The 72089-nt window shown below is 35.6% G+C and overlaps 1 long non-coding RNA gene across 1 annotated transcript; it reads right to left on the minus strand.

Annotated features, from left to right (window-relative positions):
- Window positions 1-2858: 2858 nt before the first annotated feature.
- On the minus strand, window positions 2859-51935 carry LOC141559516 (uncharacterized). The gene is made up of 4 exons (XR_012487456.1): window positions 51665-51935; window positions 48113-48215; window positions 3953-3990; window positions 2859-3441 (listed from the first exon to the last, which is right to left on the minus strand). It is a non-coding gene; the product is annotated as an uncharacterized LOC141559516 (long non-coding RNA).
- Between the last annotated feature and the right edge of the window lie 20154 nt (window positions 51936-72089).

Genomic DNA, 72089 nt, shown 5'->3' on the forward strand with positions numbered 1-72089 from the left:
AATATTGTAGGCTACAAATTAAATTCTCAGAAATCAATATCATTTCCATATAATAACAAAAAGCAGAAAACCCAATAATAAAAAGACAAATCCCACTCCAAATAACAACATGTATAAATTATCTGGCTTTGAAAGCTCACAAAAGCTTCAATTAAAGAGTAATCCTAAAAGAAATAAAGAATACCTTCAATATCAGAAAGAGTACTTATGCTAATATAATAAAAATGATATTACAAAAATATTAGTTTAGATTTTTAATGCTTTATCAATATTAAAAACAAAATGTACTTCAAAAAAAAATCTAGAATATTGAGGCAAATGATAAAAATAGGGATGAAGGAAAAATATCACTTCCAGACCTCAAACTTAAAAAAAAAAAAAAAATGAAGCAACATTCATTATAACCATCTTGTATAAGGTAAAGAATAAAAACATCAGTAGAGAAGAGAGATTCAGGGAGGAGGAGAGGAGTGGGAAAGAAGAACTCAAAAACCAGTTTGATAAAGAATAAAAGTATAAATTACTTAGGAAAATCATCCCTATCCGGTAAAAACTGCTGGGAAAATTTGGAAGGAGCTTGGCAGAAATTAGACTTAGATCAACAGCTCACACCACATTCTGCAATACATTCCAAATGGATATAGATCCTAACAAAGATCATTCTATGAAAATATTAGAAGAGAAACAGAAAACTTCTCATAGTTATGGGTAAGAATATATTCTCAACTAGAAGAAGAAATGACATTCAATAGCTAACTGATTATTTGACATTGAAAAGCTGAGCATTTTGAAATTATGCTCAAAAAATTATCCAACTGTGCATACCCTTTGACCCAGCAGTGTTACTACTGGGCTTATCTCCCAAAGAGATCTTAAAGAAGGGAAAGGGACCAGTATGTGCAAGAATGTTTGTGGCAGCCCTCTTTGTAGTGGCCAGAAACTGGAAACTAAGTGGATGCCCATCAATTGGAGATTGGCTGAATAAATTGTGGTATATGAATGTTATGGAATATTATTGTTCTGTAAGAAATGATCATCAGGATGATTTCAGAAAGGCCTGGAGAGACTTACATGAACTGCTGCTGAGTGAAATGAGCAGGACCAGGAAATTGTTGTATACATCAACAATAATACTATATGATGATCAATTCTGATGGATGTGGCCCTCTTCAACAATGCGATGAACCAAATCAGTTCCAATAGAGCAGTAATGAACTGAACCAGCTACACCCAGCAAAAGAACTCTGGGAGATGACTTTGAACCACTACATAGAATTCCCAATCCCTCTATTTTTGTCCACCTGCATTTTGGATTTCCTTCACAGGCTAATTTTACATTATTTCAAAGTTCGATTCTTTTTGTACAGCAAAACAACTGTTTGGACATGTATACATATATTGTATTTAATTTATACTCGTAACATATTGAACATGTATTGGTCAACCTGCCATGGGGGGGGGGAAATTAGAATAAAAGGTTTGTCAATTGTCAATGTTGTAAAATTACCCATTCATATATCTGGTAAATAAAAACTATTAATAAAAAATACATATAAAAATATGAAATTGAAAAGCTTTGTACAAACAATATTAAGGCATTGAGGATAAGAGAAGTGGTGGGATGGGGTAAAAATTTTTTGTATCAAAATTCTCTGACAAGAGTTTGGTATCGGAGTTTGTACAATTTTGCTGTACTGTTTCTATTTGTTTTCTTGGTTCTACTTGAAGCAGAGATATTTGCAGTAAAGAGATATTTACATAATAATAGCAGGGTGCTTGTAGTCAGCATATGTTCGGTTGCTGTCCAGTGGGGTCCAGAGATGTAGACACTAGGACCTAGCACATACTCAATCTGATGGTTAGGAAAAGATAAGAGATGATGGGATCTTCTGATTAACGGAAGGTATAGGCAACTGGTCTGGGGTTGCTGACATGGTTCCAGGGGAGAGGCCTTTTGAAAATACAAGGAAGGGATCAGGACCTTCAGAAAGGTTGCCTTTGAGTTAGTTTTCAGGGTAACTTTCTGACAGGCAAGTGCTGGTTTATCCCGTTATCTGGAGACTTTGGCTGGTAGCCTGAGACTGGTAGAATTATGAAGATATTCACCTTGATGGTCAAGGACTTGGGAAGCCTCATCCTTACGGCCTGTGCTTCATGGAACTATCAAGTCAGTAGCAATTTCTGATGACATAATCTGATAGCTGGAGCCTGGTGAAAACTCAAGCCTCATTCCAGTGCAAGAGGTATATATATCATGGAAGTAACGGTCCAAATAGGTCCTTAGTTTTAGAATCATTGGAGGTATGCTATGGAAGTAATAGTCCAAATATGTGCTTAAGTTAGTATTTGATTCCATGGAGAAGTGTGACCAAAATGACAGCATGCTAAATGATTGATCTGTGGCTTTGGTCCAGAGCATCCAAAGGATGATATAGCTTTTGCCCTGACCAAGAATTGAACACCAGATAATGGAATAATCATGACTATTCTTCATGAAGGTGTATATAGGGTTGCAAACTATTGGTAGAGTCACAATTGTGATCTTTGCAGAGACTGGTGTTAGCCCTGATCCTGGAGGAGAGTTGAGAATGTGTTGACGTCGAACCTGAAGCCCTGATCCAGGGACTCAGGTCTGAATTTGTCACAGATGTAGAGCACTAGTCAAGACATGGCAGTGATGTTACTGTAACTCTATGACAATATTACATATATATAAGATTTTAATATATTATAACATTGATAATATACATTTATATATTATAATTATATAATGTTAGTAAATAGTAATAAACATAATACAATTAAGGTGTATTCTTAGAATTACAACAGCAAAGCCTCAGCCTGGAGATATGGGCATGTTAATGGAGTTCTGTTGTAGAAGTAGGGACTAAGTAGGACCTCAAAGCAATGTCAATTAGTGTGAGTCATGGCTTGCTGGTTGAAGTAGGACAGATAATATGGAACTTTAGGAATCTGGTCAGAATCCAAAGGATTTTCTGCCCAGGGATTAGTGAACTAAAGACAGAATCTTATGGTCAAGTCTAAGATGGGATTTCATATTTTATTCTGAGGATGGCAAACATAAAAAAATTCTCTTAATACTGTACTCTTTATATATCGAAGGCAAAACTGTGGCCATATAATGGCATTTCTGGAGTATGGGTGGTTTAGCCATATTCCAACTATCAAGATAGGGTAACAAGTCAGCCATTTTCTGATCGCAGGATAGTTGCTGGGGTTTTTCCTCATCTTTCCAGGATTGTACAAGTGTGAACTTTGGCTTTGGAAGGTGTAATGTCTTGGGTCTAGTCTGATAAAAGTGGGGTGTCTGATTAGTTCTGGACCAGTGGTCTTCTTTCAATAATGATGAAATCTGATGAGAATATGGTAACCTTGATTGGACCTTGGGATGACAATCTTTTGAAGAGTATTGGGTCATAACTGTTGGTACGAAAAGACAATGTTAGTGAAGATAAAAAATCATGCTATACATATAACAAATATGGAAAAGGAAGTTGTCTAATATGTGAAAAAATATAAGAGATTTGAAAATTTAATCTCTTAAATAAACATCACTTCATGTGATCCAGATGAAAAGCTCAGGAAGTAGCCATGGCAGGTATTACCATGCCAGTTCAAAGGATGAAGGAATAAACAAAGGGAAATTAAAACAATGTGGGTCACAGATAATTGTGGAGGCAAGATATGAAATTAAGGAAATTAATATTTATGAGAGTCAACTTGCCAAAGGCTATGGTACACAACTAGGATTCTGACTTCCAGAACAGTGATCTCTCCACCGGACTATGCGGATTTTAAATACTGAAACATATAGAATCAGATAGATGGAAATACCACAAAAAAGAGTAAACTGAGTCATATTCATAAGGAGAGTAGTGGAAAGAGTAAGGAAAGATATAATGGGCCTTCATTTGAAAACCACAGATCTCACCTTTTGGAAAGGGCTGGTGTTTTCTCCCCATTCGCCTCCTAAAGGGTTTTATGAGAAAAATAACATGTTACAAAAATAACATGTTAACAAAAACTTCATAGATAAAAATTGTACCATAAGTAGTAGTTAAATAATATTGTCTATACCACAGTTTAGCCCCAGTTTGCAATATTTTCTTTTAAATTTACTTTGTTGTCAATATGAATCTTAACATATTCTGTGATATCTCTACAGTTTGGACCTTTCTCACAACTGGGAAAATCAGGGGCCACTATTCCTGTATTAAGCCTCACTCTACAATAATGACAAAAATCTCTTACATAAAGATTGTATGACTGAGAAAAGAATAGTGTTAATCTAACTGCAGCATTTTCGTAGAAAAATAAAACTTGAAGATAAAAGTTTTACAGGAGAAATTAAAAATATCAAACTGTGATTTAGATGGTACATTCTTAGTCTCAAGGTAATCATGTCGATGTAGTGGATAAAAACACTGGGATGGAAATCACAAAGTCCTGAGTGCAAATCCAGTCTCATATCTAGCTGTGTGATGCCAGACAACTCATTTACCTCAATTTCTTCAACTATAAAATGGGGATAACAGCAACCTACCTTGCAGAGATGTTTTATAAATGAAAGATTTACAATATGCTTATCACAGTGTCTAGCACAGAGCAGGTGTTATATATACATATATCTATATCTAACTATATCTACATATATCTATATATTCCTTTTTAAGAATATATATTTTTTAGTTTATTGTAACAAATTTTACAAAATTAATTCTATCCATTTGATTTTGCAAAATCATCCCTAATATTTATGAGAGTCAACTTGCTATATATATATCTTTATTCAGAAAAGACCAGTACCTCTGGTGTGAGAGTAGCCACACTCTGGTAAACCATTTTGTCAGATGGGCTAAAACATGTTGAGGGTAACCAACAGGTCTAAAAGCTACTGTGAGTTGGACATCAAAAGGCATAACCCCTGAATATCTGAGCAGCCTTTTAAGGATCATACTGCTCACCCCCAAGTGAGAGAAATGGCTAGAAAAATTGCCCTAAAAATTGTCTGCCTACCCAATCCTGGCCTAAGGGTAAATTGAGTCAACACACAGTTGGTGATAGTGAAGTAAAAAAGGAATAGGAAGCTTTCAGAGATTTGCTGTACATTACTGCATTTGCTCATCTCAGTCAGAACACATGCAAAGATCAAGGTTAATTTGATGAAATTGATGGGAAAATTCAAAAACTTTTCAATGAAAAATGATGTACTAGCAGGATAATTCACCCATCTCTAAAAAGGTAGCATTCGGTTCCATCAAAAGTAAAGTATGACCAAAATTTAAGATGCAGGATCAGTAAGAAGGCAGATGAAATTCAGTTTTATATTGATAGTAATAATCCAACGCGCTTTTGTGATTTATTAAGACTATATTTATGGGCCAAACAGCTATGGTGCATCTTAACTACCCAGTTTTGGTGGAGTTGTATTGATTAGTGATAAGGAGATAATACTAGAGACACAGACTGAACGCTTTCATAGTATTCTCCACAAACCATCATCAATGCTAAAACTATTGACCATTTACCTCAAGTTGAATTCAATTACTCCCTAGCTAAAATTCCAATTAAAGGAGAAATTTTAAATGTCATTAGACTACTTTGCAAAGCATTGGGTGTTGATTCTATTCCATCTGAGATTTACAAAGTAGAGGGCCATTGCTTATACAAAAGTTGACTAAAATTTTTCAGATTATTTAGCAAGGGGAGGTTATGCCCCAGAAATTTAAAAATGCCTCTTTTGTCCATCTCTATAAAGATAAAAGGAACAGACTTTCCTATGCAAATCACAGAGAGGTCTCTCTCTTAGTCATTGCTGGCAAGAATCTCTCCAGTCTTCCTTAATAGACTGATTCTACACCTGGAGAAAATTCATCTACGGATAGCCAATGTGGCTTCAGAAGGAACCAAAGAACAGTAGACATGGTATTTGCTGCCTGACAACTCCAAGAAAAATGCCAGGAGCAGAAGAGAGGTCTGTATACACAATTCTAAATCTGATCAAGGCCTTTGATACCATCAGGCTTATGGAAAATAATGTCAAAATTTGGTTGCCCAATTTTGTACATCAATTTTGTTATGGCATGCTCGCCTGGGTTCTAGACAATGGACGATGCTTTCAAGCTTTCCCAGTCACCAGCAGAGTGAAACAAGTGTGTGCTTGCTCCCATGCTTTTTAGAATGTTTTCAGCCATATCATCAAACATCTTCAATGAGGATGAACACAGAATCAAAGTCAGCAATTGCCCTGATGGTCAATTTTTCAACTTGAAAAAGCAACAAGACAAAACTAAAGTGGAGAGAGTACTTGGTGCATGACTTTTTCTTTACAGATGATTGTGCACTCAATGCATCCTCTAAAGCAAAGATGCAACAAATTGTGGATCGATTCTCTACTACTCTACTACTCTCTACTACTTGGTGCTACGCCAAGAAAACATAGTTATTCCATCAGCCAGCACCACACACCATCTGTAGGTAGAAATATCAGTTACAGTAGTTACTTACCTTGACACTATACTTTCTGGAGATGCAAACATTGATAATAAGGCTGACACATGCACTGGAGAGCTAGCTCAGTGTTTGGGAGGCTCTGAAGAAAAGTGTGGAAGAAAAGAAGTGTTAGCCTGACCACCAAACTGAAGCACCTTTGTGCTGACCTCAGGGTGGTGTGCCTGTGCACCTGGACAGCCTACCGGGAAACAATCACTTCCATTTGAATTGTCTTAGGAAGATTCTGAAGATCAACTGGCAGGAGGAGGTCCAGACACAGAGGTCCTTCTCAAATTAAACTGGCAAGCCTTCAAACTCTACTGCAGAGAACACGACTCTGGGCCGGGCACATTGTTCAAATGCCAAATGGATGCTTGCTAAAAAGACTCTTTTATGAAAAAATCCCACAGAGCATGAACTCACAAGGTGGTCAGAAAAAGTGATGCAAGGACATTGTCAAGATCTCTCCTAAGAACTTGAGAATCGATTATATGACATCTGGGAAGGTCTCTGTGAGCAAAGCCCTGGAGAAATGCAAGAAGTGCAAAGTTAAGAGAATCCACCCCAAATGTTCCTAGGAACTATTTGTATCCAACCTATGGCAGAATATTATATTGATCTTATATTTATCTGCTTGGCCACCGGTGGACACATTAACTTTAATATAGTGATGTCATTTCGGTCTTCTTTGAGAACACAGGATGACAACCAAGCAACCAACCATAAACTTTGCTAGTTAAGGGAGAGGTTAAGAGAGGCAAGGCTCCAATAGAAACAGAGTAACTGAACAAATAAATGACCCATTTAGAGAAGTAAACAAAACACAACAACCGGTTTGACTCCTAGCTCAATTAATTACTGCCTATGCAAATTATTTGGGCAAGATACTCCCTTTCTTTGGATCTCCAATTCTTTATCTGTGGATCCCTAGGGGTTCAACTACATGATATCAAAGTTCTCTTACAGCTCAAAATTTACTATCCTGTGTCAGTCAGTCCAAGTCTACCTACAGGGAGAGATGTCTCAATCATCTCTGTGCTTAGTTAGTAGGAGGGAGATGGCTTTAGGAGATCAGCCTTGCCTGCTGTGCTGCTGCTCTGCAGGCCCACAAAAAGCCTTGACTTGTAACTTTACAAAACAAAGAAGGTCTTCACTGGGTTTCTTATCTTTATGACCTTTAAAGATGCTACACATCAATTGGCAAATTAATCAATCAAGAGGACAGGGAAAAGACAGTTTTGAAGGAAGGCAGAAATTCTAGAAGATGGAGGTAAGGAAGGAAATCATTCTGTATGGGAACCATAGCAACAAAAACAGGAATAGGAGCAGTGTGAGGAATAACAAAGAGATCTTTGGGCTACATCTTGGAGAGCTTGGAGGGAAGCAATGTGTAAGAAGAATGAAAAGACAGGAATATGGACCAGCTTACAAAGTTTTAAATGTCAACAAGCAGTCCCTGGAGTTTAGCCAAGTAAGGCAATTACCTGATCAGAACTTTGCTATAAAATGAAAGTTTTGGCAGGTGAGTGGGGATGGATTGTCCTGGGCAGAGCTCCAGACCAGAAATGGGTTAGACTTGAAGGAGGGTCGTGGCTCTGGGAGGGCCAATGAGAGGATGTGTCTGTGAGAGGTGTTGTGAAGGAAAAAGCAGGATTGGAGTGAGAGTGAAGAGTGAAGGATGTCACCAAGGCTTTGAATTTAGATGAAAAAGGATTATGGTGCCATTAGAAGTGATAGGAAAGAGTTTGGAAGAGGGCTGGGATTTTGGGGAAAAGATGGATCATCTTTTGTACATGCTAAGTTTTAAGATGCTTACAGGACATTCACTTCTACATGTCTAATCGGCAGTTGATGATACACTAGTAGAGTTTAGGAGAAAGACTCAAATGGATCTACAGATCTGGAATTGTCTACATAGAGATGATAGTTGGACACAAGGAAATTGGGGTCCTCAAATGAGAGAGTACAGAGAGAAGAGAGAAGATGGTCCAGAAGAGACCCTTGGGGGAGATACAGTTAGGAGGAAGCTCCAGATAAAAATCCAAATAAAAATGAGTAGTCAACCACGCAAGAACAGGAAAGAACAACAACAACAACAACAACAACAAATACTCAGAGAAAGTATCTAGGATGAGAAAGTGATTAACAGGGTCAGATTTCAGAGGACTGAAAATGAATAAGAATAGGGAAAAGTTCATTAGATTGGGCAGTTAAGAGATCAATGACAACTTTGGAAAGAGTGGTTTCATTTGAATGATGGGGTCAGAAGCTAAATTAGTGAGGATTTTAAAAAGATTGAGAGTTCTCCTCTTAAAGAGGAGATGAGCAGGAGATGACTTTTCAAGAGAGTTTAGCTAAACAGGGAAGGAGAGAAAAGGGACAGTAGGCTGTGTCACAGTTAGCTATGACTGTGGGGAACTAAGAGGGATCTAAAAAGGGTTCTTGAAATGTGGGGAGATTCTGGTTACATCTGAGAGGGAAAGATGGAAGATGATAGGGGTGGGAATGGGATTGAGCACACACAATGCTTGGCTTTGGTTGGAAGGGCCGTCTTTTCATCAGAAACTAGAGAAGTGGATCTGATGGGGGATGCTATCACTGGGGGGAAGAGTAGAAAAGGAAGTTCTCAGGAAATGACCCCAAATTTTTTCAGGGAAGTTTGAAGACAACTGAGTGGGTGAGGTGCTGTAGTAGGTCTGAAGAAAAACAGTTCTAGAATAGTTGCTGTGGTCAGTGCAATAGAGAATCAATCAGAGAGAAATAGAAGGATTGTCTGTTAAGGCTTAGTTGAGATTAGATAATATAAATTTATAGTGATCCTAGTCAACATTGTATTGTGATTTCCTCCAGATCCATGAAGAGGACTGAGAAGGTGGATGATGGGAGTTATCGGGAGTTGTGGTTTAGCAGGGCATAGTATAACACAAGACAAGAGAACAAGTTGGGGATTTGAGAGAAAAATAGATTAAATAAATGTTGAATTGGTTGAGATTGGAATAGGAGGAATGTATAGCTTCAGCACGGGTCTGAGAAAATTCTGAAGGATGTAGGGTTTAGAAGTCACAATGGCTATGAAAAATAGCAGAAGGTATAAAATTATTATGATAATATAAAAAGGAATTTTGGAGTTCTTAAGTTAGAAGGATAACCATTGTAGTAGAGAAATCATGTGAAATGGGTAGATTGAAAAAGAGTTAAGAGTATTTGAAGAAATATCTGATATGTTTCTTGAAGAACATCTATATGATGTGAAAAGGGAGTCTGAGTCATTAAGAAGAGAAATTAATGTCTCTGAAGGATGACAGATAACAGCCACCAAGACATAGTTTTGGATAATAAATTTGAATAGGCAAAAGGTTGCTGAGTAAATAGTGGGATAAGGAGAATATTAAAGCAGCGATAGGGAATCAGGAGTATTCCAGTTTGGGGTAGTATCATCTTGAGGCAATGAGATCTCATTAAGTCCCAGAAGATGAAAGGATTAACAAAAAAGCTTCAATGTCAAAAGAAGTGTGTTAATTTGGGAGAGGTTCCAGAAGGCACAATGGAAGGGACAAATAGACCTAAAATGGGATATAGGTGATATATGGTTAAAGTAGATAGGAATGAAGGAGCATACTTAGAGTAGTGGTAGCAGAATTCTGTAGCACAGAGATGGAGACAGTAGAGGAGTGGGAATATATCACTGGGAAATGCATTCAGACAGATCATCTGTGAATGGGAATAGGTCTGCTGATTAAATCAGGTGGATCAGAAGCTTCAAGGTCTCTTCAGGGCCCAAGTCCTTCAAAGAGTCAACAACCTGGAAACTTGACAGGTAGTATTTTTAGATGAGGCCCATCTTTATGTGTTGAAGAAGTGTTCAAATTTAAGAAGAGAGTTCAAGTTGAAAATCACAAGAAGCTTTAGTATATCCTCACTATAATTAATAATAGCTAGAATTTAGAACACTTTAAGATTTTCAGAGTGCTGTTTTGCATATGGTTTCAAATTAGATAAGTGCAATTATGACTTTCATTTTATAGATAAGGCAATTGAGTTTTGAGAAAGGAAAATGGCTTGCCCAGGATCACAGAGCTAGTGTCTGCTGAAATATCTGAACTCACATATTTCTGTCTCCCAGATACAGCACTTTCTCCACCACAACACTTAGAAAGTAACTAGGAGGGGAGGCAGCTCTTTTGAAGAGCATATACTAGACAATAAATTCCGTGAAGACAGAAATTATGTCTTAATGACTTTTCATCCACAACAAGAGACTTTTGACTATGCTGATAACAAAATTACTATGTTTTAAATAAAGGAATGAACAGTCAGATTTGACTTTTTGTTAAAAATAGATCTGAAGGCCATATGGATTTGGATAAATTCCCTTTTCCCCTCTTCCCTCAGTGATTCAACAGCCCAACTCACTTTTTCTTCTTTTTTTCTTACATAGTTGTTCAGACAAGTTCAACTCCTTATGACTCTATTTGGAGTTTTATTGGCAACAGAGCTCATTTTACAGGTGAGGAAACTTAGATGAACAGGAATAAGTGATTCGCCCAGACACACAGCTAGTGTCTGAGGCCAGACTTGAACTCAAAGATATAAGTTTTCCTGACCTCAGATCCCAGCACTCCATCCACTGTGCCACCTAGCTAACTCTTTATGACATGGGTAAAAGATTAAATAAGCCCACTTTCATTCATGTCTAAAATCCATCATACGAGAACCAGAGGAAGGCAACAACCACATAGGTGGCAGGACATATTACATCAGTCCTAATTTATGGGTTTCTAGAACCAAGAAACATGAGAGCTAGAGCTGACCTATGGTATTTCCTCAACCATCTGCAGTTTAAAAACCAATATTGAATTCCCCAGACTAAGAAATCCAACATGGTGAGAAACCCTATCCAAAGGAAGAACCATGAAAACAAGCACTTGCTTTATATTTCCCAGGGACTTTAGGAGAAGAGAATTCAAAGGATTACACTTTGATCAAATTATAAAACTAACTAGAGGCCTTCAAGAAAATTTTGTTTGTAGGTTTCTGGCCAATGCTTGCTGATTATTATCACAAGCTCTGGCAGACAGATACATAGGTCAGTTTACTGTCCTATAAAATGGGAATAAAAATAATACCTATTCCTCAGGGTTGTTAAAATCAAATGACATAGTATTTATAAGCACTCCGCACAGTGCCTGGCACATAGTAGGCACTATATAAATTCTGCCTATCATTATTATATGAATAAATTTCCTACATTTATGAATCTGAAGAAATGAACACCATTACTCCCTATCTTTTTTAGTTTGAGTTCCCTGAGATTTGCTTCAGTTTTGCATAGTATTACCTTTCTCCAAGCATAATCCCTCTCCTATTAAATAATATCCTGCTCAAAATAAAAGTGATTTATTTTAAATTCTAGGGGCATCATTGATTTAGAACTAGAAAAGACTTTCGGGGTCATGGAGTACAACCCCCTCATTTTACAAATGAGGAAAGTGAGATACAAGGTTTAGTGCTTATTTGGCCTAGTGGATAAAAGCAGTGAACTCAAGAGTCAGGAAGACATATGTGAGTTTGCATCCAGGCCAGATACTTCCAGGCTGCAATGGGTTATTTAATCTCTTTCAACCTCAATTTCCTCAACTCTATTGTTTTTATTTTTATTATTATGGCACCAATCTCAAGGGCTGTTGTGTGAGGATTAAGTGAGACAACCTAAGTAACCTAGAAGTACTGTATATATAGTTGTGAATATTATTCTTGCTCATGTTATGCATGCAAATAGTAAATGGCAGAGCTGGACTACAAACCTAGGGCCTCTGCTTTTCAATCCAGTGTTCCTCCACTCTAACAGGTTATCTCTTGAATCAAAAGACCCTCACATTTGGGTTCACAATTACATCCAAGAGAATCTGGAAAAGGGATGACTTTTAGAGATGACTCACACACACTTCATTGCCTGCTTCATTGAATTCTCATCCTCCCCTCATCATTCCACCCTCCACTCCCACACTCCCCCCTTTGCCCTTTTCTGCTCTGTGAACTGTGATCAATTCAACAATCCCACTGATTCCTGAAAAAGGTGAAACTGGAAATTGAATGGATGTCTATCAGTTGGGGAATGGCTGAATAAATTGTTGTATATGAATGTTATGTAATATTATTGTTCTGTAAGAAATTTCAGAGAGGCTTGGAAAGACGTCCATGAATTGATGCTAAGCGAAATGAGCAGAACCAGGTGATCTTCATATAAGGCATTAAGTCCTATTGACTAAATAGCAACAAAAAAATTGTAAAAAAAAAAAAAAAAATTCAAAAAGTCACTCTCTTTTAAAAGGATTGCATCCAGAGAATGAAAGCAAAGCTAGTTATGTATGCTCAAGCACTGTACCAGGACTGTACATATGTATATGTATGCATATATTCATATACATAGACACATAAATATATACGTGGATTTATTTATATTACATTACATACATATGTATATATTTACATATCTTTACATATAGATAGGAATAAGTGTGTATGTTTGTGGGAAAGTATACCTCTGTTCTATTTTCTTTTTCATTTTCATTAAATACCATTGTTTTGAGATAATTGTGTCTCCTGGCTGACTAGAGAAAAAAATATAAAAAATAAGAAATGGTCCTCCCTACCACCATTAGTTCATCGTAAGCACCATATGTGATGATTAGGGAGGAGCTAGAAAGACAGTTATGTAGAAGTTAAGGACCAGAGCAAGAGAGGTATTTTGATTGGCACATCTCAGTGAACATGATATTATCCACAATCTGGGGCAGAGAGATCTTGAACCTTACTTTCTATTAACTTCCATGTAGTCCCTTCTCCAGCATCCTGTGCTGCTTCTAGCAGCTACTCTGAAGCTAAATACCAAAATTACAAATACGAAGCATCACCTTTGAGACCTTCAACACTTTAGTCCAGGGGTTCTCAAACTACAGCCTGCAGGCCAGATGTTGCCCACTGAGGACATTTAATGCGGCCCACCGGGTTATGGCAAATGGGCTGAGGAGCGGAGACAGAGTGTGAGTTTCTGTTTTTACTATAGTCCAGCCCTCCAACAGTCTGAGGGACCGTGAACTGGCCTTCTATTTAAAAAGTTTGAGGACCACTGCTTTAGTCTATATGTTGCCATCCAAGCTGGACTGCCTCTATGATATATGGAAAAACCATAGAAACCATGGTTTCTATGGATGGGGAGAAAAGAGAGGAGTGGAGAGGGAATGGAAAATAGTATGTAAATCTTTAAAGGGAGTCCTATTTTGTTTCTGATTTAGTTCAAAATTTTAACTAGAACAGTAATGATGAACCAGGTGTTCTCATCATTAAATGCATGTAACAGTTTTATTAGGAAAATTTTATGCTTGTTGCTTTCTAGGCTACATCTTCCATAAAACTGTAATCAGGTTTATTTTATTTACATTGGCCAGCCCTGCCAGAGGGAAAGGCAAATGAGGAATGTACAACTTGGATTCAGGGAAAACTCAAGATGAGTAACACAAAAAAAGAAAAACTGAACACTCTCTGAAAAATTTTCTAAAAGTATATTTTTCTGCAAGTTGATTCTGCTAATATTGTATCTAGAAGATGGTAAGAACCTATCTTTTTAAAAAAGGTTTTAGGATGCTATTATATACACAATAAGGCTTTTCCTCCAAAAAGGAAAAAATATCTGGGAAAGCAGAGAGCTCTGTCAATATATAAAATAACTCTCTCTTTATCTCTCCTCTCCCTAATTATATAAACATATACCCTCCCTCTACAAAACAAGTATCAATTTCCTTCCCCTCAAGAAAATCCATAGTATTATCCTAAATCTTCCTTTTTATGTTACCTCCAAACTTGTACAATTTTCTTATCACCTATTAAAGGCCCAGTTTAATGAATGTCTAACCTGAAGAGAGATGTTCTAAATTTATGAATTGAGACATCAATGAATACTGTTGTGCTATACCACCACCACCATCACTACCTGTTATAAACCTATATTTCATATACATGAAACTAGTAGGTTGTATCTCCTCCAGTGGATAGTTACGACCAAAAGGTTCAAATTCTAATCTTCTTTAAGAGACAGGGACACAGCAGTGATAGAATTCAGGAGCCTTATATGTGTTACAAAGCAGAGCCAGAACAATTTTTAAAACTAATAGATGAAATTAAAAAATGCAAAGACAATAAATACTTAGATTAACAGAAGAAAAATTAAATAACATCATAAAAATTTGAACAAGCTGTTTTTATTATTAACAATAATAATGATGATGAATATGTAGCAATTATATATAGCACTTTCACCTAAACACTTTAAATATGTTATCTCTTTTGATCTTCACAACACCCTCTGAGGGTTAGTGATATTATCTTCATTTTACAATGTCAAAACTGAAACAGAAAGAGGTTAACTAACTTACTATGGGTCAAGTAACTGATAAGTGTCTGAGATAGGGTTTCAATACAAGGTCTTATTGAATCCAAATCCAATCATTTACATATTATATCTGCCATAGAACATTCCATAGATGTTTGGACTTTAAAAGTGAAATCTAACAAATATGTCACAGAACAATTAACTTCAATAGTATATAAACTTCAATATAAATAGTATGTAAAAGTGGGACAAACCTTCTAAACTCCTAAGGAATGAAATACTAAAACCAGGGAGAAAGAAACATCCTTAATTAAACTAAATAAAATGTTAACAAATAGACTACAATGATATATTAAAGAGTATGTGAATCAATTTAGAAACATTTTAAGATATAAGAAATTCACAGAAATTATTATGTATATTGCCAACAAAACTCAGAATTAGAAGAGAAAAAGAAAAATCCCACTCAAAATGATCACAGAATATATAAAATATTTGAAAAGCCAATGTACCTTTTTTTATTAATTTTATACTTATAACTTTTTTTTGATAGTACATATGCATGGGTAATTTTTACAACATTATCCCTTGCACTCACTTCTGTTCCGAATTTTCCCCTTCTTCCTTCCACCCCTTCCCTTAGATGGCAGGCAGTCCCATACATATTAAATGTGTTATAATATATCCTAGATACAATATATGTGTGCAGAACCGAATTTCTTGTTGCACAGGAAGAATTGGATTCAGAAGGTAAAAATAATCTGGGAAGAAAAACAAAAATGCAAACAGTTTACACTCATTTCCCAATGTTCCTTCTCTGGGTGTAGCTGATTCTGTCCATCATTGATCAATTGGAATTGGATTAGCTCTTTTCTATGCTGAAGATATCCACTTCCATCAGAATACATCCTCATACAATATTGTTGAAGTGTATAATGATCTCCTGGTTCTGCTCATTTCACTCAGCATCAGTTGATGTAAGTCTCTCCAAGCCTCTCTGTATTCATCCTGTTGGTCATTTCTTACCGAACAATAATATACCATAACATTCATATACCACAATTTACTCAACCATTCTCCAATTGATGGGTATCAAAAAAGAATTATTGGACTATCTGAATGCTAAAAAAAAAGCATCACTTTTCCAGAAATTATTATGTAAAATTGCCTTGACATTTTAGGAACTAGAGTGTAAAATAAATTCACCTGAAGAGATCCCAAAATGAAAACTCTCAGGAATATTATAATCAAATTCCAGAACTCCCAGGTCAAGAAGAGAACATTGTAAGCAGACAAAAAGAAACAATACAAATATGGTGGAGCAACAGTCAGTATAACACAAGATTTAGCAACTTCTACATTAAAGGAAAGGAGAAGTTGGAAGAGGATTCCAGAGAGCAAAGGAGTGAGGATCACTAGCAACAATCACCTACTCAATGTAATTTAGTATAATCCTTCAAGGGAAAAAATGGATATTTGTTAGGTTCTTACTAAGTGTTAATGAGATAATGAGAGATATTAGGTTCTTACTAAGTGCTAAGTCGGTACTTGACAATTCTCTAGTTCCGGCCTTTACTGGGAGTTTTACTTGTGAATTCCTGGGGAAAAGCTTGCATGCTTAGGAGGAGCAAGTTCATTGGTTGAAGTAATTCTTCCCAGAAGCCCTTGCATTATCCCACGCCCATTCTCTGGGAGGATAAAAGAGGACAGCTCTGGAAGAAAGAGGGAGTTTTGTCTGGACGAGACGAGGCTGCTCTCTGCAAGAAGAGAAGTCAGCTCTCTACAGGAAGAAGAATCTGCCCAAGATATTTGAGTTGACACAGCAGATCTCCTCCTAGAGAATGATCGGCAGCTTCTGGAGACAACAGCACATTACAAATTGGCGTCCACAACATGGGGCAAGGACTTTTGCTTATCCTGAACAAGGACTTATTCTGAGCCTTTCAGAGGAGCTAGCCCAGACCTTCACATTTAAGGACTTATTCTGAGCCCTTCAGAGAAGCTAGATTGGACCATAGCAATTTGGCGCCTGAACAGGGACAGACATGATCCTGATTCCAGTGGAAAAGCCTCCGATCCAGATCTCAGTCTTTCTGACCCAGAACCGTGAGTAACAATGAAACTTTGTTAAAGATTAAGTGAGCATTCTAATAGACAAATAAGGAACTTAACTTGTTAAGGGCTAAACCAGCAATCTCTTATAGTGAAATGGGGCAAACGCCTTCTGTTCAAGGAAAATGTTTAGGGAGCATCATCAAGGTTATGAAAAGCCAAGGATTGATTATAATTTTGGAGGAGATTACTGAACTTTTAAAAACTATGAAGGTTATATGTCCTTGTTTTTCTCTGGAAAAAGAATTGGATCTAGATGAATGAGAATTAGTAGCAAAGCAATTAGGTGAACACTACAATTGCCCTTGTGACATTTTGCCCTTTGGCTCCAGACAAAACTCCCTCTTTCTTCCAGAGCTGCCCTCTTTTATCCTCCCAGAGAATGGGCGGATAATGCAAGGGCTTCTGAGAAGAATTACTTCAACCAATGAACTTGCTCCTCCTAAGCATGCATGCTCTTCCCCAGGAATTCACAAGTATAACTCCCAGTAAAGGCCGGAACTAGAGAATTGTCAAGTAACGACTTAACACTTAGTAAGAACCTAACAGATATTGAATAAAATTAAGAACTTTCAAGCATTACTAATAAAAAGATCAATGTTGAATAGAAATTTTGATTTTCAAATACAAGACTCAAAAAGAAGCAAAAACAAAAAAAGTTAAACAGAAAAGAGAAATCATAAGTGATTCAATTATGTCAAATTGTTTACATTTTTACATGGGAAGACAATAGTGTAACTTTAAAAAAGAGCACAGATGTGAGTTATGTGTTAAATAGGATGAGATGTTATCTAAAAAAATAAAATTAAGTGTTAATAAAGAAGAATGCACTGAAAGAAAGGGAAGAGCAGATGTAAAATGGGGCAAAATATCTCACATGAAAAGCATGCAACTAAAAAACTCTAAAAAACAGGTTAATACTCCCTCCCCCAAAAAATTAACACCAAAATTGAAATCCTGAAAATTAAAGGAGAAATTAAGAAAACAATGTTAAAAAAAAAAATCAACATTGAACTAATAAATAAAACTAGGAGATGGTGTTTTAAAGAACTTAATAAAACAGACAAACCACTAATTTTGAATTTTTTTTTATTTCAAAAGTGAAATATATAAATATATAAATGAAGATAAAATTAAAGTAATCAACTATTAGGAACTATTTTGCCAAATTGTATATGATAATCTAAGTGAAATGGATAAATATTTTAAAATATGCAAACTTCCTAGATTCATAGAAGAAATAGAATACTTAAGTAGCTTTATGTTAGAAAAAAATATTGAGTAAGTTGTTATTGAACTTCATAAGGAAAAATCCCCAGGATTGGATGGGCTCACAAATGAATTCTACCAAATACTTAAAGGGAGAATAGATTCCAATATCATATAAACTATTTGAAAACATAGGTAAAGGATTCCTACCAAATTACTTATATTACACAGATATAGTGCTGATTCCCAAGCCACAAAGAACTAAAAACAGAGAAAGAAAACTACAGACCCATTTCCCTAATGAATACTGATACAAACATTTTAAATAGAATACTAGATACTGTAGTAATATATCACAAGAATCACATACTATAACCAGGTGGGATTAATACATATATGCAGAAATGGTTCAATATTAAGAAAACTATAAGCATATTTGACAGTATCAGTAACAAAACCAACAGAAATCATATGATTATTTCAAAAGATGAAGAAAAATTCCTTTGAGAAAATACATCCCTCATTCCTATTTAAAACACTAAAAACATGTGAATAAATGTACTCTTCCTTAAAGTAATAGCTATCTAAAACCAAGAGCTATCTGTAATGGGGATAAACTAGAAGTCTTCCCAGCAAGATTAGGAGTGAAGCAAACATGTCCGTTTTTATCACTGTTTTTAATATTGTACTAAAAAAAAATTGTACTAAAAAAGCTAGTTGTAACAATAAGATACAAAAAAAAAAAGATATTGAAGAAATAAAAATATCAGTGTAATACATTAGGTACATAATGCATCATGACTGATAAATAACCATAGTAATCAAAGTTGGAAGCTTTTGGGTTAAGAATTCACCATTTGAATGAGCAGGATGCTCTCAGAAAAACTTGGAAAGTCCTCCATGAATTAATACAAAGTAAAATGTTCTGTGTACAAAATGAGGGCAATATTGTAGGATAATCAGCCTGTGAATGACTTTGTTATTTTCAGCAATACGATGATCCAGAACTACTCAAAAGGATTTATGATGAAAAATGCAATTCATAACAAAGAAACAACTAATCATGTCTGAATGCAGATTGAAGCATATTTTTTATTACTTTTTTTCTTTCTTGAGACTTTTTTTGGGAGGGAGGAGGAATCTAGGTTTTCTTTCACAACATGACTTTTATGGAAATATTTTGCACAGCTTCACATGTGCCTTCTCAATGGGGGTGAAGGTGGGGAGGAAGGAAGGAAGAGAATCTGAAATTCAAAAGTTTTAAAAACAAATGCAAAAAAATAGCTATTACAAAAAATGCCATTACATAATTGCACAAAAATATTTATAATAGCTCTTTTGATGGTGGCAAAGAATTGGAAATTGAGGGACTGTCTCTCAACAAGGGAATGGCTGAATGAGTTGTGACGTGTGATTATGATAAAGTACTGATGTGATATAAGAATGAAGAAGGTTATGATTTCAGAAATATCTGGGAAGACTTATATGAATTGATGAAAATTGGTGAAGTAAGCAGAACCAGGAGAACATTGTACACAAAGATTTATATGAACTGATGAAAAGTGAAGCAAGCAGAATCAGGAGAACATTGTACACAAAGATTTATATGAACTGATGAAAAGTGAAGCAAGCAGAATCAGGAGAACATTGTACACAATAACAGCAGCATATAATATTGTTAACAATTATATTGTTAATATAATATATATTGTTAAGACAATGATCCAAACCATTCCAAAGAACCCATGATGAAAAAGCTTATCTACCTCCAGAAAAATAAAGGAGGAATTCTGAATGCAGATTGAAAAATACTCTTTATTCTTACTTTTATTTTGTTTATATTTTCTTTTGCCACATAGTTAATATTGTTAATATGTTAAGCATGACCTCACATATATAATTGAAATCAAAATGTTTGCCTTCAAGGAGGGAGAAAGGATGTTAGAGAAGTAGAGAATCTGGAACTTTAAAAAAGAAAACCAGAGCTGAAGAGATTGTATACATCTCTAACACCCCAAATGACAAATGCAAAAGTGAATAAATTCAGACAGCAACAGAATAACAACAGAAAGACCTGTAAGAAATGCCTTTCTAAATATATATTAGGAGACAGGAATGAAAGCATAAATCTTGGGGAAGCATCAGGGGAAAGGTGAGGCATTAGTGTACACAACGTGGTAAAATCCTGCCTACAGGTGAATGTACATTAAAATTTGTGAACCTACATTAAAATATGGGAGGTTACATGACGGTGGATGGAGGCGAATTGAGTGATGTCCTAGACTCAAATCAAGAGTTCCCAGTGAAGAGAAGATAACTCTTGTGGTCCCAGAAGAAAAGTCTATATAAAAGAGCAAGTTAGGAGGAAGAGGATGAATGAATGACGATGGGAAGGAAGGAGGCCCTTTTTTGGACTTGGGAATGGAATCCATGAATGAATGTTCCTTTAGATGAAGGGAGATAAAAACTTTATCTTGGCCTAGGTGTTTGGTAACTGAAAAGACTACTTGTCCTATAGAGGGAGTACAGTTGGAACCCCTGGGATCAGCTAGCACTTGCAGAAGTAAAAGAATGTACATCTAGGGCAGGAGATTTCTAAGTAAAACATTTTTAGTGGTGGGAAGATGCTTTACTTAGGAAGGTATTCTCTTGGACATTTGCAATAATTGGCTTTGTTGTACAAAGAATACAGAGAAAAGAAGCAACCAGATTAGAGGAACCATGAATCAGAGAATGAAAGTCTAGCATATACAGCAAGGAAAAAAAGGATGATTCAGTGTGAAAAAAATCCTTGCTCAAAATGAGCACACATACACACACACACACACACACACATACAAATACACAAAGAAATTTTAAAAGTTAATGAATAAGAGACTGAAAGGGAGAAGAATGAGGGATCTACTTGACTGAAAGGGAAAAAGATGATGATAATAACCAGACAAAAGACAGGAAAATTAATAGAACCCTAAAATGAGGGCTAACAAATTAGAAGAAAGAATCAGGGATCAAGATAATAGAGCCATTGGGAAGACCACCATCTTTAAAAAAAAAAATTAAATTAACTTTATAATGTATTTCCAAGAAGGAGGGAAAATCATAATTAAACAAAAAAACCCTCAATTTTAGAGACAAATGGAGGAAAATAAGAACTTAACTTTTAAAACATTAAATGTAAATGTATTAACAATCCAAACAAAACAGACAAATAACATTGCCTAAGAAAACGAAACCCTACAATTTGTTGCTTTACAATTAACACATTTAAAAAACAAAGACTTGCACAAAATAAAACTGAGGGAAAGAAAAGAAATTAGCACGCAGTAAATTCAAAAAAAGTGGGAGTTATCATATCAGAAAAAAACAAAAATATATAATAAAAAAGTTTAGAGGGCCAGAACTCTGAAAAGATATATTTATACTTAAGCACCTTCTCAGTGTGATTAATGAGATAATGATTCTCTACTCTAGTTAAGCACATACTTAGTATAATATGGTGATGTAATGGCTCTCCTAAAAGCTGGCACATGCTTAGTATGCTACAGTGATATAATTGTACAGAGGTATTTAAAGGCTGGGGAACACAGAAGAGTCTCAGACACAGACACAGAAAAGATCAGAACCAGATTTTGATCTGGTATGTCTTCTGCTTTCATCACCTCTCCACCTAAAGACCAAGGCCCATTCAGAGATCCTCCAAAAAGCTAGCCCAGACATTACAAAAAAGAAATAAGCATGGGAACTATAGTGTGCTGAAAGGAACCATATATAACAAATCAATCATTATCAGAAATAAATTTATACATTTTAAATGCCTTAGCATACAAAAAAATCATAAAATATTATATGAGTCTCAAGAAGACATAATAACAAGTGATAGGAGACTTTAATATCCCTCTAATTAGTTTTTTTTTTTTTTTTTTTTAAGTTTGACAAATAGAAAATGGAAATTTGGAACTAAGTAAATTTCTGGAGAAACTAGAGTTAACAGACACGGCATATTTTACACAGGATAACAAATGAAATCAACACTTCTCTGTACCACATAGAACTTTTGCAAAAATTGGCCATGTTGTAGAGCACAGAGATATTACCAAAATAATAAGTAAATAAATATTTTAAGACTTAACAATGAAATTTTAAATCACCATCTAGGCTAAAGAATAATAAAAATAATAACTATATAACAGGAAATGACATGATGAAACCATTTACCATACCAAGGTTTATGAGATGCATAAGAGTCCTTGATAGAAAAGAATCATACCTAACCTTTAATGTATTAACAAAATGGAAAAAAAATTAATAAACTGAATAGATGTTTTAAAAATCAGTCAGTAAATAAGCAAACTAAAATAAGTATAAGAGATTTTTAAAAGCAGAGAATAGATAAAATGAGAAAAAAACATAGAAATGATAAGTAAAAGTTCTTTTAAGACTAGTAAAAAAGTTTAGCTAATCTGATTAAAAAATAAAAAGCAGAAAACAAATCAATAAAATAGCAAATGAGCAAATTGAAATCACAACAAAAAAGGAAAAATAACATGTTATTCAGTTATATGCAAACTGAGAATACCAAAATATAGAAAACTACCTTCAAAAATATAAAATACCCAAATATTAAAAGACCAGCTAGAGATCTTAAATAACCTACTCACAGAAAAGGAAATAGAACAAGGTATAAAATTACTTCTAAGGAAAAAAAAAAAACTGATCCTAATGGATTTACAGATTTCTATCAAAACTTTAGAGAATAGTTAACATCCATACATCACAAATTATTGCAAAAATCGAGAAAGAAAAAAATAAATTTACTCTAAAAGATCTAGTCTAGTCTTAGATTGTAAATCCTATTCACTATTGAGTCTACAGACACTTCTCCCTGCTTAGCCTCTTAGAGAGGGAATCTGTCATTTTGTCCCAGATCTCAGATAACCCTTACTTTGATGTCCTTTCCCCCTGCACAAAGATATTATCTCAGATCCTCTTACCAGTAAAAACTTCAAAAAAACCAGCAAAGAGGATATTTCAAATGCTTCCAAGTACGGGAACCATGTGTTAATCTAATTCCAATTTGTTTAGCAGCAAGATTCCCCAGTAGAGGAAGAGTAGGGGATTGAATTAGCAATAAAAATAAAGTAGCTAAAATTAAAATCAGCAAGTTGAGAATAATAGTTCTCTCCAGAGAAGACACACCTAGAGCAGGATGGAAGCTTTTGGTTATACATCCCAGATAGGAGTCTTTCATGACATCACAAACACCAGTTGCACTTTATTAACCTGTAGTTAAGGTTGCCCCACCCATCCTGAGGGGATTCACTTCTGGAGTAGGAATGCAGGGAAATGAAGCAATGTTTTGTTGCTTGTCCTTGGTTCTCTAGGAGGACCTTGAATCAGGGAGGTAGTGCTATGATAGGCAAGTGAATTGGACTTAAGTGAAGGAGGGAGGGCTGTGCAAGGTCACCTGCCTTCCTTCCCCTCCAGAGTCATTTGGTCCAGTGGTTAATATAAATCAGGATGATTGAAGATGATTCTGGATACAGTGGAAGACCTTGGCATTTTAAAACTAAGGTCTTCAACAGGTCTCAGTTTAACTGAGGCCACATCCATTTAGTAATTAAAGCTAGACAGAAACTGAAGCAAAAAATGACCTCTTTCACATACTCAAAAAGAAAAATTCTAAATAAATGAACCTGGGAAGGGAAGACATTCTGGCCAAATCAGAAATGAATTCACTTTGAGTCAATCAGGACCCAACAATAATCATTTGGGGCTTGGCTTGGCCATAGTTGATCAATCTATGAGGGTCAGGGTGGTTTTGGTTTAAGGCATGGTCCTTAAGAAATCTTGCAAGTAAACCCCAAGATATATTAGGACAATTCAGAGATTCAAAAGGAAAAAAAAAAGTTTTAAAGAACATCTTTAAATAAGGGCAAGATACCCTCTGTGGACAGAGGGAAGAAAAGGAAGGCAAGCTAGGGGAAGGAGGGAAAAAGGAAGGAAGAAAGGGAGGGAGGGAAGGAGAGGGGGAGGAAGGGAGGGAGGGAAAGGAGGGAGGGAAGGGAGGGAAAAAGAGAAGGAAGGAAGGAAGGAAGGAAGGAAGGAAGGAAGGAAGGAAGGAAGGAAGGAAGGAAGGAAGGAAGGAAGGAAGGAAGGGAAAAGAGAGGGAGAAGGGAGGAGGGAATGAAGTGAACTGTGAAAGCTATCTCATAAGATGGAGACAGTATTGTAAAAGCTAAGTGAAGGTCATCTGTGCCCCAGGGCCAGCTTTCTTTCACCAGAGAGAGATCATGTGGTTTACAAGGAGTGGGACCTTTCTATGGGACATAGAAATCCCAATAGGATCTCTTCCTATAAGCCCAGATTACATTTTTACTCCCCTTTATATGCTGTGATACCATCATACCTGATTCCTGCTATTTCTTGCACAATATTTCATTTCCTATATCCATATCCATTCTATTAAGTTCATATCCTTTACATTATGTTCTTACTCAAACTCTGTACCCTCTGTTCTTGCAAGGAACAGGGTTTGGTCTTGGACATCAAAAGCAGCAAACATCAAGAAGAAAACATCTATATCCATTTTCAGGACCAGAGATTTTCCTAGAGAAATTCCAGAGGAACCAAAGGAAAGAATGAAAGGAATATATTTTCACTTAGAAGGTAGCTGACCCTTTGTGCACTCTGAAGCTTATGTATGACTTTGTCTCATTTGTTTTGTTCCATAGATATTGCAGGGAGACACTGATTCTCTCTTTTCTAGTTCTTGAGGAAATCTAGTCAGATTCTAAAAATAGTGAAGAATGTTTCAAGGTTTGAGTAGTAGTTTACAGACATTAATTCATTTGGTCTTTCCCGTGAGATAGGCAATATTATTATCCCTATTTTACAAACAAGGAAACTGAGGCTAAAAATGAATAAATGGTCAGATGGCATCACAAAGAAAAATGTTTGAGGCATGATTGAAACTCAAGTCTTACTGATTTTTAGTTCATCACTCTAAATACTCCTTGTCTTATACTAAAATTGAGTGATTTTCTTTACAGCAGAAAAGCTTCCTTCTCTACCACTTAGATATTTTGTATCAATTCTTTCTCTACTTCCTTTCTCCATAAGACTCAATAAAAGGCATCCATATTGCTTGTAAAGATTATTTTTATTTTGATCCAAGTACACTCATCCCATACCTTTAGAAGGAGTCACATTTGCAGTCTCACATTTAGTATTTCAATCTCAATTTAGTATTTCCAAAAAAGCCATGATTTCCCCTGTGTCTTTCTTCCACCAAAGAGTCACCAACCTTAACAGTTTTTATTGCCTTCCACTAAGACAAAAACCAAAATTCTGTCATTTAGCTGACATCAAATAAATTAGTTCTAATACAAAGTACTTCTAAAGGTACATTATTGAAGCCTTTCCAGCTTCTATCAGTCAGATCTTCTTTAAAGCCTCTGACAGCCCTCATTCATTGCTATGCTACAATTATTTTACTAGAAACCTTGCTCAATGATAGGAAAATATTGTAAAAGCTTCTAGCTGTGAGGTTCATTTTAGCTAAGATAATACAACTAAAATATACATTCCCACTAAAATGTCTTCCTTGGCATGATTACAAAGTGGTGGCATCTTCTTCTCTCTCAACCCTGGCTCCACAAATCTCAGAGCAGGTTTGAGGTCATATCATCATAATTGGATATAGAGATAGTTTTACAAAAAAGTATCATGGTTCTTGGTCCTTTAAGTACTCCTTAATCCAGATCGAGGTGATTACTACCTATATCTTGGTCTCCATAGTCTCTCTGACATATCAATCACTACTTTCCTTCTACCTTAGGACCCTACACATGTTTTCAGAGACAAATATGCCAAGAGATATTCAATAGGGCACTCACTGGGGCAATATGGATATACATAGCACTATACCTAGAGTCAGGAAAACCTTTGTTTTCATCCCTGCCTCAGATACTTACCTGCTGTATAATCCTGAGCAAGACATTTAACCTCTCAATCTCTTATCTGTAAAATGAAGATAATAATTTTTGCCTCACAACATTATTCTGGGAATCAAAAGTGAGTTCTCTGCAAACCTTAAAGCACTATGCAAGCTCTTTCTGTAGTGGAAAGATCCTGGAAACTGAGCGGATGCCCCTCAATTGGAAAATGGCTGAATTGTGGTATATGAAAGTAATGGAATATTGTTCTATAAAAAATAATGAGCAGGCTGATTTCAGAAAAGCCTGGAAAGACCTACATGAATATTAAGTGAAGTTAGCAGAATTAAGAGAATGTTGTATCCAATAACAAGAAGATTATGTGATGATCAACTGTGATGGACTTGGCTCTTCTCAACAATGTGGTGATTCAAGGCATTTCCAATAGACTAGGGATGGAAAATGCCATCCGCATCCAAAGAAAGGGCTATGAAGAATGAATATGGATCAAAGCATAATAGTTTCACCTTTTTGTGTGTTTTTTTCCATGCCTCATGTTTTTTCCTCTTTGGATCTGATTTGTGTATGTATAGCATGACAAATATGAAAATAGGTTTAAAAGAATTGCACATGTTTAACCTATACCAGATTGCTTGCTGACTTGGACAGAGGGAGAAGGGAGGAGAAGGAGAAAAATCTGGTAAATTCATCTTTTGCAAAGGTGAATGTTGGAAACTATTTTTGCATGTATTTGGAAAAATAAAATATTAAAATTAAATAATAAAAGCACTATGCAAAATGTTATCTTTATTATTATTGAAACTGTAGGGTAGAAGCCTTGAAAATATCTCAAGACCAAAAAACTCCCAAAATAAAAGTGAATTTTGGTTAAGCTATTGATCTCACCTATGTAACCTTGCAATTTATAAATCTAACAGGGAAATATCAGACTATGCTCCTCACAATTGGATAATCAGAATTTGAGCAGCCAAATGGTATCTCTCAAGAGGAGGGTGGGTTGACTCCATGGGGACAGTCTATGCAAAGACATGGGGATAGTAGAGTAATAGGAAAAATTGATTAAGGGTAGCAGCAATTAAACCAATTTGGATGGAGCACAGATTATAGAAGGAAAGAAATGTGTAATATGACTAGAAAGGTGAGCAACGCTGTTAAGGTCTTTAAATGACACACAGAAATGGAAATGAAATATAAAGGTATATAAATATTACATTAATTTTATTTTTTATACAATAGAAACTACAGTTATCAGAAAATTATGTACATCAGTAACTTTGTAAAGGGACTTGCCATACAAATCATGTTATTTCCAGGGGAGAGAGGGGGAGAGTGTGTTATGAATTCATATTTAGTATCCAGAATCAAAATAAAAAATAAGTGTGACCAATAATAAAAATTAGAAAATACAGTTGCATTTTTGGAAGAAAGCAATAGTAAGTGTTACCACATCACTTGGGCCCTGTCTCTTTTCCAAATATACAAAGCAGCTGACCCAAGGTTCCATTCCCAACAAATCTATTATGTGTAAGTGTGGATTGTGTAACAGGAAAGAAATTTAGTGCAGCCCAGCATGAATGAAAGAGTGTGAAAGCAAAGGCATACTACTTCAAGGCCAAAATAGAGAGAGGACAAATGAAAATCATCACCTGGTGGTCAGATACAATAAACAAGATTAGGAATATAGATACATGCTGGCACCTTCTCCTGTGAATTAACAAGGTTTGTGAAAATTAGAGTGTAATTAACTGGCAGTCAGAGAGAGAGCAGAAATGGCTTAAGGGATATGATTCTATCCAATATTTATGGAGAGGGGCTTGTATAGAGAGTGATAGAAAGCACATGGAATTGGGAATCAAGAAATCAGGGCTCAAATGCTGGCTTTGTGTCATTACAAATCACTTCTCTGAGCCTCAGGTGCTTATCTGTAAAACTGGAGGGTTGGACCAGATTCTTTAAGTCTTCCCCAGTTTTATAATTATAGATTAACACTGTGTTCACATTAGCAGAGCCTTGTCGGGGACTCATGCTTCTCTTAACTGGAGACAATAAATAGGGAGTGAGGCTGAATCGGTAATTATGATTATGTATCTTATGAACTTCAAGACCATTTCTACATAGTAACAAACTGTAGCTGTTGCTACTGAAGTCTAGGGAATAGTGTAGTTCTCCCACTTCCCAGACTACAATTTGCAAGTTCTTTAGCCTGGTGCCCCAGAGAGGAGCCATCAGAGAAAATTTACCCCTTTATACTGGATAGAACAGTCAAAGGTCATCAACCCCACTAATCTAAGATCACAAAATATTTTATATATAATACTTTGAAAACTAGAGAGCTATGTAAATATGGAAGATTTTGTTTGTTTCTTAATAATTACTGCCCCACTCCTTCCTATTTCTTTAGGGAGGCACTTCAGGACTAAGACAAATCTGATCTTTAGTGTTTCATATCGATCATTAGCTTTTGTATAGTTCCTAATTAGATACACAGCAGAAGCAGTCAAAAAGATGAGTAGAGTTTTTTTGGTCAGAGGGAAAATATTGTCCTGAACAATGGACAATTTTAAAACCACAAAGAGCTTTCACTCTAATAGACTAATATTGTGGATAAAGCATCAGAATTGAGATTCAATAAGACCTCAGTTCAAAACCCATCCCAGTTACAAGCTGTGTGACCACAAGTTTAAGTTCCTATGCCTCAGTTCCTTATCTGTAAAATAAAAGAGCTGGACAAGATCTAGCTCTAAAACTATGATCTTAAGAAAACAAAAGCATCCTTATACTAGGCTTTGCTTTATTTTTAACTGTAAAATTAACCATTAACAAATATAAGCTTTCAAAAAAGCAAAAAAGAACATGGTATGTGGAATGGTTAAGTTACATTATATATAGTCTATTTTAAATGAAATGTATATTTAGTCTAACATGTTAGTAAAAAAAAAATTGTTCAATTGGTTTCTGTGTTCCATTCTAAACTACTTTTTTGCTTTGTCATGTATTTTTAGGTTCTGTTCATTTTTTCCCATTTATTACTTCCCTTTAATTCATTCTATTTCCCTAATCCCCATTAATAGAAACACTTCCTTATAATGAATAAGAATAGACAAGCCAAACAATTCAATATATTGACCATGTCTAGAAATATATGCCTCACACTGAACCCCTGGCCAGGGGTTCTCAAACTATGGCCTGCGGTCCAGATGCAGCCCGCTGAGGACGTTTATACGGCCCTCTGGGTTATAGCAAATGGGCTAAGGAGGGGAGACAGAGTGTGAGGTTTTGTTTTACTATAATCAGGCTCTCCAACTGTCTGAGGGCCAGTGAACTGGTCCCCTATTTAAAAAGTTTGAGGACCTTGCTCTAGACAATAACTTTTCTGCTGAGTGGCAGGTGATCCAAAGTGTTTATCAATTGTTCTTGGGGATAAAGCATGATGTTCACATCATGAAAACCTAATCCTAAATCTTTTCCTCACCCTGGAAAGATATCACTTTAACCACTGAGAATGAAGATGGCTACAGAATACTTGACGACAGAAGCTAAATCACATGGTTACTGTGAAGATACTATAGTTAATACCTGAATATGCTTCTCAGGAAGTCTAAAAGCAGTCAATCAGCATTTATTAACTGTTTACTCTATATCAAACACAGTGCTTGGAGATACAAAGAAATAAAAAACAGATTCCTGACCTCAAGAATCTCACATTCTAATGAAGGAAATAACATGTAAATAACTAGGCACATACAAAATATATAGCAAATAGATGGAAGACAATCTGAAAGCAGACAGTATTAGTATATTAGATATGCAAGAACTACTATCTGAGATATGCAAGATGCCTGAGAGTGACATGAAGTTTGCCATTCTGGATGACTAAGTGCCATTAAAAGTAATAGAGAAGTTTGGAAGAATGTGGCGTTTGAGGAGAAAAATAATGTACAAAAATAAGATAGCTTATTAATAAGTTGGCTTAGGTCAAGGCAACATTGTGCCAATCAGCCCCAGAGACATAGGACTAGCAAGGCCCAGGATCTGGGCCAAGAATTCATCACCCTGGTCCTGTTATACAAACCACTGGAACAGAACCACAACTACTCCACCACATGTGTCTGATACTTGGTTCAGGGCCACAGCTAAGAAAAGTTCAGAACTAAACCAGGACAAGGTCAAGAACCAAAAGCCTAAGAGATATCTTGATTTATGCTTCAGAGCAAAATTTTTTCAGTAATAAAATCCCTTCCACTGGTCCAGAACAGCTTATTCATCAGGGCTCAATAAGAGTGGCAAGATGCCTTCCATGCCTTCCATGTTGCCCTACTGGGCAGTTATATCATTAGAAGGTCCCAAAAAGCATTGGGCTAGGGCAAGATCTGGAATATAGTTAAGGAGAAATGATCCTGAAAAATTCATATACATATATATGAGATCTAGAAGAGTGCCTTAGAATCACCTTAAAATCACCTTAGAAACCTCTAGATCAAGGTACCAGCACCTCATTACAACCAATTCCACTTTGTCCCTGAGGGTGCTCGCCATCTACTGAAAGTGTCCAAGCAAAAAAAAAAAAACACTACCCAAAACAAGGGTGTACAAAATAGAAATCATGGGCTATGTCCTTTGTGAATGACAAGGATACTAAAAAAAAAAAAAAATCCTCCCATGAAAAACAACATATAGATATGGCTCATATTCAACCTTAGCACTCAGGCTCAACAATCTGCAGATCACCAGAGCAACACCTTCAAAAGCCCTTTGGACAAGACCAATGCTACTACTGAGTCAATAAGGCCCACTTGGCAGAAAAAAATTCTGGCAAGGTCCAGGTCCTGAGATAGGACTTCACCTTCCTAGCTATGATGCACAAATCTCTGAAAAAAAGCTGCAATTGCAAAACCACATGTGTATGACTCTTAGTCCAAGGCCACAGCTATGAAAAAAAAATCAGAACTGGACAAGTACAGGGCCACAACCCCAAAATGAACGAAATATGTGTGAGGGAATAACCTTCCCACCACCATACCTTGGACATCAGTTCTTAACAGTTACCTGGAATCAGATCCTAGTGAAAAATCTAGGATCAAAACTGCATGCCTTCCATAATCCTACAACAGGAAGCTATTTATTAGAAGGTCCCAAACATGTGTCTACAGACTCTGGATCATAGACAAAACATCTGATCTTGCACCATTCATGAACCACTTGGACAAGTCCCTTGGACAAGACAATGCTACCACTGAGTCAATAAGACCCACTTAGTAGAAAAAAGTTCTGTCAAGGTCCAGGCCCTGAGACAGGACTTCACCTTCCTAGCTATGATGCACAAATCTCTGAAATCAAGCTGCAATTGCAAAATCACAGGTGTATGACTCTTGGTCCAAGGCACATCTATGAAAAAAATCAGAACTGGACAAATAGAGGACCACAACTGAAACTGAAGAAGATGTGTGTCAGGAAAAAACCTTCCCAATTAAGGATATCCTGGCCATCAAATCTTAGTCACCTGAATCAGATCCCAGTGAAAACACTAAGATCGAAACTGCATGTGGTCCATGGTCCCACATCAGGAATCTATTTCAATAGAAGGTCCCAAACCTCAGGGGAGGAAGAATTACACTGTTTACGCCATGTCTGAATCACAGACAAGAACAATTGATTTTGTACCACTCATGAATCACTTGATCATGGCCATCCTTTCTATGCAAAGATCCTATAGATAAGCCTCTTGCAGACTCAAATGACAAGACCAATGATACATTTGAACCACCAGCCCACAAGTACACTAGATACCAAGCAGGGAGCCTAAATCATCAGGCCCCCATTCCAGTTGGCCAGTGACCATGCAGAGACATTTTGATGAGATAGGCCTTATCAGTTCAAGGATCTGAGGGATGGGATAAATCTCTATCTAGTCAGGCCTGGGAGGCCAAATATCCAGTAGGCCCCAATCAACAGGTAAAACCTACCCTAAGCCCCCAGCTTTACTTTGAGGTCATACAGGGTGCTGACCACCAGCCCATATCACAACTGCACTGAGACCAGAATATCTGGCCAGCTGAAACTTGGGTCAAAAAAGCATCTGATCCAAAAAACATGGTGGAGGTTGTCTTTAGCTCTGAATACCCAACCTTGACTCCACTTGGTCATCACCAAGCACAGATACTCCCTGACTGTGGTATTGGCTTCTAGGCTACATCTTCACTATATCACACGCATTTTCAAGCTAAGGAGCCCACAGCTAGGAGCAAAGGTATACAGGGCTCTGAAATTCAAGTTGTACTTCTATCGTTTATTCACCCAAAATCCAGGATAAGAACACCACGATCTTATCCCTTGGCCATACCTCCACTGGCTGCAACTCTACCTGGTTCCAATCCCTAGACCATAATGCTTTCACTATGAGCTGAGCACCACCAGACCCCAATATCTAATATGCAACTCCATCTAGCCTATCCCACCAGGCAAAATTGTTATTTGAAAAAGAATACCAGAACACACTCCTAAGAGATCTGAATGATAAGGCAACACATCCAACAAACCAATACTACAGGACCATACCTCTCCTAGGCCCAAGACAACAGACTGAGGTTCCAATAGGTCAATACCACCAGATAAAGGCTACACTAAGCTCTGGCCACTGAGATGAGACTCAATCTGGGTTCCAACACCAAATCCAGACTGTTCAGAATAAAGAAGCTCCCTGGTGTTTAAATAACATCAAACCATGTATCATTCGTGAGTGGACTCTCCCTATACAAATTGTTGATGGCATCATCAATTCCAACCCCAAGGAGAAATTAAAAAGTGATATTTATAACTAAGTTCTCCTGTACAGTCTGAAGAAATTTCCCAGTGCCATGTATCAGCCTGATCAATATGCATCATCAATATATATCAATATCCCATCTAATTAGTCTGTGACTTATGGATTCTAAATGGTTGCTGCCATGTTCAGAGAATGAAAAACTCATTCCAGGCACAAATGGTGGCCATACCAACATCTCTGGTTTGGAGAAGACAAGAGGTGAAAATATTCCTTAAAGTGTCCCACTTAAAGGAATGTTCCAATTCCAGCCTTAAATACTCTTAATTCTACCAAGTCTAAAACTTCAAACCCTACACCAGCCCTTCAACCATGCTCAGACCCTATGCTTCCAAAACTCACCTGCCTTGACTTCATACTTGCCAAAGACCAACAGTCAAGGTAGATAGAAAAAAATCTACAAATAAAGAGTCATCCTGGGAGTTAACACCTATGAAGATCAAGACCACCAGAGAAGAAGAACAAAGAAGTTACAGGATACATTTCAGTTCTCTCCTAAAGAAATTTCAGTGCAAGCAAAGAAAAAAATAAATTACCATCTTTTCTGTTAGAATTAATTGATACTTTATATGCCTTTCAAATTTATATCTGATTTTATTTACTCTCCTCAGGTAAAGAGAGAGTGGAAAAACTCTTGATGTTCTCCCTCTCATTCATCCTTTATTCTAGTTTCTGGTGAGATTGTATTCAGACTGAATGGTTCTTTGTAGAAAGAAAAGCACCATTTCTGCTTTTACCACATGCGGTTTTATGTAATTTAGTGAATCCTCCCTCTTTATAAAGGACACCCATGATATTGAAAAATCTCTTTATTCAGGAAGGAACAACCTAAAGCACAGCCTCAAAAGAAAAATCAGTATTTCAGTCAATATTTCAATAATTTAAGGATTTCATCAGTATTTCCCCAAATACCATAGATAACAAAACTGTGAAGCCTTGATAGATGCAATTAATTTCTATTATGATTTTTTAAAATTAGTCATCTGGTTGCCATGATCAGATAAGGAGACTATCCAAAAACAATTGAGCTAGTTTTGTCATGAAACACTATGTTGGTTCAATATTTGAAGTCTTTCCAAATTGATAGAATCTGTTGGACATAGAATAGCCTTGCAAAACTCTACCTCATGATGTGGTTTCATATTAACACTATTTAGGAGGATTGTTGTAGAGGAAATAAACTATATTAGACTCCTTAGATCTATAAGGTTTATCAATAAACCATTAAAGATGAACAATTTTCCTTGCTAAGGTGAACTTCACATGGTAGTATTTGCTGTCTTCTCAGTATTGGTACCACAAATCTCATTATATACAGAAAGCTATCTACAAGAGGTAAAGGAGAATGGAATGAGGCACTGAATAAGTAAGATGGAATTAGTCCAAAATTAGAGAATGCTACTAGATCCCAGGTCATCAAATGAGTACAAGAGATTTATGAACAGGGAAATAGCATCATACTGAGATAAGCAGTAGTTCCTTTTTTGTTTGTCAATTTGTGGAGCTCCTTTCCTGACTGCTGGTTTATTAAGAATTAAGGAGATCTTATCCATTCCGTTACAATGAAATAGCAGATGACATTAAGCTACCCATAACTCTTTTTTTGCTGAAAAGTACCAGATGTCTATCAATAATGTTTTTAATAATTTTTGCTCCATTAATTAAAGTTGGATAGTTCCAAGTAAGAGTCTGATCCTGTTATTTTGTGAATCAAAAAGTTAATCTATAGTTCAATTGGACTAAAATGATACCCCTGAAGGAAGGATGGAGAAGGTGAGGTAAGAGCCTATCACATCAGCATAAAAGCAAAGTTATTAATTTTGGATTTTCATCTTTTCAAAAGACCTTGGTTTTCATCATAGACCCCTTTGATTCCAGTAAGCTTATAGAAATTTTCTCAGTACAATGTTTTTACTGAACTGAAGGAATACTAAATTTCAGTGAGATGTCAGTGAGATTGCCTTTTTTGTCCATGCAAATTCAAGAATCCTTTGTCATCCATGGACCCCAAATTAAGAACCCCTGGCATATAAGAAAATTATGCTTTTGATTAATATTTGTTCAGAAAATAGGAAAGGAAACTTTTGTGTATATAGGTAATTTTTAATGGAGAAAAGGTGATCCTAAAAAAAGTCTTCCTTCATGCTTTGGCCTACCTTTGCATACAAAAACTGTGTGAAAGAATAAAAAATCGTTTACTTTTCACTAGTAAGAATAAGATTGAGAAGACATATTCATCTCAGATGTAAGCAGTTTGTTGATCCAAGGCAAATGATGGAGCCTATAGATATTAAGGATTAGAGGTCCCTCTTCCAGTCAGTACTAGGTATAAATAACTGACATTTCCCCTTTTTCCATCTTGAGAATGTTATGCTCAAATACTTTCCCCAAATCCTGGGATTCAGACCTGCCAGAATTACATACGTTCTCTCCATCAGCATCTCAGGGCAAATAGTAGCCATTACCTCTCATAAGAACTCTACAATTCCGTTTTAAAAGATATGATTCTATGATCCTATGATCCTTAGTTCTATCTCTGCATGTCTGATGTAGAGTTCCACGATTGTCTAGGAATATCTTTGTATCTCTACCTATCAAATCACTCAGTTCATAGCTCACATTCACATAACTCTGAATTCATTCCTTAAAGCAGTACTTCTCACAATGAATTATCTCTACTATTATTTTATTTATACTCAATACTTTATCTAAATGTTTAATCAAAATGGTAACATAAATGTGCAAGTCCAAAATTCTAGTCAGGTGTATCCCAGACTCCAGACAGTCCCATTCAGTTGGAACAGAAATTTGTTGATTACATTATCTATTTTTGAGGATAATCTTTATAAGAAATAATTTGTTCTTTAAATGTTTAATCGAATTCACTTATAAATATATCTGTAAATGGTAGACCATCCTTGTGGGTGCACTCTACCCCCTCAGCAATTCATATGTGATTTGTTCAATTTTTCTGGGACTGAGAAGTTTAAGAACTCTTTAAAAATTTTTTTAGTATTTCATGTTTTCCTTAGAATTGCCAGTTTTGCTAGCATGTAATTCTGTATTAAAATTCTGATTAAATTCTTATTTACTGTTTTTAAGTAACATTATTTTTAAAATAATATGATTTCTCTTTCTTTTGATTAGCTAAGGATTGTCAGTTTTGTTAGACTTTTCAAAAAGCTAATTCTTTCTATGCTTTATCAGATCCATAGGCTTTCCATCTTTAGTTTTCTCTGTTTCTCTTCTAATTTTCAGATTTCTTCATTTTTATGTTTTAGTACTTTTAATTAGTTTGTTTTCTAAGATTTCTAATTGTATATTTATTGCATTGAATCTGTATACTTTTAATATATCTTTTCAGAGATAAATTATTAACAACTCTAAAATTTTATATTGTCTCATTGTTATTTTCTTGAACTAATGTTTTTAATTTCCATGATTTATTATTTGACCCATTTATCATTAAAAAATATCATTATATTTTAAAATCTGTAACTTTTGTTAACATTTATTTTGTAAATTACTATTTTATTACTTTATTATCTGAAAAATGTTTGCATATTTTTTCTTTTGCATTGATTTCTTTATGCCTTAACACATTAATCAACAAGCACTGGCAATTCAAATACATGGAATAGAATGATCCTACTATCAAGAAGTCAGGCATACATTCTTATTAATAAGACAAATTTTTGTAAGGTAAATGAAATACTAAGAAATATGAACATGCTTTAATATTCTAATTCATAAATTGGCACAAATCATTCAAATATAATTTTCTCAGCATTCTGTTTTGTACTATATTTTCCTTCATATACTTGGGTTTTTTTAAGACTTACCTAGCTCTAAAAGAAAAATTGTTAAATCTTCTATTACTATAAATGGCTTTTTATTATTTGACTTTAATAAAAAAGAAACTATGCAAATCACTATATATATATGTGATATATATATATTTATGTATAGTTATTTGTTCATTGTTTATATCTTTAAGGATAGTGTAGTTTCCCTCATGAAATGATCAATTTTTATTGATCATTTTATCTAAAATCAGAGTTGTAATATTGTTTGTTTTTTGTCACAAAAATGCAATACATTTTAATATTGCCTCATTTCAACTCTGTCTGAACTTTATATGTTTTATAACAAATAATAAATTATCCTTTTTATTGAAAATTTTAATCTATTTGCTTTGTTATGACTTTTATTTGTATTTTCTTCAATTCAACTCTTATTTTCTAATTCTTCCCTTCTTTAAGTCAACACTTATTCTCTTGCTATTTGTTTTTCGTTCATTAACCTGATTCTGGTCTTTTTCCAGTGACAAACTTCCTATACCCTTACACTGTGCTAAACAATCCAATCTTACTTTAGTCATTGTATTTTCATATTCGCTCATTCTTTGCTCTTTTCTCCTTTCCTTAGTTATTCTCTTCTATCTTCTCTCCATTTTCTTCTTTCTGTTCCTTCCATTTTCCTTTGTTCTCCTTCTCAGTGACCCCCAAACAAATTCCCCTCTTCCAACATTGATCTCATAGGCATCATTATTCAGGGGAATAAGCCTTGTGGAAACACAGTTTGGCAATTGCAACTTCGATTTTATTGGTGGCCATAGCTACTGAAGACCCAGAAAAGAAAGTTCTTACTATAAAAGTTCTTGACTTATCAAAAAAATTCACCTTCAGAAATAGATATGATTCTATTAATGTAAACGAACTAAATGTTTTAATATCTATCTTGCTTCTTCTCTATAAGAGCCAATGTGCCTTTCCATATGCCTTGCAATTGAACATACCTACTTGAGAGCAGGGACTAGCTTGCTTTTTTATATCTATATTTTCAGAGTTTACTAAAGTATTTTATACAAAGTAAGCACTTTATAAATACTTTATTCATTCATTCCCCTTCACAATTCTACAAATAATATAGTACCAAAATAATTTACTTTGTGCTCTACTTATCCATTCTTTTAATTTACATGAATATAATTTGTAGCAATCTGCCAAAATGTGCTATATGCATCCCAGCTCATTTAATTATTCATTTTCCTATTCTAAAATGCTTTTTTCTGGCATCTTTAGACTGATCATTCATGAATTTGTTTTTCCTTTTTATAGAATTTGATAAATGTATTTCAATATAATTGGTTTCCTTTGTAATTCTATTCATTTTATATATTCATAAACATTCTGAGAAAGGACATACGGATTCACCAAAATACCAGATAGATTTATGATATACAAAAAGTTGTGGTACAGAATGTTAACAGCAAAAATTGACATTTATATAGTCTCTTTTAAGTTTCTTTATATAGGCTTCCCAATGAGGAACAGATTATAAAATCTCCATTTTATAGATAAGGAAAAAACTAAAGAGATAGAATAAGTGACTTGTCCAAGAGCACACAACTATTAAGTGTTGAAATAGAGTTTGAAGCCCAGATCTTTCTGACTCCAAATCCAGCTTCAGTAGTCTAAACTACTATTTACCAGCTTTGTGCTTATTATGATCCTTCATGATTGTATGGAAGTGGGGGGAGTCATTTGGATTGACCTTTAAAAGAATGCAAATTTTATTCTCATGTCTATCATGTTTTACATGTGCTCTGTCTCTGTCTTTTCCTATCACCTTATTGATTTTCCATGGAAAATGATTTTTCCCCCTAGCTGCCTAAAATTTGTTTGTTGTGTTATTTCCAAAACTTAACAATGATGTTTCTAAGTCAATAAATTTGGGGATTTTTCTTGACATTCTGTGGTTCTATTTTCTTGTATAGTATTCAAGTTTTTTTCCCCATAACATTTTTTCTAGAAAGCATATAAAAATCATATTATTTCTTTGAATACTAGAATCATGTATAGAATTATACCTTAGCAATATACTAAAAATCTTACAATAATGTTTTGATTTTGTACAATTAATTTCTATCTTGGCATTTTTGCATCTTAATTTTGTTATCCTATTTTTTTTTTTTAACAAAAGTTACCATTTTGATACGAAGTATCTTTGCCTATCATTTGAAAGTCTGAAAGTCTTTACTCTCTTTACAAAAATTTGAGAGTTTTCACTTTCATCTCTAATTCTTTGACTTCTTTGCTTAATAATAATATTGATCTTTTCAACATTTCTGGAGGCTTTTAGGGGCACTTTGTTATTTCAGTGGATAGGAGGGGTTCTTGTTCTTTGCAATTTGGGTTTCAGTTTCATTTGCTTTTGAAATGGTTATTTGTGGTAATGGATCTTTTTCATTTTTTTTATCCTTTGTCAGATTTAATCAATCGTTATTGTTCTTTTATTGTTTTTTGATGATATTTTTGTTTTAATTATGTTCTTCCTATCAATGATTTCCTTTCTGTACTAGCTAGTTTTGTAAAATGCCTATTGTTACTGCACTGATCTCTCAAAAGTCTGTTTTCCTTTGAGGTTCTTTTTTTTTTTTTTTTTTTCTTTCTTTCTTTTTTTTTTAAACTTCTGGGCTTGGATAAGATCTTTGCCATGAAGAAGTAGAGATGACTAGTCTGGTCAGTGCCTTCAGGGAACTGAGAAAGAATTCAAATGAAAAGAATAAAAATGCAATCCTCTTTGGGGTAGGGCAATTAAACAAATTTTATCCCCCTTATGTAGAGATGGAAGATACAGTCAGTAATTGCATTTCAGAAGGATATTTTCTTCTCTAAACATAGGACAGTCATTTCAGACTGAGGAGGCACAAAATAAACAGATTATAAAACTAATTGCCATTTATTGACTAGATTGATAAGAATGACAAACCCTCTTCTGCCTGGGATTTACAAATAAAATTTTTTTTTTCCTTTGGTAATAAAAGTAATTATATCATTAAAAATAGTTATTGCCCAGTGGTGCATGATTCAATCTTTTAAACACCAAAGAACTATTCTGTTCTTGCCTGGCATGGGACCTGTGTTGGAATCAAGATTGAGAATCATTTCAGTGGTCAGAGATAAGTGCAGACTCAGTTTGGTGGACAGAGCTCATAGGAGCCTCCACCTTTGCACCTAGTAGAGATATGGTTCTAACATATTAATTTGATGGAACCATTGCCTCATCACACAGACTACTTGAAGATATACTTTATGGATTTTTTCCACACTTAGATTCTTGCCCAGTGGTCTGAATTATGGGGAATGGGGAATGGAGAATGGGGAAGATTTGTTATCTAGACATTAGGGCCTAATGCAGAACTGAGTAGTGTACAGAGCTGAATATATAAGGCACTGATCAGGATCAAGTAGAATTATGGTCAGTGGAAGTTTGGCCCAGGGATAGAGGCCTGGTGAAACCATATCCTACTAATAAAGGACATAGATGTGGCTTGAATTCCAGATCCCCAGATAGTCTTGTTATCTAGTGGTCTAGATCTATCAGAATTAAGACCTCAAATTTGGAGTCCTTAACATTTGAGAACTAGAGAAAAGGAAGCCCAGAAGACTCTGTAGAGCATCCAGTGCTTAATAATGGGTACCCAATAAAGTCGTAGAATAATGGTCACACTCACAAAGGAATTTCACTTCATTGCTCAAACCTAAAGTTTTTAGTAACCTAGGTTTATAAAGCTGCTGGAAGTTCAGTCTTGTGATTTATATCTAATGAAGTGTGGGCTAGTGATGAAGATCTAGGCTGTACAGTTTCCAAGCAGTGCTATTTTGAGGTTAGTTGGGTGGTTGAGTTATACAGTGGATTGTTTTCCTAGTATTCAGCCCTAAGCACTTGCCCTTGTAACCAGGGATCTTCCATTATATGGTCAGTGCCTGTGAAAGGTTCAGAGGTGGTTTTGATCCAGTTTTCCATTTATTGGTCAAATCTTTTGAGCCCTGGAATGGATTTTACTTTGGCTGGGTGTTTGGGATACAGTGATGGCCCATAGAAGATATTTTAGCCTTAAAACTATGCTTGGGACTTGATGACTAGGCAGACCAGTGCCAGAGGTGGAAACACTAGAACCAGGGAATTGTCTTCTCGGCATCTGAGACTTAGTGAAATCAACTTTATCCTGGTGACTAAAGTTCATTAAACCATCTGTAATCCTAATCTGAAAGCTAGGGGATATTAAGAATTTTTCTCCAGTTTTGGACTAATAGTCCATACATAAAATAACTATAGTTCTTAGGTCCAAGCTAAAGGTAAGGGCAAGACAAAAGTATTTGACTGGTGTTTGTGCTACTGGGATGCTTTAGGTATATCCTTTTTTATTCTGATATATCAATAATCCATTTTTTACTTTTAGTCTTAATAAGGCACAGTCATAAATAATTGGGTAAATAAAATCCTACATTTGATACATATTTTCTATACAAGCCCAGATAAATCACTTAGTCCTTCAGTACCCCAAGCAACTCTCTAAGAGTGTAAATTGCAGAATAATTGCCAATCTGCATTGGTAGAAGAAGTTAACTAAGTCTCATGGGTACATTACTCCATATCATAAATGAAATCCCAAGGTCTCCACAAAAAGGTCATGGCTATTGCTTGAGGGTATTCACTACACAATGGAAGCCAAGTGTTGAAGGGAGAGTGAAGAGCACAAAGTTATGTGGTAAGGAAGAGAGGCTATCTAATTCGGTGGACATAATATAGCACTGACTTGACCTGGTGACAAAAGCCTTTTAAAAGGACTGAACTAAAGCTACAGTTGATGAATGGACCACATGAGAGCAAAAATATACCATGCATTTTGAAAACAGGGAAAGGCAACCTTTAGGTAACAGAGTTTGAATACCTTGGCAGATGCCAAGCACCAGTGGAAAAGAAGGAAGAGATGAAATATCTTAATTTTGGAGAAAATTTTCCTCTGTGGTTAAAAAAAATTGTATAGAGCAGTACCATCAGAAATTCGTGCTGTATTTTATTCTACCCTCCTTATTGACAACAATAGCATAAGTCAGATTGATATGTATCTTGAGAGAGACAGAAACTGCTAATGACAAAAAAAAGTCCTTTTCCAACAAGAACACATATGATCTTCATCAAATCCTATGACTTTAAGGCTTTCACACTCTCCTTGTTTCCCATTTCTTTTCTATTATGCAAGGCTAATTGTGTACTCTTATCCAGACTAAAAAACTTTAAAAAACCAGTTTAAATTAATTAAAAATATAACAATTAAAAAATCAAAAGCACACTAACAAGCTGAATCTGCTAACAACCTGAGTGGTATTCCTTAGTTCACTAATGAATTTCTTTTCTTTTCAATTTGGCTATTCATTTTATTTTAAACTCTTCCCTCCCCCACTCCCCACCCTATGGAAGATGAGAATGCTCCTGGACTCTCAAGGAAATCAAGACTGAGAAACTATTTAGATATTTCTTTAAACAAGGAATGCTAGAATTTTGAGTAATGTTCAAATAAATTTGTTTCTAGCAGACTGATACAGAATAAATTATCAATTTTTTCTTCAAAAGAAATTATATTATCATAAAACCAAGGCCACAAACATTATAGATCAGCTAGACCTTCTTCTAAACTTGCACCATCTTCCTTTTTCCTGTCACCCAAACACTCATGCTAGTGACTGTTTTCTTCTTGATTTCAAAATGACTTTTTAGAAGAACTACAAAAAGCATAGGCACCAGAATATTTCAAATATCTCATAATTTAAAGCATATTTATGAATTGTCTTGGTGGCTAACATTTTCCTAACTTTGTAAAAACAACAAAAAAGGCAAGTATCCCAAAGAAACAAAAGGAAAATTAATCGATTCCTTTAGATAAATAGATTCTCCCAAAAGGACTGTGTCCTAGGATCCAAATAAAAACAAGATACCCAAATCAAGATTGTCTTGCGGTTTCAGACCATACAGAAGACATGAGTTTATCAAGAGTTTATGGAGTAACTAGGATCCGTAATCATCTAGGATTAGTTATTATAAACAGAAATGCAAAAGGTAACCCTTAAATTAAGGTTATCCTAATCTTAACTTGAATTTTTGACTCAATCCCTTTTATCCTTTGAATATCAAATTTATTATTTCTCTCAACAATAAAATATGAGATCCTGTCCCAATACAAGTCACAGTTATCACATAGTAATCTCTTTATGTGGACATTATTTTGTCTGCTACATCTATAAGCCTATTGCTTTGCAAATAATGAGGTACTTCATATTTTTAAGATAAATTAATACATTTAAATCCAAGTTTTTCTGTCTGTTACAATCTCCATTTGGGGGTTTAGAAAGCATTAAATATGATTTAGTGGGAACAGTTCCAAAGGATTTCAATTTCATTTGATAAGAGAACCTACCAGCATGCTAATCCCTTCTGTCCTAAAGGTATAAAACACAAGTATTTCTTTTTAAAATGTTATCAGTGGTTTGTTTTGCTATTTTTAGCTTGAGAATTTCTTGGACACCACTTCAACTAAGCTGAAGTGATTTTAATATAGACCACTACCAGGGTCAAAGATCATTTGTCTAGATTATTGAGTCCTTTACACTAAATCATTCCAATACAGAATCTTCCTGTGTTCCTTTTCCTTCCCTTGCAAAGATCAATTCAGAGTCACTCAGTTCTGTGATTCCATGGAAATGAAATCCAAATACCACCCAGGATGATTCAAGAAACATGTTTCTTTCACTGCTGAACACAGATTCAAGGCCTTTCCTTCTCCAATTCTTAATCCCAAGAGAATATCAGTCGTATTGAGAATTCCTTAGTACATCTTATCCTGATCATAATCTACTTTTTGCCTGCCCACAGATGCCACCACAAAACACAAGGTTGCCTACCCATGAGATCTTAAGAAAACTAGGGAAGATGATCATTTATATATACTTATGTTCATAAACCAAAGAAGCCAGTTGAAGTCTAGTTGTGGGTCTTCTTGGTAGTTACAAGCTTCTCCAGGAATAGGTGGAGATGAGGACCCTAAGGAACTGAATCTCCAACAGAAAAATAGTAACTGAGAGCAAAATCGGTCGATTATGAAAAATAGTATGCTTGCCTGAAAGAACTGAGATGTAATGAAAAATTGCTTTCTTAGACATCAATAGCAGGACTAAGCATGGAGACTGAGGTACTTAGAAATGATGTACTATAGGATAGCTGTCACAGAACACAATCTCCCTTGAAACTATCAAAAACTGAAATTTTCAATAGGTTCTCAGTAATTGGTTATACCCTCCATGGGTACAACACAGAAGACTCAATAGTTCTAGGCAAGTGTAAAACTCCTGAGATTTTTAGTTTCAGTTCCTAGCCTTTCTTAAGCAACATATATCAGCAAGTTATGGGCAGATAAAAGGAATTATATACATATACATATATATGCTACTTAGAGATTTGATATCTATGTTAACTAAGAAGGAGAAATCACATACAATAGTGGATTCACTTATTTACAGCACAAATTAATCAGTCCTCAAAATTTATCCTTACTCTCTACCTATTTCACCACGGTCTCCTCCTTTGCTTAAATGTGTAACTTTTAGTACCTAGATATGAATCTACTTCACTTCTACCTTTCCCTCAAATTGAAAAATCTTAAATTGACTGAAATTGATTGCCTGAAACCCAAGACTAATAATCACTAGTAATTTTGGCACCAAAGGCTCTGAAATCAGCCTTGACATTCATGATGTGAATATAAGGAATCATTAAGACAAAGGGAAAAACAAAACTTGATAACTGCTTAGAATCTTAGAACTGAGAGATCTGAGGCCTTTCAGTACACAGTCCTTGGATTCCAGGATTTCTTCTTCTTTGTGCTCCATCAGAGATTCCTACCCAAAGCATTTGCTTAAGGAGAGCCACCACTGGTGTAATTATTTACTACTAATAGGGAAAATTTTGTTGTTTGCAGAGGGAGGTTGAAAGTCTGGTTTGCCCTAGGAAAGGCAATAAGGAACAGGAGTTAGTTCTTCATGGGATGAAAAGAAAGAGTAAACAGGTCAATAATAACTTCCTTTCTATCTATTCAGAACCCAATTTTCTGTTTCTATTTTGTGCCATTTTTAATCAACTTAACAGTCAAGAAGACCAGGTTCAAATGTCACCCTAGAAATGCAACAACTAACTATATGACCATGGTCAAGTCACTAGTCATCTATAAAATGAAGTTGTACTCAATAGCCTCTGAAGTCTCTTCTAGATCTAAATTTGTGTTCCATTCTGCTTGAAAAGTATGCCTGTGTTAAAAGAATATTTCAGAGCTCTCAAAAAAAAATCTTCAACAAAGGTCTTTTTAAACTCCTATTGGCTTTACTTTCTCTGAGGTGTCCCTAAGAAAGGATAAGCCCTGCTCCCCCCAAAAAGTTCCTGGAGTGCATTTGAAAAGTAAATAAATGATCTTAACTTGGAAACCTATCCAAAAACATTGGCCTATTTAATCCCATATATCATCTTCAATTTCAATGTTTTAAGGGAAAGTGTTCTATACATAAATGGCTTGTCTGCTTAGGAACAATTTTAAAAATAAGATTAATCTATAAGGAAATCCTGAAATGCAAAGAATGTCAGTAGAAGATCAGGTCTCAGTCTTGACCAAGAGATAATTAAAATAAAATTTTGACTTAAGTGTTATCAAAAAAGACAATAATGTGAAAATTATTGCATGGAATTACATTTTCAAATTTTTAATACTATTTTATTTTTCCAAATACATGCAAAGATAGTTTTCAATATTCATCTTTGTAAAATCTTGCATTCCAAATTTTCCCTCTCCTCTCCCTTTCCCCCTCCCCAAGATAGCAAGCAATCCAATATATATTAAACATGTGCATGCTTCTAAACATATTTGTCATATTTCACACACACACACAAAAAAAAAAAAATCAAGTCAAAAGGAAAAAAAACAGAAAGAACAAAAACAAGCACCATCAACAACAAAAATGATGAAAATTCTGTTTTAATGCATATCTTCTTCATACTTCTCTTTCTGGATGTTTCTTTTTCGTACTTCCAAACATAAATCTATTGGAATTTCTTTGAATCACTTTACTGTTGAAAAGAGCCACGTCCACCACAGCTGATCATCACATAATCTTGTTATTCTCTACAATGTTTTCTTGGTTCTGCTTACTTCACTTAGCATTAGTTCATGAAAGTCCTTCCAAGCTTTTATGAAATTTGCCTGCTCATCATTTCTTATAGAACAATGATAACATGGAATTAAAGTTGATCATTTCTCATTCAAATCATTTTCATGAATGAATGAAAGCTGAATTATCAGTAAATAAATTACTGTCATATCTAAAATTGATGTTATCTGTATAGACACATCTTTTAAATTGTCTTTATCACTGGTATCCATCTGTAATCATTCCTTCTAAAGATGTAAGAAAGAACAAATAATAGTGGGAAGGGAACAATAGTCCTAATTATTATTTTTTTTTAAGTACAAAAAAGGGAGAAAGGAACAAGTTATTTACTAAGCACCTACCATATGGTAAGCATTGTCTTGAACAACTTTACAAATTCTAAGCACAGTGCCATTTGGGATCTTTGGAGAGTGGAAAAGTAGATCACTGTATGTATAAATTTCTTAGTGTCCCAGTCACTGCAAAGTAAGCAAATGTTCCCTTATGGCCCTTCTCTTGTCCAATAGGTTATATGCCTTGTGGTCAACAGAGTTACCCATTTCTATACTGTATTCAATAACATTGCCTTCCCCTAAGCGATTCCTAGTGAATGGTGCTATATATAGAAGGTCCAAGAATTCAATCAACCTATCACATTTATTAAGCACTTATAATATACTAGGCATTGTGTTAAGTACCAGAGCTTTAAAAAAAAAAAAGAAAGAAAGAAAAAGAAAAAAGATAGTCCCTGTCCTCCAGGAACTAATTGAAAATAATTAATATAAATAAGCTATATGTATATTAAATAGCAAATAATCAACAGAAGAAGGTATCAGAATAAAAGGAGTCTGGCAAAAAATTCCAATAAAGAAGGATTATGTATTAATACAAATTTTCAATGTTCATTATTATAAAATTCATGATTTGGTGGTTTCTAAATGCTTAATTACTTGATTAAACAAGGGAATAGCAAATATATATGTATATAAAGATAGACTGCTTTTAGGATATTTTAAAATTTAATCTCATCTTGATATCTCCAATTTTCTGGGTCACATAAAGGTCAAGCATAGAAATCTAAATATCCATTATTGCAAAGTAATGATATTTGTTTCCCATATATTAATAGGGCACAATGGTAAACTTCTACTAATGTAGAAATAACTTTCATATTAAAGTAATTCAAATTTTCAGGTATATCCTGAAAGAAGAGTGTCGACTTCAGTTTGCTGACCTGGTCATATTGTCCTGTAGATAAATAATACCTATGGATCAAACCAAATTTGAACTTTCCAAAAATCTTAACTTTTTTTTTTTCTGGCCAATCAGAGTCCCATCAAAGAAATGTAACTCCTTGAGGTCAGGAACTGTCTCTCTTTAAAATGTGTATTCCCAGTGGCTATGATAATGCTTTACTAAATAGTATTTAATCAATGTTTTCTCATTGTCAGTCTCTTCCAACAGTTTTCACCACCACCTCCCCATCTCACCTCAAGAGACTTAAGATACAAATAAACTATCTGAAATGGAAATGTTTTCTGTAGTGCAAATGTTTCCTGTGAAAAGAATTCACTGAATTTTTCAAGGCACCAGCATCTACTTTTTAATTTACTGGAGAGACTATTGCAACAATGTAAGGATATACAGCTCTTCTATTACCAATCCCAACCTCCTATCAGCATTCTTGATCCACAATACCAGTTGCCACTATCTCTTTCCTTAGGCCTGGTTTCACCAATACTATTATTTTTCAGGTAAAAAAAAAAACAACTAAGACTCAGAAAGGTGAAAATAAATAAGCAACAAAGCTGAAATTTCTGATTTCATATTTCATGTTGTTTTGGGTGTTTTCCTTGTTCACTGGATACAAAAACAATTTGGGATATCATACTTATCCTCCACCAGCTACAAGCCTATATAAATGTTTGCTACTTTCTTATAGAAAGCATTTGCTAATATTCATATTTTGTAAATGTTGCCCATAATACATACACAAGAATTCCTTTGACCTTTCCTCTTTGTCACTCAAAAAACCCCAACAATGTTAATGCATACTCCATAGCTTTCTTTCTCTCACCACAATGTGGTCTTGAAGCTCTATCTTGCTCTGTCATTATTCTTTCACTTATGTTCTGTCAGGATCAGCTTATTCTGTCTCCATTTTCTCCTAGTTTCATCCTCTGGAAAATAAATTTTGAGATAACTGTATTGGATCCATAGCACATTTCCAAAAGAAGCAAAAAAAAAAAAAAAACCCCAAAAGGTTTTTTACCAGCATTTATTGTGAAAAGAGATCCAAAATATTTCCTGTAGAAAACATGTATAATCTAGTATTCTGGTTGAATCCCACTTAAACACTAAATATCAATTATTCTTCTCCTAACAAAAGTTCTCACTACATCCCCATAAGATCTAATAACACAGCCTGCATTCTATAACTATTTCTTGAAATCTACAACTTCCTTACAATCAAAAAAATACAGAATTTAGGGTTGCCTATGAAATTAATCCCTAATAATAGAATTTTAAGTTCAACAATAACTAATTGAGAAAAATAGTTTTGAACAGGAAGACCTTTCTGAAGATTATCATATGTCAGTACTTAATGCATAAGCCTGTCTCAATGCATAAACCTATCTCTGACCATAGTAATTGTCAAAAAATCATTTAAGGGTTGTAGAATACTCATCTTATGACTTGCTAAGAAGTTACTAATGTGCTGAAGAAGAGAAATTTTCATTGTAAGTTATACTTCACAAAATAGACCTAAGGATATGGATGGGTGTTGGGAAGGGAAAGATTGAAATAGTATTTCTTTTTCCAGTTAAAAGAATAATAAAAACGGAGTAAAGTCAGTCTGTTAAGAATGATGAGAGTTGGTTTTCACATAACTGAGGACTCTAGTGTTAAGGGACAGGTTAATTCTTTGAGAGCCTCCACAGCTGTAGATCATAACATCTGAAAGAGTTGCAGAGCAGCCTTTGCTGACACAGGTGTTGTGGACTGGGAATGAGATAAATTAGAGGCAGAGGGAAGAGGAGAGAGGTCAGAGAACAGCAACTGCTTCCCAGTTTCCTTGTATCATCCTCTTACAAGAGGAGATCCATTCCAGGTTGGATATCCAGCAGCCACTGTCAGGTGTATTCCCATGTATTCCAACAGCTCCCATGTATTCCAACACTATGGAAAGTGAGTAGACGTTGTAGCTGGGTCCAGAGACTAAGGGGGCCTTTAATAAGGATCACATGAAGGATTAATCAGATGGTCTATGAATATAATTCAGAAACTTCAAAATTTGAGCATAGCTTGAAAATTTATTCTCATAAAAATTGGTACATTCCCTCATGGACTTTTTAGGAAAGTCAAGATATGAAGAAATAAATTAATTAAAACTTCTTGTATCATAATGAAACCATTCATCTTAAAAGGTATTGTTAGGTTTCATTGGAGCTCTACAATTGGATTTTTTAAAAAAGACAAAAGTGGTAGATTACATGTAGTGGCTATAGTCCACAGACCAGTAAGCTAAACTAGGATTATTGCATGGTGTCATATCCACTCTTAGTCAAGAAAATGCCATTTTGCTTTATATAACAATATTTGTCTAAACATCAAAGGCATCTTCAATATTAATAACAAGGGCCAAGTGCTATCAGTCAAATGCTCATGTTCAGCAATGAAGTTTTCCAATGAGCATGAGGGAATGTTCTGGGGGGTAAAGCCAAGCTTTCTCTGACTGTTGAGGAACTGGTTATATCTCCTATTTTCACTCATTTTATGAGTGACAATACTCCTTTAATTAGATTTTGAACACACAAACCCTGGGGAGGATGCTATTCAATATGCATATAACAAATACAAAATGAAATCACTTATAAATATATTAAGGACAAGAACCCTGAGGTACCCACTACACATCTCTCAGATTGGCTAAGATGACAGAAAAAGATAATGACGAATGTTGGAGGAGGTGAGGAAAAATAGGGACACTAATACATTGTTGGTGGAACTGTGAACTGATTCAGCCATTCTGGAAAGCCATTTGGAACTATGCCCAAAGGGCATATCCTTTGATCCAGCAGTGTCTCTACTGCGCTAGTACCCTAAAAAGATCTTAAAGGAGGAAAAGGAATTCACATGTGCAAAAATGTTAGTGGCAATTCATTCTGTAGTGGCAAAGAACAAAAAAGTGAGTGGATGCGGAGAATGGCTGAATAAATTATGGTATATGAATGTTATGGAATATATTTTTCTGTAAGAAATGATTAGCAGGATGATTTCAGAGAAGCCTGAACTGATGCTAAGTGAAATGAGCAGAACCAAGAGATAGTTATTATACATTGCAGCAACAATGTACAATGATCAGTTCTAATAGACATGTCTCTCATCAACAATGAGATGATTCAGGCCAGTTCCAATGGCTTTATGATAAAATGAGCCATCTGCAAACAAAGAGAGGACAGTGGGAACTGAATGTGGACCACAACATACTATTTTCACTCTTTTTGCTGTTGTTTGTTTGCATTTTGTTTTCTTTCTCATTTTTTTTTTCCTTTTTGATCTGATTTTTCTTGTTATAGTATGTTTGTGGAAATATGTATAGAATTGCACATATTTAATATATATTGGATCACTTGCCATTTGGAGAAGGGTGGAGACAAAAAAAGAGGAAAGTTAGAACATAAGGGTTTGTGAGGGTGAATATTGAAAATTATCCATGTATAAATTTTGAAAACAAAAAACTTTAATTAAAAATAACATATGTCAGGGTCAGTGGTTTAGAATTCTGATACTCTTCTCTTAGACTATGATTTCTTATCTTTCTATCATTCCACCTGATCCTTCCTTAATTTTTGTACCCATCACAATCTTTATTTCCTCCCTCTTTTCTCATTCAATCCATCTTATGTTCTCTGAAATCATTTATTTCCTTCTTTTGGATATTGGACTCTGAAGCTAACTGGTAAATAATATACTTTTTCTGCCCTTGTGATCAGGACTTCATTAGTATATCAATTATATGCATAGTACATAAGAAACATGCAAAAGTGGCCTCAATTCACTGGTATAGACAGACCCAGCAAATGAATGACCACTGACTCTGGAGTTGTATTTTTCCCTAATGGTTAGGATAAGGTCATGGCCAAAGTTAGGATGAGGTCATGGCCTAGCTATAGCAATAATGTAGATACTCCATAAAGCTGAAGCTCTAACCCTGAGATAAGAATGTAATGAGATTTAGATCACATCTAATGCCTCATCCTCTGTGCTGGTCAAAGCATCATAATCATGAAATAGTCTGCATAATAGTAGTAAAAGAAGTGATATCTTCAAAACATTAGTCCTGATCCAGTGGTCCACTGGTGATATTGTCCTTGTGTAATCATGCTCCAATGGTCTTCTTAAACTTTTTACCCTTGTGATCCTTTTCACCCTAAGAAATCCTTATGTGATCTCTTGAGTATATGTGCATGCAAATCAAACATTTACTAACGATGAATCATAATTTCATAACTCTCATATTTAGTTATATGACTCCCACCCCCACTCCCGGGATCATGACCCACAATATCAGAAATTTTGATCTAGATAAGATGAGGGGCAAATATGCTTTCATTGGCATCCTTACAGGGAAACTATAGCTCTGGCCCTGGCCTTGTTCTTTGTTGAAGCTTCAGTCTGCTGTCTCAGATATGGTGATGGCACAGATATGGGCTAAGACTGGGTTCAGGGACCCTGATTTCCTGATTCTTATTCCACACTTATTTTTTCTAGATTGCAGTATCTCCCCCAAATCTTATACTGCCTGAGGGAACATTCTTGAATTATGTATTCTTGGGATTGAACAGGTATCTTAGACCTCTCAAAAGAATCTGGATGACTGAAATATAATCCACTGAAAGCACTAGACAGGTATATAACCACCAAAGAATGTGACAGTTGGCAGCTGAGTTCTGTGACTGTTGAGAGTCTGGCAAAATACACTGATTGCCTTTGGAGACAAGCAAGCAGAAGGAAATTGAGCTCTCATTCTCTATTACTATATCCTTAGATCTATTGAGATAAAAAGAAAAGTTGCATCATAACTGCAAGGAGTTTACATGAGAAAAGATCATTAATTACAAATTTTAAAGGCTACTGTATGGGAAAATGAGGAAAGAAAGAAATAAAGATTAAAACTTTTGGCAAGAAATAAAGTTTTTAAGTTCTAGTAAAATATTTTACTTTTGTTCTGTATTAAGAAACTTACATATATCCCTTCAAAAAAAAAAAAGTGAGATGCCCGCTTCCCAAAAGAATTTCTTTCTCTTGTGGAATGTTCTGACTGGATTCAGAAGTTTACAATCTATACTCTTTCCAATTCTAGGAAGCGCATACAGTGTCAGATGAGGTCCAAACATACAACATCCCAGTTAATCTTCTAACTATGAAAATGTACTATTATTGAACCTAAGTGATATTTTCTCAATTAAGAACTCATTCTCTAAATGTAATTTTCTTTTCAAGTCTTCAAGATTATGTGCTAGCCTTTTTATTTTGCTGAGTGTTATTTATACCTTGCGTTGCCATTATTTTTATTTTTATTGAACAAGAGATGTGTGGTAGGAAGTCTCATTCCATAGAATGGGTTTCCTTTCTGTTTTGCATTTGATTTTTTTTTAACTGATTCATGGAACTATACACCTTTGAGCAATTTCAGTGCTTCTGAGAAGTTATTTGTACCAGTGGAATTTTCTCTTCCATTCTATCAAATGAATAAATCCCACATAGTTGACATCACTAAAACTGGAAATATTAAAATATAATTTTTTGGAATATGGTCCATGATGTAAAATGACTACATAATAAGTTTAATTTGTACCTCAGCATAGTTAAAAGATAACAAATTATAATAATGATTCCTCAGATCTTTCCCCTCCCCTTACTGCCATACTTTTGACATAATCAAAAGTTAATTCTTTCGAAAACATCAAAAGATATTTATGAATAAATCAACATGAGCATTTAGGGTATAGGAATAATGGAATTTAAGTCAGAGAACTCAGTCATATTTCTTCCCCCTCTTTAATTTAATATAGGTGCTCCTGGATAAGTTATCTTGACCTTCAGATTCCTCCTTTCTGAAAACAGAGGTAGATTATTCCCTTGAATTATTCCCTCTGAATTATTCTCAAAAGAGAGATAATACAGGGAGACAAATAACTATAGTGTGTCATGTGGTACTAGGATTTCTAGGGAGGTATTGGAATCATTAGAGAAACCCTTGCTCTGGGCAATGAATGCCAGAATGAAAATGTTATATGATAGAGGAAGAATTAAAGCACTTTATGTTGAAGGGGGAAATTTTCAAAACCTTCAAGAAAATCACTAAATCTTTTGAAGATTTTGATGGGATGGCCACTTGTGAAATAGATTAGATATAAAAGTATCTAGCAAAGAAAAGACTTGTTAGGTCTTTATGTCTTAGGAAGAACTTGAAATTCTCCAAATAGAAAATAATATCTAGTCTAGGGTAATCCTGGGGAAAATTATGCTAACAGAACTGGTTGCCTTACTTAATATTATATTTGGGGGAGTAAGAGGAAGGGAGAGGGGGTCAGAGATGATATTTGGAGCTTTTAAACCTTGAAAAATGGTGAGAATATTACAAGAAATAGAGAAGTCAAGAGTCAGGTCTGTGTTAGGAGAAAGAATATGCATAATGTCTACTTTGTATGAGAGGCAATTTAACAGAAAAATTTGGTGAAACTATCCTTTATCCAGCTACAAATTCAAGATGCAAGACTGGAATTCTATGGAGAAAATGAGAAACAAAAGAGAAATTTGAGAATCAGTTTGATGCCTGTGGGTACCCAGTGACTAATACTGAAAATCCTGAAAACAAAAAATAAGAATTATTGGTAATTTCTTTTGAGAGGCAAACCAGGAAGTCTGGGAACTGAATTCCAGTATCTTCATCAAAACTTCTTATTACAGTTTTCCAATTAGAAGTGAAGATAGAACTATGATAGAACTTAAGCACAGATCTCCATCAATGCTCATGGTAAAGTTCTTTAAAAAATGAATTAGAAAAAATAATGATAAAACCAAATAGAAATGTTTATAAACTCTTCTATACTACCTAAGATTATATAACAAAACTATCAGAAGCTGAATAATACTCATGTAACATGGGCTTGTTCAATCTTGACTTTAGTTCCTCAGTATTTTAATTATTTCTATTTGATTATAGCATTATTGGACATTCTCTTTCAAAAAGTAACTGATGGGTTATTTCTATTTTTATTTTGTCCTATAGCTCTAATAGATCTGGTCAGTTTTATAATTACTTGAAATATAGTATCTAGTTTTAGGGTTTTTTTGCTTCATTACAGTTATGAGAAACTTGGAAAGTTATATTCTATAAGCAAAATATAGAGGCTTTCAACCAAGCATAACTTACCCTGAACATCTGAGTATAAGCTATAGGGATTTGGGGGATGTTGAAATTGAGACTTTAACAGAATGGAAATCTTTCAAACACTACTAATTAAAGAACATCCTGGGTAGAATATTTTAACTATAACATAAGAGAGAAGATAAATGTCAAAATACAAGTGAGCAATGATAAGGTGCTAAATAATGATGAAATTATTATATTTTAATTGCAAAGAAATGTCCCTTCAAAACTGCATTAGTTTCTAGGGTCACAGAAAGTAAGAAAAGACAAATACAGGGCCTAGGAGTGATATGGTTCCATAGTATTAGTTTGAGAAAAGAAAGAAAAAGGAAGATAAAACATCTTGTAAACTGTATTCATTTAATTTGAATTTTTTTTCTTTTGAAGACAGAAAAACAAATTTCCTAATTAAAAAAACAAAAATGGAACTTAAGAAGTAAATGCCAAGTCCCAAATGTACTGGAGCAGACAAACACCAATACTAGGATTCCCCAAGGTGCCCCAGCATAACCAGAAAATTAAGAAGACTCCAGCTAACAACCATCAAGTGCTTCAGAGTAGCCCTGGCAAAAAAAGGCAACCTCCAGAAGCCAGATTTTCATGTGCTTCATTGTAATCCTGGCAAACAAATAAATTCCAACCCTATGAGTGCCTAAGCAAACCACGGGCTTCAGTATATCACTGGGGAAATGCAGGAACACTTCACTGGGCTCAACCAAACATCAACACTAGTACCCCTGCACAGCACCAGATAAGCTGCCAGACTCCTACAGCTTTTAGCAGTAGCAGTTACTCCACACCCCATACCCTTAGCTTAGCACCAGAAATGAAGGTCTCCTGTGGGCACTGGTGCTTTACTAGTGCAGCATCAGATAAACAGTCAGAACCTGCAGCCCCTGCACAAGAAGCCTGAAACAGTGTTTTTTCCACCATGGGAGCAGATAACAATTTTAAAAGAAAGGGAAAAGACCAAAAATGACAAAAAAGATTCTGACCATACAATAGGGAAGATTAAGATTCAAACTCAAAAGAAGACAACACCACCTTTGGGAAATCATGTTCTCCCCCCCCCCCAAAAAAAAAAAAAAAAAACAAAACAAAACAGGAAATGGTCTCAAGTCCAGAAAGATCTTATAGAAGAACTAAAAAAGGAGCTTAAAAATAGGGTAAGAGAAATAGAAGAAAACTGGAAGTGGGGACTAGGAGCAGGAATGAGAATGATGTAAGAAAATGGGGTGAGGGTGGAAAGAGTCAACAGTTTAAAAAAAGAAAACAACTACTTAAAAAGCATAATTGGTCAAATGGAAAAAAAAAAAGAAGATATAAAAACCCACTGAAAAAAAACTCTTTAAAAATTACAATACAGAAAAGAAAGTACAAAAGCTTGAGGGAGAAAAATCCTTAACAGTTAAAATTGAGTAAATGGAAATTAATGACTCTGAGACATCAAGGCTCAATCATAAATTCAAAAAGAATGAAAAAAATCAGAAGAAAATGTAAAATACCTCATGGAAAAAATTGAAAATATATCCAGGAGAAAAAATAGCAAAATCAATGGATTACATGAAAGCCAAAATCAAAAGGAGGTCTTGGACAGCATCTTTCAGGAAATTATCAAGAAAAACTTCCCTGATACCCTGGAACTAATGGGCAAAATAGTCACTTGAAAGAATCCACCAATTCCCTCAGGAGAAAGATACCAAAATAAAAATTTCAAGGAATATTAGAACTAAATTATAGAATTATCAGATAATCAAGGAAAAAATATTGCACAAGTGGCCAGAAAAAAATACAAACAGAGAACCAAAATAAAGATTACATAAAGACTTAGTAGCTGTAACATTAAAAGAGTAGAGGCCATGGAACATGATATTCCAGAAGGCAAAAGAATTAGGATTACAAGAATCACTTAGCCAGTGAAATTAAATATAATTAATCAAGAGAAAAATGCTCATTTCAATGAAAAATTTCAAGTTTCATAAGAAGACCAAAGTTAAGCTAAAAAACTGATATCCAATATCAAGACCCAAGAGATAAAAAAGGAAAAGAAAACATAAAGAATTCAATAGAAGTAAACTGTTTACTTCTTTACATGGGAAGATGATGCCTATAATTCTTTAAAAATGTATCATTAATAGTACAGCTAGAAGGGATATACATAAACAGAGGGTATAGCTACAAGTTGAATTTGAGAAAATGGCATAAAAAAGTATAGGATGAGAAAGAGTAGTATAATAGGTGAAGTAGGAAGGGACATGTCAAAAGGGGAAAGGAATAAATTTATCTCCCAGACAGATACCAAAAACCAGTGGAGGGGAAGATGAGAGGGTGGGCAATAGACATCACTTGAACCTTGTTCTTATCAATATTGGTTCAAAGAGGGAATAATATACACAGTCAGTATATACTATTGGACAGATAGGTAGATAGATAGATAGATAGACAGACAGACAGACATATATAGAAATCTATCTTACCTGATAGGGAAGTGGAAAGGGAGTAAAGGGGAGTGGGGAACTGACAGAATAGAGGACAGATTAAGGAAAGATGGTAGACAGAAGCAAAACACTGGTGAGGAGGGAAAGAATGAAAGAAGAAAAGACAAACAGAAGGAAAAATAAGATGGAGGGAAATACACAGTAATCATAATTGTGAAGATGAATAAGATGAATTCTCCCATAAAATGGAAGTAGATAGTAGAGGGAACAAAAATCAGTCCTACAATGTGTTGTTTTTAAGAAACACACTAGAAGCAGAGAGACAGACCAAGTAAAGGTAGAGCATAATCATTATGCTTCAACTAAAGCAAAAAATAAAAAACAAAACAAAACAAAACAAAAACAGGGGTAACAATCCTAGTCTCAGACCAAGCAAAAATAGATCTCATTAGAAGTTATAAAGAACTACATTTTGCTAAAAGATACCACAGACAACAAAGCAATATTAATACTAAATAAATGTGCTTCAAGTGGTATAGCATCCAGATTCTTAAAGGAGAATTTAAGTGGTCTATAGGCATTATGAAATGTACAATAATTTTGATTACAGTAAAATGCTTTTGGATAAACATGCAGACATGATTAGAAGGAAAGCAGAAATCTAAGAAACAATCTTTACAGCAAATGTCTCTGAAAAAGGCATTGTTTTTCAAGTACATATAAAACTGAGTCAAATTTATAAGAATACAAGCCATTCTCCAAAAGTGCAATGGAATGGCATGTTTAATATGTAAGAATTATAAGAATTAAACAAACCAGATTGGTTTCTTAAAAGAAAGGGTTTTACTGTCATAAAAGCAGACAGAACCAAACAACATTAGGAAACTGGTTAGTTAGAGGAGGTTGCCTTCATGAATATTTAAAGAATAAGACAATGATTATTTTCTCCAAAGGGAGGTTACTCTTCCACCACTAGCTGGCATTCATCAAGAATAACAAAGGCCATGCTGGGAACCCAGATATTTGAAACACATAACACAATCCAAGCTCCCCACACCTGAGAGAGTAGACAACTGTACCCTACTTACCATGACCCAAGCCCCCTGCATCCCATATCCCTATTCCCTGTAGTCAACTGCTCATGCAAGAACCAACAAAAACCCCACTGGGATCTATTCCAAAAGAATATAAACAGGCAGATTTCATATGAAGAAATCTAAACTATCTGTCGGCTTAAAAAGTGTTCTAAATTAGAGAAATGCAAATTAAAACAATTCTGACAAATCACCTCATACCTATCATAGTAGTAAATAATACCAAAAAAAGGAAAATTATAAATATTGGAGATTTGGAAAAATTAGAACATTACTGCATTATTGATGGATTTGTGAACTGACCCAATCATTCTGGAGAGAAATTTGGAACTATGCCCAGAGGACAACCAAACTGTGCATATCCTTTGATCCAGCAATATCACTACTAGGTCTGTATCCCAAAGAGATTAAAAAAAAAAAAAAAAAAGGCTGAAAGACCTACATGTGCAAAAATATTTATAGTACCCCTTTTCATTGTAGCAAAATATTGGAGATTGAGGGGGATGCTCATTAACTGGAAAATGGCTAAAACAATCTGTGGAATGTAACAGAATACTATTGTGCAATAAGAAATGAAGTACAATCAGATTTCAGAAAAACCTTAAAAGACTTGTAGGAACTAACGCAAAGTGAAATGAGCAAAATCGTGAAAACTTTGTGTCAGCAACATTGTGTGATGATCATCTATGAATGACTCAACTCTTCTCAGCAAGACAAGGATACAAGAAAATGACTCATGAAGGAAAATAATGTCCACATCCAGATAAATAATAGAGTCTGAATGCAAATTGAAACATATTTTTAAACTTACTTTATGATTTTTCCTGCTATTTCTTTATGATCTGTTTCTTCTTTCCCAACTGTGTCTAATATGGAAATATGTTTTACATGATAGCATAAATATAACAAATATCAAATTGTCTACCATTTTCAGAAGAGAAGGGAGGGAAAGAGGGAGAAAAAATTGAAACTCAAAATTTTATAAAAATAAATGCTAAAAATTGCCTTGACATGTAATTGGGAAAAGATAAAACACTATTTAAAAAACAGAAGTCACAACAGATGAATAAAGAAAAGCATTATAAACAATTTTCAAATATATGTCAAAAATACTAATAACAAATAAAATATATGCATATTTATAATATATATATATATATATATATATATATATATATAAAGATAACATGACAAGAAATGGAGAATGTAGATAACCCAATCTCAAGGAAAAAATGTTTGCAACAAGATATGAATGAATTTGCAAAGAATATAACCCCAGGGAGATGGTTAAATAAGTTATGGTATATGAATGTAATGAGATACTATTGTTCTATAAAAAACAATCAACAGTTTGATTTTTAAAAAAACTTGGAGAGATTTACATGAACTGATGCTAGTTAGTGCTAGCAAAACAGCAACAACAAAATTATGTGATGGCCTACTGTGATGAACTTGGTTCTTTTTAACAATGACATGATTCAGGTCAATTCCAATAGTTTTGTGATGGAGAGAACCATCTACATCCAGAAAAAGGGACTGAATGTAGATCTCAATATGATATTTTCACCTTTTGTTGTTGTTGTTTGCTTGCTTGTTGTTTTTTTTTTCTTTCTCACTTTTTTCCTTTTTGATCTGATTTTTCTTGTGCAGCATGATAAGTGTGGAAGTGGTTAGAAGAATTGCACATGTTTAAACCTTTGCTGGATTATTGGCTGTCTAAGGGAGGGTGGGGACAGAGGGAGAAAACTGAAACACAATATTTGGCAAGTGTGAATGTTGAAAACTAGCTTTGCATGTATTTTGAAAAATCACAACTTTTATTATAGAGAAAAAGAACAAAATCCCAGGAACACAGTTTTACAAATGATTTTTTATTTTAATAAATATGAAAAATAATTAATTCATAAGTTTGTAGAGAAATTTATGAATTAATTATTTTTCATGTTTTTTTTCTCTATGCGTAAAGATGGAATTTTACTTATTTTTTCTATAAGTTTTTTTAGATTTTTTTTCTAGATTCCTAAGGCTTAAAATGGTGTCAGAGAAAGAAAACTACAAGTCAGTACTTTTAACGTATATTGAAAACAATAAAATAACATAATTAATAATGATATGTCAAAAAAAGGTTTCAACAAAATACAGTAACTTTTTATACAAAAAATACAAAAGATACTATGTAGCATGGTAATAAATGCTTTGTTTAATATAATCAAGAGTTACTATTGTCTGTAACAGTGAAGTAATAGTGAAGAAGTCTTTTCAATAAAATCAAATGTAAAATAGTGCCATTTATTGTCATAACTGTAATTCAATATCATAATAGAAATGTTAGCTATGACAATAAAAAAAGAAAGAAACAAATCATGGGCAATTTTTTTTAGATTATCACTTTTTACAAATGATAGTTTAATTAGAGATCTGTAGTGATCCAATGAAAAAATAAATAAAGCAGGATTTGAAGATAAACCCAAATATCATTAGCATTCTCCATATATATGTATGTGGATATGTGTGTGTGTGTGTGTGTGTGTGTGTGTGTGTGTGTATACACACACACACACACACACACACACACATACATACTCAAAAAGAGATGGAAATTTTAATTTACCATACTTAGAAAATACCTGCCAATGTACACACAGAGGAATTAAGTAGATAAATTCATCAACAAAATGTTCATTATAGGAATATAGAAAAATAATTAATTGAAGAGGAAGTCATTGCTCATGGGTCATACCAATATAATTAAAAAGACAATTCAATGTAATAGCAATCAAATTATCAAAGAATAACTTTATAGATCTAGATAAAATTAATATGAAAATTCACCAAAGGAAATAAAAGTTCAAAAATCTCAATTATGAAAAGAAGAGGAAAGGAAGGGACCCAACAGTACCGTGTCGCAAACTACAGTATATTAAAGGCAATGAATTATCCAAAAAATTTTATTCTGGTTTAAAAAAAAAAAAGGAACAAATTGGGTGTACAAAATTCATATATAACTGAACATAACAGCATACTATTTGATAAATTCAAGAATACAAACTACTAAAGTGAAGACTTAAAATTCCACCAAAAAAACTGCTGTGAAAATTGAAAACAAGTCAGATAAATTAGTCTTAGGTAATCAGGTTAAAGGGATTTCTAGGTGGTGCAATGGATAGAGCAAGTCACTTAACCCTATTTGTCTTAATTTTCTCAGAGAAGGAAATTGCAAACCACTTAGGTATCTTTGCCAAGAAAACCCAAAAATAGGTCATGAAGAGTTGGACATAACTGAAACAACTGAACAATACACAATTATTTCCTGTGACTCAGAATCCAATCTCTTAATGCCTCTTGAAGTTTTTATTTTGCCTTCTGAACACAAGACTTTTAAAATACCTATTAAATAGAAATATAAAAATTAAAATTAAAAGGTTACTGACCTCAAAAAATATGCATTCAATAAGAGGATACAACATGTAAACATACTGTGAGAAATGATCCATTTGGACCCCTACTCCATTGTAATTAGTATTACTTCACTGAATTTCCATAAAACATTAATAACAATGATGATTAATAATTATTAGTGATATACTAATTTAGTGATGTGCATTTTAGTCAGTCATCTAATAATAGTACAAGAATAAACATGAACTAATATATGCTTTACATAAATCACATAGAGATAATTAGATAAAATAGTTCTTATAGTATGCCTCATTCTTTAATCCAGTATTTACCACTTGATTCCCAATTATGAAGCTCACTGGACAACCACAAGAATAATGACAAATAGATACCCCCATTCTTTTTTGCTCAAATTCTATGTCTAAGCATGGAAAATCCCCGATTTTTTTTGTACCTTCAGACCACTTTCCTTTTATCCAAAATCAGCAAGTGACCATGTTATGACCACTTAGTCCCTGGAAATGGCCCTTACCTTACATATCTTGCAACCACCCACGCGAGTACATCACTTCTGATTCTCCTTGAGAATTGAAATCGAAGTCTACCAACAAATACGATTTTGTAATTTACCATGCTTCTTGCATGTTTGGCTATCACATTTGATAAAAGTAAGATCCTGGGGAAAGGAGACATCTCATATTTTGAGGAAAATCTGAGGTCCACTTCATCAGAGTTTAATAAAGTTCTATTGGCTTGGAGCTCATTACAATAGTTCTTCTAGCAAATCAGACAATTTTGACCACCACAATACAATCAAATGGAAAATATATGCTAAATAAATGCAAGGGAGGTACTGGCAGCTATCTGTCTAGGTCTTTCTGACTTAGTATGCAGAATTATACAGTTTCCTATTGCTCTTATCTCTTATCTGTTCTTTGGTTATATGGTACTTTTTTCCCCCAACTAGATTACAAACTCGAGAGCCAAAAATTCATTCTCTTTCTTGAGAATAAGTTGAACCAACCAGAGTATAGTGAACATTTTGAGCATAATAATTTCATTTGAATATCTAAAGTCCCATCACACAGAAGAATCATTACACATGTCCAAAATTGGAAGTAACAATAAGTGGGAATAGCGGAGAAGCAGACTTAATTTATTTCATGAGAAGGAAAATCCTAGAAATTAAAGCTGTCCATAATGGAATGAGTTCCTTAAATTAACATAATTTTCCTGTCAGTAAAGATCTCATTATCAGTAGGTTCACATAGCATTTTAAAGTACATAGATATAATGTCTCATTAATCCTAACAATCCTCTGAGGTAGATGAAATGATTTGCCTGTGAGCACAAATAATAAAGACCTGTCCAAAGTAGAATTTGAATTCATCTTCCTGTCTCCACATACAAACACCCTATGTAATACCACTTAGCAAAGACTCTACTATCTACTCTTTTCAATTATAAAATTCTTATGAGCAAGGACAATGTCTCATTTACTTTTGTATTTGTGTAAGAACTCTCTGAATAAAGTGATTTGCCAAAACTAATAGAATTATCATAGAAATTCATTTTATCCCTCCCATTGTATGACTGTTATTCTTAGTCAACTAATTCAAAATGTCTGTTAAATGCCTTTCATGTGCAGATTTTTTTTTCATATTCATCAATATACAAGCTGACACAATACCCATTTAAAAAAATTCTTATTCTAAATATTGATCCTGCTTCTTCCTCTGACAACAGTATGGGCCTATCTGGTAATTCATGTGATATCATTTTGATGGAATTTTGAGGACCCCAAAATGTTGGGGTTCCCAGACTGGTGCCACAGGTGTCACAAAAGAATTCATAGGCTCAAACCATCTCAAGATCAAGGGGCAAAGTATATTATAGTGTAACACTATTGTTAGCTGTCTAAGTTCCAGAAAAGAGCTAGCTTATAAGAAAAAGGGAGAAGAATCAAGTGCATCATTTCACTGATAATGTTAATTTTATGATTTAAAGGAGGAGTTGAAGAGTAGTCAGGTTCTTAAAGGAACATGCAATTTTCACTGTTTGGGTACAGGCACCCTAGCCATAGTTCACTGGACAAAACCCATGGAGGGATTTTCAAGAGATAATTCTTAGGCCTGAAACATCCCTAGGTCAAGTAGCAGACATCTAATTTTGTACTGCAGTTGCATTAACTTTAAGATACCTCATTATTGATGCTCATTAGTTCCAGGGGCCCCATTATCATTGACCAACAGGCTGGTATATCTTGACAGACAGAATTCTTTTGAGCTCAGTAACCTGGCCATGTAAGGCAATCTGGATAAAATAACTTAAAGGCAGTAATCCTAAGATAATTTGATGTTCTACATCACTCCCAACACCTGGCAGCCTGGGGGTTACTAGTATAGCATGCTTCAAAGTTTCATTAGTACAGCATTCCTAAGAGTTGCACCACATTAGGGTTGCACCACATCATTCCCCCCTCAAACTCCAGGGAAATGGTTAGTATAAATATGGCGGCATCCAGGGTGGAGAGGGTTACATTTGGGACCTGTCTACTGGAGTAAGCTGAAGAGCTGTTCCTGACTAGCAGGGCCCAGATTGAGGAGGGAAAATGTGTGATGACAGGATGATGGTAACAGCATCCAGGGGGTGCTGTGTCTCAGGATCAGTTGACCAAGTAGTTGGAAGTACATGGCCTGGAGCCTAGAAGTGAAAAAGCTCACAAAATATTTAAAAATGCAAGGACCAAAAATGAGCAAGAAAAGAATGATTAAAATTAGGATATGTATGGGGTTTAATAGAGACAATAGCCAAGAGAGCCATCCAGAGGAAGATTTTGGAGGAGAGATGAAGTTATCATGAATGTCTCATATCCATCTGGCCTTTTCTATGATTCACACAGTATAAAGTTCTCAACCTTCCCTGAGTTGTACATACGACGGGGGTGTTGGCAAGGCACAGACACCAGCATTAGAGGCAAGAAGGGCCAATCTATTATCCAAGACCATATTCTCCAATGAGTCCAAGGATTCCTGGAACGCTAGGAGAGAGCATATGGTTTCATTGGCTACTTGGTTGATGGTGGTGGTCAGGTTCAAAAGGATATATTCATGCTCTAAGTACCCACTTCAGAAGATGAGTATCATCATTTCTTTCCTCAGATACCAGAGAACATTCTCCCAAAATCATAACTTTTGTCTTCTCAAAGGTGATGGTTGGAATGATGGCAATATAAACAGTAAAAGGAAGGCTTAAGTGGCCAAGAGTATATGTGCCAAAGTGTTTAAAAGGGCTTAGACATTGGGTAGTGAGGGTGATGGGCTGAGGGGTATTTTTCTTGAAATATCACTAGAAATATCAAAGTGAAAGGGGAGACTTTTTTTTTTAAGTATATCCCTTAGGGGTTCAGATGGTAGCTAAGGTCAGGTTTTGTAATTGCTTTCTGGTTAGGTCTCCCCAAGGATTGCTGTAGTTGCATGCCATTATGCCAGTAAGGATGTCAGTTTTTAGGATATCATGAAGAAGGCTTTTGGAGGGTGGGGTAGAAGCACTGTAGCTGAATTTGCTGGAGCAGTTTTGGAACAGGTATCCTACAATTATTTCTATTGATGGTCTAAAGTCATTGGTACAGCTGTTGTTTGACCCCTCAGTATAATTAGTACAGGCGGCTGAAGTTGATGAGAGTGACAAGGGGAGCCCCAAAACTCTTTCTCCTTCTCTCTCTCTGACTTTGGGAATGAGCCATGAGGTAGAGAGCACTTGAGAAGCTCCTTGAACCCTGCCTCTATGAGACCCGCTCCAGGGAATCAAGATAAAAATGGTTTAATAGGTGGAGCTAGTTGAGTCCAGAGCTGGAGAATTCCAATCTTATTGAATTACTATTCAATTCCAGCTCAAGGCCACCCAGCCCCCATCAAGAGCAAACCCCATCTTGTAGCCAAGCCTTCTATTATAAAAAAAGCCAATCTTAAACTCATTTCTTTGCAGAGGACCTAACATGCCATGCCAAGGAAACTCTCTCTTCCTGGCATAGAAGCAAACCTCTGCCAACTTAAATAATATTCTCTTTCAGCATTACCTTTTCTTAACTCTCTCACCTATTTCCCTAACAAGACTTTATACCTCTCTGTCAGGATTTCTTTACTAGAAACTTTACTTCTCTGTCCGACTGCCACTAAGGAATTCAGTCTTCCTATTCATGCATAGCAAAGACTGACTTCCCAATGCAATAATAAACTTCTTTTTATCAGTCCAGCTTTTCAGGTTCATAAATTCCTTTATGAAGGACCTCTGCACCACCAGAAGGGAGTTCCCACAACTCCCTACCTTGCACCAAATTTTAAGGGAATTTAGGGGAGTCAAACTTCTTCATCTGGTTCCCTGAACCTCAAACCTGCCACTAAGGCATCATGTAACTCCCTGACCACCAGAAACCCTAATCTCATCAAAGTGAAATTATGACAGCTGAGAGTGGGGCAACATTCACTTGTTCCAGTGGTGTTTGTGGTACAAGTCAATGTCTGGACATCCAGTTTACTAACAAGACCACCATAATCTGTGTCCATGATATAGATACTGAGATATGTGGGTAAGAAATCTTTTCCAGCAAGAAAACAAAAGATAATTAGGTTAAAGTTGTTCCCCAGGGAGGTGGCTAGTACAAATGGTAAGGTGTCCAGAGTTAAGATGGTTACATTTGGGAATGGGGCCTTTGCAGATAACTCATTAGATCATCGATGTGGGTTGCCTTGAGGATGAAGATGATACACCCAATAATTCTGGATGCCCCTGCTACCCACAAAGTTTCCTATTATGACCAAGGAGATATCCCCGTACTGGCAGGAGCCCATAAGGTGGAGCAGGGAGAGTTGGAGAGAGAGCCTGAAAAATAGAGCCCTCACCCCCAAAACAGGAGGTTTAATAAAGTGGTTCAAGAAGTATGAGATGAGGCAATTAATTTGGAGAAAGTTTAGTGACAACAAAAAACAAAGAGGAGGAAGAGAAGGTCACAAACAGTTTCACCCTTCTCCATCCAATGTTTGCAGTGTTGCCAGGGGTCCTGAAGACAGGTATTTCTAGACTTCTATGGGTCCACAAGAATAGTCAAGAAGGTCTAGAGAGGAAGAGGTAATAAGAGTAGAATGCTTTATTCTAGAAACATGAGTCCATCTGGGAAGGCCTTTGATCTTGACAGCAATGGAGAAGTTAAAATGAACCAGTTTGGTCCTTTCAACTTTGTGCCCAACAGAATAGTCCCTTAGGCCTTCCAAGATTTCAAGTACACAGAATTTATTGGGGTGACAGTCTGGATAAAGATCTGCCAGTTTGGGAAGATGCTCATTTCCATATTCAGAAAGGGCCTTCTGTACTATGCCAAACTGTGTGGCAAACAGCAATTAAATGTTGTTCTTAATCTTCAAGAATGTCAGAGGTTAAGAATGACCACCCATAGAGAAGTTCAAAGAGGCTGAAGTTAATGTTCTCAGAAGGTACAAACTCAGAAGTCCCATAAGAAGGTTTTTTTTTTTGTTTGTTTTTGTTTTGTTTTGGTTTTTTTCCCCACTCCTCCTGAGTCTCCAGGTACAATAAAGAGTCATTTGAGAGAAGAATTTATTTTCTTAGTTTTCCCTGAGGATTAAGGAAGTCAGGCATAGTGGAGCTGATAATTAATTTTAAGTGTCTCAGCTACAGTTTGTGTTATTTGTGAAGTGAAGGCTGGGTCGTTGTCACTCTATACAAGTTGGGCCGGCCAAAATGAGGTTTCATCTCTTTCAGTAAAAACTTTGATAGCCCCCGAGCTTTTTTAAGTCCTGCATCAAAAAGCTTCCACCCAGTTGGTAAAGGTGTCACTAAAAACCAGAAGTAATTTGAAACCCTTGGATGGGGGCATAAGTGGGAAGTCTTATCTGCCAGTCCCCCTGGCTATGTACCCCATCTCTAAACAGGTTTTAAAAGGGAGGGGGGATTAACAGTACCTTCAAGATTCACACAAGATTGGGCACAAATTGGCAAGCTTGACAAACTTGCCAAATGGTTTCTCCTGGTGTGTGACACATGAAAATAGATTACACAAGGGATTGGAGGACATTTTTTCCCAAAGAAGTAATCTGCTATAGGCAAAAGAGAAGTTTCCATAGGCTTGCTCCTGGGATTAGAGCTGGCCTGAGGATGTTTGAAACCACCCCAGTGGGGGGAAAGTATATCCCCTCTCTTTAGCAAAAGCCTGTTCTTGGGGACTATAGGAAGGTATATAAGAATCAAGGAGCTAGGGAGTAGCAGTGTTATGGTTAGGGACAAACACACAGCAACTGGGGCAGCTCAATCTGCAAGCCTATTACCCCTGGACTGGAATGAGTGTCCCGTTTTTAAATCCTTTACAAAATGTAAAAGAAATCTCTCTAGGTTCATAGATAACTTGCAGTAATTGTAACTTGCAGTAATTGTAGGCTTTCCCTTGCTGCTTAATGGGTGAATGTTTAGTTGTCAAAAATCCCCTTTTTTTCCATATAGCCCCTTGAGCATGTAAAACACAAAAGGCATATTCAGAATCAGTATAGATGTAAATTCTCAGTCCCTTCCCTAATTCTAAACCTCTAGTGAGTGCAAAGAGTTTGGCTTTCCGCACAGAGGTCCCAGGGAGAAATGGCTTAGCTTTTAAGGTGCTACTGAGACTAACCATAGAGTAGCTTGCTTTCCTTTCCCTATCTTCAACAAAGCTGGACCCATCAGTAAGCTATTCATCATCCAGGTTGTTAAACAAAATGTCCCTCAAATCATGGTGGACAGACAAAATCTAATGTCTCCTCACAGCTGTGAATAATACCACCTGACTGTGTGGTGTCAGGAAGCAGGGTGGCTGTACTGAGAGTATGGCACACCCAGAGAGTTAAATTGGGAGAGTCCCTCAGGAGGGCCTGATATATTTAGTTAGTCGTCTGCTAGCCAGCCACTGATGGCCATTAGCTTCTAGAGTTCTCTGAACCAGTGGGGAATTAGGCCCTCCAAAAGATAGGAGGCTTCCCCAATTAAAAGGGATGTAGCAGCCACTGCTTTGAGAGAGACCACATAATTAAGCTGTTTAGAAAAGTAAGTCAGAGCCCTGGGATCAAGTCCTAGGAACTGAGTTAAGATTCCCAAGGCTTGACCCTACATTCCTACATATAAGATGTGTTATTTGTTTTGTTTTCATTCCAAATTGGGCAGGGCTAATGCTGGGACAGTGGTCTCAAAATCAATACAGAGGGAATGAGTCAGGGCCTTGAAAGGATCACAAAGAGGTTTTGCAATAATCCCAAAGTTGGGTATCCAGATTCAACAAAATCCAGTTATGCTTAGAAAAGTATCAAGTTATTTCTTTGTAGTTGATTCAGGAAGTGACAAGATGGCCTATTTTCTCTTCACTGGGAGTGATCAAAAGGTGGACCATATATTTAACAGACTGATAAATCCTTAGAGAAGGATGCTCTATAGTCCCAGGAGCCCAGAAAATTAAGGGTCTATATGGCAGCAGCCAGAGAAGCCTCCAGGGCTGGGCTACAGAGGAGTATGACATCTACATATGGGATCAGACTGCTGTTAGACAGTTCCATGCCTCTTAAGTCTTTTCTTGGGGCCTAACCAAAAAGGTGGAGATGAGCGTGGAGCCCTGTGGTAGGGTGGTCCATGTCAGTTGGTAGAGATTAAGCTCCCTTGGAAGTGGCCCACTGAAAAACAAAAAGAAATTCTCTTTATGGAGTAGTATGCAGAAGAAGGCATCTTTAAGATCTAAAGTGGAAAACCAATTAGGTATCCCCTGGAATCTTAGTAAGGATGGTATAGTGATTAGGCACTATTGGGTGACTAGGGAAAACAGCTTCATTAACAGCTTTGAGGTCTTGCACCAAGTGGTCCTCCTATGGGTCTATTTGCAGGGTTACTGATGGGATTTGAAGCTCACATTTTAGAAACTTCTTCGACAAGTGTTGTAATCCCTCTTGGGCTTCAGGCTTCACTGGGGGCTGGAACTGGGAGGGAACACATTGTGCTGTCCTACGGCCAGGGCAGCATGAGTAGCTTGCAATTCACTTCCTCCCATATTTCAGATGGAACATGGGAGGGTCTAGAAAGAAGTAGTACAAGTGTTCCCAGAGTTTGGGGAAGGGATAATTGGGTTCCCAACTTCAGCATTAGGTCACACCCCAATAAAGGGGCTGGGCAAGAGGAGAGAGGAAAAGAGTATTTAAACAACAGATCTCCAACCTGATGAGACAGAGGGGAGGTGTCAAATATAATCCAATGGAGGAATGGGTCAGAGCACTAGGGTCAAACAGAATAAGTAGCTCCCATATCCATCAAAATTAATGAATTTGTCTACCACATTCAAAATTACCCTGGATTTGGCCATGGGGATGGTCAAACGTGGGCTCTGTCACTCTCAGTTTTGAGGAAATCAGAAGGCAGGAAAGTGGGAGGTGACTTGCCTTTCTGAGGACACCCTCTCAGTTGCACACAGGTGCTTCCTTCGGAGACAGTTGTGGCCCTGTTCCTGGCACTGGAAGCATTAACCTTTTTGGGTGGGATGCCTTGGGTCCTATATATGAAGGCAGCCACAATTTGAGCCTTTTCTCTGTTCTTAGCCCAAGCCCTGATCTTCTGCTTGGTCCCTGTTGTTAAAAGCCAAAAGGTCTCCTGGGGAGCCTGGAAAATTTGAGGATTATTAACTTCTGCAGCTTCCTCTGAATGTCTGAGGCACAGTGACTAATAAAATACATGTTGAGGGCGGTGGTCCCTTCAGGACAAGTGGAGTCCAGATTGGTATATTTCTTAAAAATCTGTACAAGTTGCCCTTGAAGGAGGGTAGGATTTTCCTTAGCAACCTAGGTAACTTGAGTTATAATTAACCAGTTTCTTAATTCCCTTTTTCATATTTTCAATGAAGCCGTTTAGCATAAAGTCCCTCTTTTCTCAGTATCTACTATTTTCTTGGTAATCCCACCCAGGGTCTGCAACTGAGACAATGTTAGCTCCTGGGGGGAAGGATATCTACCTGAAGGGGAAGACTCCACCATATTAACACAAACAAATTCTAGAGTCTCCTTTTTTCTCTACTGTATAGCAGGAGGAGATAATGCCATTAACATTTGATCTAGATGCGATCAAATTAGAGGGAAATGTCTTTAAAGACTCAGTAAACTGGGTGGGGTCTTCAAAATAAAGACCAAGTTTTTTCTCAATTTTAGAAAGATCTGACATTGAGAAAGGAACCTATGTCCTCATTGTTCCACCCTAAGAATATGCTACTTTTCTCAACAGGCAGAGTTTAGCAGGGGTGTCTGAATCAGGGTCTTGAGGAGGGACAAAAGGAGTCCAATTCCTTATGTGGGAGGGTCTGTGAAGCAGGGGTTGGGAAGTTGTAGAGTCTGGCTCAAGATGTGAGAGTTTGGGGGACCAGGGAAAGGAGGACTGGGAATTGAGGAATCTGGATCCTGATATGGGGGTGGTCCTGGGAGAAGAACCTGGACCTCTTCTTAGGGAGGGTTCATGGTTCTGAAGTGGGATGGAGAGGAGGCAGTCATCTAGAAGAACAATTTCAGTCTCCACCTTTAATTCCCCTCCACCAAATATAACCAGTACCATCCTACACTGTTGTCTTAAGTTAGAATCTTGAGAAAAGTCCATGAAGGACATTTACCTCTCAGTGGCAGAATAGATCAAGTGGAAGACAGTGTTGTAATTGAGAAACCCATTGACAATCCATTTTCTTGATCCTCCAAGTAATACTGAGGCCAAATGATGTTATAAAAGAAAATGAGCCTCTTGACATTTTGTAGACCAAATTTGTCTTGGTTATCCAAGAGGCAAACTAGGGGAGAGTTTGAGGGAATAGAAGGACACAGTCCCATCTTTGCTAATAACTACAAAGAATTTCTATTCCTGTAGCAACCTGCCTCCTCTGGCATTTCAGGGAAGGTGAAAACTGGCGAGTGTTCCTAAAGCCTAGGTATTCCCAAGCCCAGGTGTTCTCAGTCAAAGGAAGTGTGCTGAGCATAAAGCTCACTGATGACCCCAACAAGACTTCCCAGGTACATGAAGGTGTCCCAAATATAGGAAAGAGGGGAAAAGAGGAGACTTACCTTAACGAGGAGGGGGTAAAGCCAGAATACCCACGTGGGCGATCAAAATAATGGGATTTCAGGGTCCCCATCCCAAAACCCCATCAATTTCATATGCCGAAAAGAAGGCCTTCTGTTCTTTTAACCAACCATGAAACCTTTTCCAAAGAACCTGGAATTTTACCATTAGAGATTTTTTAAAAATTTTTAAAAAAATTTTATTAGATTTCCCCTTTCAAGCAAATATCTTCTGGGAAGGGCTAATATCTAAAGTTCTTATCAAGTAATCCTTTAGTGGAGATTAGAACAAGTCTGCTTGAATATTAGGTCTAGCTGGAGAGAGCCCAAACTCTGCTCCCTTATTTGAAGCTCATTACCTCTAAACCAGAGGATTCCATAGGGCCATAGGGAAGGAATCTCTAGGCTATTAATTGACGTCCCTTCTTTTATTTTTTTTATTTTTATAATGATAAAAATTTTTGACATTATATATTCATGAGTAATTTTTTATAGCATTATCTCTTGTATTCATTTTTCCAAATTTTCCCCTCCCTTCCTCTACTCCCTCCTCTAGATGACAGGCAATCCCATA

This window comes from Sminthopsis crassicaudata, chromosome 3, assembly GCF_048593235.1.
Source record: "Sminthopsis crassicaudata isolate SCR6 chromosome 3, ASM4859323v1, whole genome shotgun sequence".
Lineage (NCBI taxonomy): Eukaryota > Metazoa > Chordata > Mammalia > Dasyuromorphia > Dasyuridae > Sminthopsis > Sminthopsis crassicaudata.